The following is a 67,243-nucleotide window of genomic DNA, read 5'->3' on the forward strand; positions in this document are numbered from 1 at the left end:
CAATGCATTCAACCCATCTTGTACTTTGTTTTACACGAAATAGAGTTCCAATTCCCAGGAACTGAACATCTACCTCTTGAAGAGGCCAATTCGGATGCCAAGATTCTGGAGTAATGATACTTACATCCGCACCTGTGTCTAATGAACCTTCATTAAAAGTGCCATTTATACAGACTCTTCTCTTTGGTCTTTGATAGTTAATAGAAGTCTGCCAAAATATACGTTTACTCTGTCCTACTGGGTTTTTTGACTCATCCTCCACATGTAATTCATCATTTAGACCAGTAATATTTTTTATAGCAGAAATTGGAGCTTTTTTTGAAGAAAGAAATTGAAGAGGATACCAGAAAATGGAAGGACCTCCCTTGCTCTTGGATTGGGAGGATCAACATAGTAAAAATGGCAATTCTACCAAAAGCAATCTATAGATTCAACGCAATCCCCATCAAAATCCCATCAAAATTCTTCACAGATCTGGAGAAGACAATAATCAACTTTATATGGAAAAACAAAAAACCCAGGATAGCCAAAACAATCTTATACAATAAAGGATTGTCTGGAGGCATTACCATCCCTGACTTCAAACTCTATTACAGAGCTACAGTACTGAAAACGGCTTGGTACTGGCATAAAAACAGAGAAGTCGACCAATGGAATAGAATAGAAGACCCTGACTTTAGCCCACAAACCTATGAACACCTGATTTTCGATAAAGGAGCTAAAAGTATACAATGGAAAAAAGAGAGCATCTTCAACAAATTGTGCTGGCAAAACTGGAAGTCAATCTGTAGAAGAATGAAAATAGATCCATATATATCACCATGCACAAAACTCAAGTCCAAATGGATTAAAGACCTCAATATCAGTCCAAACACACTGAATCTGATAGAAGAGAAAGTGGGAAGTACTCTACAACACATGGGCACAGGAGAACACTTCCTACGTACAACCCCAGCAGCACAAACACTAAGGACATCATTGAATAAATGGGATCTCCTGAGACTGAGAAGCTTCTGTAAAGCAAAGGACACTGTCACTAAGACAGAAAGGCAACCCACTGACTGGGAGAAGATCTTCACCAACCCCACAACTGACAAAGGTCTGATATCCAAAATATACAAAGAACTCAAGAAATTAGACCGTAAAAGGTTAATCAATCCAATTATAAAATGGGGCACTGAGCTGAACAGAGACTTTTCAACAGAAGAAGTTCAAATGGCCAAAAGTCACTTAAGATCATGCTCAACTTCCTTAGCAATCAGGGAAATGCAAATCAAGACAACATTAAGATACCATCTTACACCGGTCAGAATGGCTAAAATCAAAAACACCAATGATAGCCTCTGCTGGAGAGGTTGTGGAGAAAGGGGCACTCTCATCCATTGCTGGTGGGAATGCAAACTTGTGCAACCACTTTGGAAAGCAGTGTGGCGGTTTCTCAGGAAAGTCGGGTTCAACCTACCTCTTGAACCAGCAATACCACTATTGGGAATATACCCAAGAGATGCCCAAACATACAACAAAAGTATATGCTCAACTATGTTCATAGCAGCATTGTTTGTAATTGCCAGAACCTGGAAACAACCTAGATGTCCTTCAATGGAAGAATGGATGAAGAAAGTATGGAATATATACATATTAGAGTACTACCCAGCAGTAAAAAACAATGACTTCTTGAATTTTGCATACAAATGGACGGAAATTGAAAACACTATCCTGAGTGAGGTAAGCCAGACCCAAAAAGAGGAACATTGGATGTACTCACTCATATTTGGTTTCTAGCCATAAATAAAGGACATTGAGACTATAATTCGTGACTCTAGAGAAGCTAAATAAGAAGGTGAACCCAAAGAAAAACATATAAGCATCCCCCTGAATATTAACCTTCATCAGGCGATGAAAGAAGACAGAGACAGAGACCAACATTGAAGCACTGGACTGAAGTCTCACGATCCAAAGGAGGAGCAGAAGGAGAGTGAGCACGAGCAAGGAACTCAGGACGGCGAGGGGTGCACCCACACACTGAGGCAATGGGGATGATCTATCGGGAACTCACCAAGGCCAGCTGGCCGGGGACTGAAAAAGCATGGGACAAAACCGGTCTCGCTGAACATAATAGACAATGAGGACTACTGAGAACTGAAGAACAATGACAATGGGTTCTTGATCCTATTGCATGTAATGGCTTTGTGGGAGCCCAGGTAGTTTGGATGCTCACCTTAATAGACCTGGATGGAGGTGGGTGGTCCTTGGACCTCCCACAGGGCAGAGAAACCTGCTTACTCTTTGGACTGAGGAGGAAGGAAGACTTGATTGGGGGAGGGGGAGGGAATGGGAGGTGGTGGCGGGGAAGAGGCAGAAATCTTTAATAATTAAATTAATTAATTAATAAAAAAAATCAGCAAGAAAAAAAAAAGAAATTGGAGCTTTTAATTTTCTTGGTGAGGCACGTTCTCCAATGTGACTGGGAATGACTGGGCCACTGTTGGCTTGGGGGCCTGGCAGAGACCCCTCAAGTAGTTTCCTGATGGTATTGGGTTGCCTTGTCTGTCTGTTGTTGACCTGCATTCGTTGGACCAATGGCGGCCTTTTCCGCATCTCCTACATATACCTGAAGGCCGAGGTCTCCTATTTTTGTCATTCCCAGAAGAGATATTATTCCTAGAAATTCTTTGCCTGCAATCCCTTTGCAAATGTCCTAATTTACCACAATTAAAACACCTGGCAGTTTGATGTCTTCTCATTGCTTTGGAAATTGCTTCTCCTACCCAAGATTCATCATTATAGCTAAACGTCTCAACATTCATCGTATGCTGAATCCATTCATCCATAGGTGCTGATCTAGACTTCAAAGGCCCAATTATCTTTTTGCATTCTATGTTTGCATTCTCAAAAGCTAGAGATTCAAGAAGTATTCATCCAGCTTCTGGGTCTGTTACCCCTGTATCCAGAGCTTTAATTAATCTTTGCAAAAAGTCAATAAAGGGTTCTCTCTGTCCCTGCCTAATTCTGGTATATGATTCAACCCTTTTTGCTGGATCTTGTAGCCTATTCCAAGCATTTAAAGCTGCTTGGTGACATAACACAGTTCTTCATTGTCATAAAGAACTTGGACCTGTGGATCAGCATATTTTCCTGCACCAAGAATTTGATCTTGGGAAACATCCACACCTTTTGCTCTTCCTTGCTGTTCCATATGTTTGGATTCTTCTCTGAAATAGATTCCAAACATCAAGGAAGGTCCATTATCTAAAACTGCAGACACTAACTGATGGAAATCGTGGGGGGTAGCTCTAGCATTAGAAGCCCAAGTCCTTATCATTTCATTAACTATGCAGAGTGCAAGCCAAAATTAACAATAGCTTGTTTAATTTATTTTAGATCATTCATTGATATTGGCATCCATTTAGCTTCTCTGACTCCCTTTGAGCCTTTAGAAGTTGACGCTTTGCCGGGCGGTGGTGGCGCACGCCTTTAATCCCAGCACTCGGGAGGCAGAGGCAGGCGGATCTCTGTAAGTTCGAGGCCAGCCTGGTCTACAAAGGGAGTTCCAGGAAAGGCTCCAAAGCTACAGAGAAACCCTGTCTCGAAAAACCAAAAAAAAAAAAAAAAAAAAAAAAGAAGAAGTTGACGCTTTATCAGAATAAATTACAGGGTACGTGGCTAAAACTCTGGGTAAGCCAGTTCTAATAGCTGGTGGTGGAATTGTTCCTGTCCTTGTGCCTTCTTACTCTGTTCACCAGCTCCAATAATTTCTTCAATCATTTCAAGTCTTTTTATTATTGTCTCTTTTGCATCCTGAATCTCCTGACCTGCATGAGTTTCTAGTAAAGATTCTATGGTTCTTAGGAGTGCCATATTCTTCCTAAATGATAGAATATTCAAAAGAATACTGAAACCTAGTAACCAGTAAATTAAGTTATCCCCATAGTCATATAAACCTTGCATGATATAACCCATTGTATTAGTAAACAAAACAGTAAAATTTGTGTTGAAAACGAAAACTGCCATATTACCTATTATCCAGCAGGTGGCACTGTTGCCAAGTCATGAAGAAAACGGGATCCTGTTTCAGTGTCTGCCTAGTATTTGTTAAAAACTGGGAAATGCAAGTTGCTCAACAAAGTAAATTTAATTGAATCAATTCCGTACACAGAACCATAATCCCAGAATCCAGGGGTAGAGAAGAGTAACCCATGTGACAGAGTCACCCCAAGGTGTTGCAGCTTTCGGCAACCAGCAACTGCGTGCTCTGGTTTGCGCCACTCAAGTGCCACGCTTGCAAGGGAGATTTCAAAATCACTCAGAAAAGAGCAAACCACATGGGCAGAGACTATGTGGGCCTGTGGAGTGTAAATCCACGTGGGGAAGCAAACGATAGGCTGTGTGGGGACTTGAAGTCAATCTGAGGTATCTAAAGGGAAAATATAAAGAACTGCAGCAAGAAAAGCCACTGCATGATGATTTATGTTAAACTGCTGGCTCCACGCACAAGGCACAGGCTGCAAGGCACAGGCCACAAGGCACAGGCTGCGGCTGAGGGAGAGAGGACTCGCACTGAGCCGAACTGGTGGCAGGCAGCCAAGCGGGGGAAGGAGGGGGGTCCTAAAACCAAACGTTGGGACCAGATGAAGGCGAAGGCGTAAGTCACAAACAATCCCAAGCTAGTATGGAATTATGGTTAATAGAATGGTTATTTATTTAAAGGGGAAAAAACTTACAGATCACCGTCCCAGACAACAGCCCTCTGCACAATCAGGAAGGGAGTCTAGTCGCTGGAAGTGGAGCAGGAAGTAAGAGAGAGCAAGGAGGGAAGTGGCTGCTTTTTTAAAGGGAGAGAGACCATGTCCTAATGGGATGATATCTCAGCGGATATTGGCTGGAGGAGCAGAAGGACCTCCCGCAACAGGAATCCTTTATTGAAGCTGAGCCTCTGGAACAGACTCTAGAGTCCCCTTCTCCTCTGCTTTCTGAAATTTGTTTTTCCCTTTGCCTCTGGAACTACTATTTTGCTACCATGACACACACCACAGATGGATGCTCTCCAGCTGCCCCTGGGTTAGTCTATGGAGAGCTCATCAGTCCATTTATGTGCTGCACACCATGTCCCACTTGCTTCCTTCCTTTTTACTGTACATTTTTACTACACACACTGGTTAGGATGTGTATAGTAAAAATGTAAAAACAAGAGGAACCTTTAGTCACTGTTAGTAGGAGTGTAAGCTGGTAAAGTTACTATGGAAATCAGGATGGAGTGTTCTCAAAAATTCTAATAATAGAACTAAAATCTGACAGTTCTACTTCTCTTGCACACATACCCAAGAGAGTCAACATGCTATCACAGAGATATAGATTTGTTCTATGTATAACACATTGATGTGTTACCAGAAATTTTGGGGGAGTCTACCAAAATCTCTCATGTTGTTGCTGGGAAAATCACAGTCCCCTCTCTGGAGTCTTTGTCTCAAAAAATAAAAGAATTTAAGCACAGACCAAAGGATAATTTCCTTAAATTAGTTTAAAAGAAAAACTCCACAGCAGGCAAGCTATAAATCTCAGCAGCTGCTTGGAGGAAGGAGGCAGAGAAGAGGAAGGGGGCATGCCTTATGAGTTGGGACAAGACAGAAATCAACCACTTGGTGAACAAGCAGTAGCATGGCAGGGTGGGAAATTGAGACATGAGTGAAAAGGCCCACAGTACTGGAGAAAGCATATTTACTTCTGATTAGCTTCTGAAAGTAAAAGACAAACAAAGAAGAAAAAGAAAAAGAATAGTTGAGCAGCCCCAACAGAAACTCATGGTACCTTATAGAAACTGGCCTAGAAAGCTGGAATTCTGCAAAGGAAAAGTACATTTTCTCAATAAAAGGCTAACTGTTCATCTTATCTCTTTAGCATGCATTAAAGTAGCCTGCTTTCTTAGGGGGTCCCATAGATAGGTCACTGAACTGCCTAACTGTAAAATTAGAGATTTCATTCTCCCGAACAAAAAGAAAGTGTTTCTCTTAATGGGGTTTTATAGATATTATTATTAATGATACTCTATTTACAATAGTAAAGAAATAGGCACAACCTCACTATTTATTTACTAATGAATGGATAATGAAAGTGGAATTTTATTCAGTTGTAAAGAAAATGAAATTATAGAATTCAAAGGAAAATGAATGAAGCTGAAAAGTATAATATTAAGTGAGGTAACTCAGGCTCACTAAGACAAATTATATTTATATCATACACAGATCCTAGTTTCCAGCTTTTATACATGTGTAGACATATGAATATAATATAAGTCATGCAGATAGTGAAGAGGCAGTAAGAGAGAAAAAGGTGTTTTAAAACAGGAAGACATCAGGATAATAAAACACTTATGTCAGTTAAGAAGAATAATGAGAGAGGACATCTGCAGGGAAAGGCAGTAGGAAGATCTGGAGGAATGTGGGAGGATCACCCCAAAAAGTGTGTACAAAAATGTCATATGGAAACATGGTACTTTGTATCAAAATTTTAAAAAGTATTAACACTATATTTTTATTTTAAATTCTTCTGTTGAAAAGTATAATATCATTATAAACTTTTTTTACAATATTTGTGACTCTACAGGAACAATATTTCTAAAGATCATGGGCCTTAGTCGAGCAGAAAAAAATTATTAGAAATGGTCTCTCAGGGTTGTGGAGAAAGGGGTACCCTCATCCATTGCTGGTGGGAATGCAAACATGTGCAACCACTTTGGAAAGCAGTGTGGCGGTTTCTCAGAAAAATTGGGATCAACCTACCCCTGGACCCAGCAATACCACTCTTGGGAATATACCCAAGAGATCCCTTATCATATGACAAAAGTATTTGTTCAACTATGTTCATAGCAGCATTATTTGTAATAGCCAGAACCTGGAAGCATCCTAGGTGTCCTTCAATGGAAGAATGATTGAAGAAAGTGTGGAATATATACACATTAGAGTACTACTCTGTGGTAAAAAACAATGACTTCTCGAATTTTGCATGCAAATGGATGGAAATAGAAAATACTATCCTGAGTGAGGTAACCCAGACCCAAAAAGAAGATCATGGGACGTAGTCACTCATAATTGGTTTCTAGCCATGGATAGGGGGCCACTGAGTCTATAATTTGTGGTCCTAAAGAAGCTAAACAAGAGGGCAAACCCAAGGAAAAACATATAGTTATCCTCCTGGCTATGGGAAATAGACAAGATTGCCGGGCAAAAAATTGGAATCTTGGGGGTAGGGTGGGATGGGGGTAAGGGGAGATGGAGAGAGAAAAGTGTGAAGGAGAGGATGAGGGGAACTTGGGGAAACGGGATAATTGGGGATATAGGAAGGTTGGATAGGGGAGCAGGGAAACTCATATCTTAGTTAAGGGAGCCACCTAAGGGTTGGCAAGAGACTTGAACTTGGAGTGGCTACCAGATGCCCAGGGCAATGTCCTCAGTTAGTTCCTTGGGCACCTGAGGATAGGGAACCTGAAATGAACCTATTCTATAGCCATACTGATGAATATCTTGCATATCACCATAGAACCTTCATCTAGTGATGGATGGAGATAGATACAGAGACCCACACTGGAGCACCGGACTGAGCTCCCAAGGTCCTAATGAGGAGCAGAAGGAGGGAGAACATGTACAACGAAGTCAGGACCACGAGGGGTGCACCCACCCACTGAGACAGTGGGGCCGATCTATTGGGAGCTCACCAAGGCCAGCTGGACTGTGACTGAAAAAGCATGGGATAAAACCGGACTCTCTGAACATGGCGGACAATGAGAGCTGACGAGAGGCCAAGGACAATGGCACGGGGTTTTGATCCTACTTCAGGTTCTGGCTTTGTGGGAGCCTAGACAGTTTGGATGTTCACCTTCCTAGATCTGGATGGAGGGGGGAGGACCTTGGACTTTCCACAGGGCAGGGAACCCTGACTTCTCCTGGGACTGAAGAGGGAGGAGAAGAGGAGTGAGGGGAGGGGAAGAGGGGCGTGAGGAGGGGGAGGGAAATGGGAGGCGGGGAGGAGGCGGAAAATTTTTTTCAATAAAAATAAATAAATAAATAAAATAAAATAAAAAAAGAAAGAAATGGTCTCTCAGATGCCAAGTCTCAGAAATACTATACAGAGAGATCAAGTTATCTAATTCCTAGGAAGAAAAGACTCAAAGGATAGTCCTTAAGGAATTTATTATTTTCATAACAAAAGTATAAGGATGTCAGGGTCCAACCCTGATATAAATAATTTCTTTTTTTTTAAAAGATTTATTTATTTATTATGTGTACAGCATTCCTTTCATGTATGCCCGCAGGCCAGAAGGGGGTGCCGGGTTTCATTATAGATGGCTGTGAGCCACCATGTGGTTGCTGGGAATTGAACTCAGGACCTCTGGAAGAGTAGTCAGTGCTCTTAACCACTGAGCCATTTCTCCAGCCCATAAATAATTTCTTGAACTAGAGTGGGGGCTTGGGAATAATTGAGGCACAGTTCGCATGGTAATATCAGGACAAAGTCTCAAGTTTCACTCAAATCCCGAGGATTGCCTGCATTTATTATCTAAACAGTTTTTATATCAAATGGAAAACCGAGGGGAAAGTTCATTAGCATTCTGTTTCCTGGGTAGTTGATCTGAATGAGTTAGGTTAAGTCCACAACTATGGCTACTCTTTCATGTAGACTGAATTACCATCTCCTCCCCAAGCAACCTCCTAAATGACAATAGAAGGAGCAGAGCAACATAAGCAGATCCTGACCCTTTGTTTAGGATGGCATCAGGTCATCTCAAAAGCCTAGGCGACCACCTTCTGTGTGACAAATACAAATTGTGCCCTGAATGTCACTCAGAATCTGGTCACCATACAATGTAGAAATACGGACCTGTATTATACAACACCTATAATCCACTCTCTCTTATTAATTTTAATTAAACCTACACTTCTTCAACAGGACAGATTATCATATCTGCCTTAGGCAAACACTTCTTCATTTAGCCGAATTTTCTTGTCTTTGGAAACAGACATCCTAATTATGTGAGCTCCTGTCTTAGGCATCTGGGTGAAAGAAGCTTCAAACTCATCTCTGACTGCTGACCTCTGTGAAAAAAAGAGATTAAGGGAGATAATACCTTGGGGCTCTGTATCTTGGAGCCATACTTTCTAGTCAGGAGAGATAATAATATTTTATGAATAATCATGTTCCTAAAGACTACATAGTCTCCTATTAAAGGAGAGGAGGGTTGCCTAAGTTGAAAATGTTTCTTCAGCTGGTCTAAAGTAACTCTTAAATTTTTTACATTGTATCAAAATCTCAAATTCTTAACATATGCATTAAATCATAAATTAAAAACATTTATAGGGTTTGTCAAACTTGTCTCAACATCTTATAAACAGTTACAAACATTGTCAGGTCAATGTCATAATTCTAGAATGGGAATTAACAATAAATCCACAATTTACATATCACAATCTTCTCAAATCCATATTAATCAAAAGACAAGGAAAGCTTTTCTGACGGGTAAGAGCACAATGACTACAGTGACACTGCTGTTATCAATACCAGTGCCAGTCTCTTAGCAGTAGTTAAAGCCTTAGGCTGGCCTCAATTTTTTTTATATTTAATTTTGTTTATTTTGCTGATTTTTTAATTGAAAATTTCTGCCTCCTCCCCTCCTCCCTTTTCCCTCCCCTTTCCACCACTCCCCCTTTCTCTCCAGTCCAAAGAACAGTCAGGGTTCCCTGCCCTGTGGGCAGTCCAAGGTCCTCCCTCCTCCATCCAGGTCTAGGAAGGTGAGCATCCAAACAGGCTAGGCTCCCACAAAGCCAGTACATGCAGTAGGATCAAAACCCAGTGCCATTGTCCTTGATTTCTCAGCAGCCCTCATTGTCCACCATATTCAGTGAGTCTGGTTTTATCCCATGCATTTTAAGTCCCAGTCCAGCTGGCCTTAGTGAGCTCCCAATAGATCGCCCCACCGTCTCAGTGGGTGGGTGCCCCCCTCGTGGTCTTGACTTCCTTGCTCATGTTCTCCCTCCTTCTGTTCCTCATTTGGACTTTGGGAGCTCAGTCCATTGTTTCAGTGTGGGTGTCTGTCTCTATCTCCATCCATTGCCAGATGAAGGTTCTATGGTGATATGGAAGATATTCATTAGTATAAGTATAGGATCGAGCCATTTCAGGTTCTCTCTCCTCAGTTGCCCAAGGACCTAGTTGAGGACATCTCTCTGGACCCCTGGGTACCCCTCTAGAGTCAAGGCTCTTGCCAACCCTAAAATGGCTCCCTTAATTAAGATATATACTTCCCTGCTCCCATATCCATCCTTCCATTATCCCAACCATCCCATTCCCCCAAGCTCTCCCCATCCTCCCTTTCTCACTTGTCTCTCCCCATCTCCCCTTTCCCCCATCCCATCCCACCTTCCAGCTCCCAATTTTTGCCCAGAAATCTTGTCTACTTCCATTATCCAGGAGGATAACTATATGTTTTTTCTTCACCTTCTTATTTAACTTCTCTAGGATCGTGAATTATATGCTCAATGTCCTTTATTTATGGCTAAAAACCAATTATGAGTGAGTACATCAAATGTTCATCTTTTTGGATCTGGGTTACCTCACTCAGGATAGTGTTTTCTATTTCCATCCATTTGCATGCAAAATTCAAGAAGTCATTGTTTTTTTACTGCTGAGTAATACTCTAATATGTATATATTACACACTTTCTTCATCCATTCTTCCATTGAAGGGCATCTACGTTTTTTCCAGGTTCTGGCTACTACAAATAATGCTGCTATGAACATAGTTGAACAAATACTTTTGTAGTATGATAGGGCATCTCTTGGGTATATTCCCAAGAGTGGTATTGCTGGGTCCTGGAATAGGTTGATCCCAAATTTCCTGAGAAACCGCCACACTGCTTTCCATAGTGGTTGCACAAGTTTGCATTCCCACCATCAATGGATGAGTGTACCCCTTACTCCACATCCTCTCCAGCAAATACAAGAGTCATACCTAAATATAAAAAAAGGTATTTACAGCAAGCCGACAGCTATCATCAAATTAAATGGAGAGAAACTCAAAGCCATTCCACTAAAATCAGGAACATAACAAGGCTGTCCACTCTCTTCATTCCTCTTCAATATAGTGCTTGAAGTTCTAGCAATAGCAATAAGACAACATAAGGGGATCAAGGATTTGAATTGGAAAGGAAGAAGTTAAACTTTCGTTATTTGCAGATGATATGATAGTATACACAAGCGACCCCAAAAACTCTACCAAAGAACTCCTACAGCTGATAAACACCTTTAGTAATTTGGCAGGATACAAGATCAACTCCAAAAAATCAGTTGCCTTCCTATACACTAAGGATAAGGATACAGAGAGGGAAATGAGAGAAGCATCACCCTTCACGATAGCCACAAATAGTATAAAATATCTTGAGGTAACTCTGACCAAGGAAGTGAAAGATCTATTTGACAAGAACCTTAAGTCTTTGAAGAAAGAAATTGAAGAGGATACCAGAAAATGGAAGGATCTCCCTTGCTCTTGGATTGGGAGGATCAACATAGTAAAAATGGCAATTCTACCAAAAGCAATCTATAGATTCAATGCAATCCCTATCAAAATCCCATCAAAATTCTTCACAGATCTTGAGAGGACAATAATCAACTTTATGTGGAAAAATAAAAAGCCCAGCATAACCAAAACAATCTTATATAATAAAGGAACATCTGGAGGCATTACCATCCCTGACTTCAAACTCTATTACAGAGCTACAGTATTGAAAACAGCTTGGTACTGGCATAAAAACAGAGAAGTCGACCAATGGAATTGAATAGAAGACCCGGATTTTGACCCACAAACCTATGAACACTTGATTTTTGATAAAGGAGCTAAAAGTATACAATGGAAGAAAGAAAGCATCTTCAACAAATGGTGATGGCAGAATTGGTTGTCAACCTGTAGAAGAGAAAGTGGGAAGTACCCTACAATATATGGTCACAGGAGATCACTTCCTTCATATAACCCCAGCAGCACAGACTTTAAGGGCAACATTGAATAAATGGGACCTCCTGAAACTGAGAAGCTTCTGTAAAGCAAAGGACACTGTCATAAGACAAAAAGGCAACCCACTGGGAGAAGATCTTCACCAACCCTGCAACAGACAGAGGTGTGATCTCCAAAATATATAAAGAACTCAAGAAACTAGACTTTAAAATGCTAATTAACCCAATTAAAAAATGGAGCACTGAACTGAACAGAGAATTCTCAACAGAAGAGTTTCAATTGGCCTAAAGACACTTAAGGTCATGCTCAACCCCCTTAGCGATCAGGGAAATGCAAATCGAAACAACTTTGAGATACCATCTTACACCTGTCAGAATGGCTAAAATCAAAGGCTGCCCCCTCTTAAGTACAGAGGGGTTTCAGTCATTCCTTATTTTGAGACCTTCTTTAACTAAAGGGAAAGCTTAGGTCTTAGTTCTCAGGTCCAGTATTTTAATCAATATTAGTTCGGTGTTCCAAAGATTAAAACAGTCAAATGTTCAGTCTGCATTTCAGCTCCAAAGTACACAAGATTCAGACTGTAAGCAAGTTGTCATCACCTCAGTAAGGTCGTTGCAGCAGGGCTTCTCGGTCTGTGTCCTGAGTGTCTAGAAGTAGCTCCATATCCTGCAGTGCAGAATGGTACAGCAGGTTCTGCAGAGAAGAGTAGAGTCACTCCTCTCTCTGGGCGTGGGAAAGGCTGGACCATAGGTTTTTTTCTCCATCTTCTTTCATTCCAACTCTTCTGCTGAGGCATTATCAGCTATGCTGTCATCAGGTCTGGTGTTTTTTTGTTGGACACATCAAACCAGTTATTTGGAATCCATCTTGCTTGATCTCCATACTGGGAAAAAACACAGTCATGCCCTCAACCCCATATTAATATAGTGTCTTGTCCACTCCATTTTCCAATGCAAGTGTCTTTCCACCTTGACTTAGCAAAGGTGGTATTTGTACTGTTACACCTTAATCTGTCCACCACTGATCACTTATGGAAATCCATATTCAAGAAATTTAGAGTAAACAGTGCATGATTTAAAGCATTATTTGGCATTTGAGGATACAATTCTCCTGTTTATATCATTTGAAGTTGTGTTTTCAAGGAGCTATGAGCATACTCCACAATTCCTTGCCCTTGAGTATTATAAGAAACACTGGTCTTATGTATGATATTCCATTGGGTACAAAATCATTGAAATGCTCTACTAACATATCTAGATCCATTGTCCATCTTTGTCATTTTTGGGGGTTCCCATGTATGAGAAACATTTTAGGCAACAAATTATTACATGTTTAGCAGCTTCTCCAGTTTGTGCAGTGGCCATCAAGAATCCTGAATATGTACTGATTGTGACATGCACATATCTCAATTTTCCAAATTCTGTAGCATGAGTAACCTCCATTTGCCATATATGATTAGGAAGCAGTCCTTGGAGATTTACCCCCAAATGAGGTACAGGTAAATATTGTGGGCACATCTCACATTGCTTAACAATTTGGCAAGCAGCTTCCCTGGTTAATTTAAATTGCTTTCTTAAACTTAAACTATTTTGATGGTGCAAAACATGCAACTGCTGAGCAAGCTCAACTTGTGATAGAGCAATTATTTTTGTAAGTTTGTCAGTTAAAGTATTACCTTCAGTTAATGAACCAGAAAGATTTGAATGTGCTCTGATATGCCCTAGAAAACATGGTAACTTTCTATGTTGTATGTTTGAAAGACCCCCGGTAGGGACCTTCCCTCAGGTGGAGACCCCGGACCCACAGACCAGGCCGAGACCACGAGTCGGATGCAAACTGCAAGAGGTTTATTAAGTAGACACAGGTACCTGCGGGCGGCAAAGTCTTTCGGAGGACTTGCGCGCCTGCAGACTGGGAGGAGGACTTTTATAGGAAAGAGGGCAGCAAAAAGCAATTTACAGAAGCAGAAGCGTGGTTATCAGAATGAGGCGGGGGGGGGGGGCATGAATGGTTTTCCTCTCCCAGCATGGATGTCTGGCAGCAGACATCCTGCTCTTATCTTATAGGTATCCTACTTTGAAGTCATTCTGCTTTGTAGATGTCCTATCTTATAGATATCCTGTTTTCCTCTCACGAGAGCAGGCTAGCTGCTGATCCTGAGAATCTTTCAAGCAAACAGGACGTTCTCCCGGAGAGCCTGCTAGCTGCGGGTTCTGAGGAGGGGGTCTGTAGGATCTTTCATTCCCCCATTTTCTTTTATCATAGAGTTAAATCTTTTACTCTAAGCAGTTATGGAACCTCGGTTTCTTCTTGTTGTAACATATGATACTGATGGGTCAGTACTAGGGCCTGAATAACTGACAGCCTGTCTTTCATAAACCGGACCAAGCAGTTTAAGATGCAGGGCCCAAACAGGAGTATCAGAAGGAGGATAATTAATCAAGGGACCCATCAGAGGAGACAATAGAGTCGTAAACCAGGGAGACTTATTAAACCATCCTTCGAACCATCCCTGTTGTGATTCGAGCAGCTTTTGTGTCTGTCTTTACCTCTCTCTAAGCTTTGTCATAGTGTGGTTCTCATAGAAACAACATTCCTCTTTGAGTGCTGCGCATAACTCTCCCTCTTGTAAAAACAACATGTCTAGCCCCCTCCTGTTTTGTAGAGCTACCTCTGAGAGGGAGGTTAATGACTCTTCAAGTGCGCTAACCGATTCTTCCAGTGCCTTGATATCAGTATGCATGGCTGCCTGAAGTTGTCTAAATTGGCTGGTCTCCATAATCTAGGACTAAGGGGTTGCATCTACCTCCTGGGGTGGCGCCCTGGACATTGGTAGCGGTAGTGATCTCATAGCAGGGGCCACAAGCTTTTCCCCCCCACAAGTCCAGGGTCCCCTTCCCGAGTACCCAGGCGTGGTTCCTCATCTGAGCGTGATTAGATCCCAGGTGGAGGAGGGTTTCCAGTAAGCCTCCCCCGTCGTTTCGCAACCCCATTGGGCACAGTAACCGTCCCTCGGCCCTCCACGTCCCTTTTGTGTGTTTTGTCCTGGACAAACATAGAAGTGTTTGTTCCTGGTCCCATGTCGCCCCCCTCCACCACCCCGGGTGATGGCAGTCATCTCCCGGGAATGTCGCCATCCCCAGTCTTAGTAGGGCCCATATAATGATCCAAGGGCCCCATGGGTAAGCCTTATCTTTAAGGGGTTTTGAGTGCGTTGGGCTCTCCATGCTGGGGTTGCGGCGAGCTCCATTTTGTCAGCTGTATGGGCGGCCTTAATGTGTGAGGCGTGGATCCAGGCTGCGATGCCGTCAACCTTTAGTGCCATTGGGGGTCAGAAGGTCAGTGTAAGGGCCTTTCCACTGAGGTTCCAAGTTTTAGGTCTGGTGTCTGCGGACCCAAACAGTATCTCCTATCTGGAAGGGATGCGGTACCACCGGCTGGTTCAGTTGGTCTCGGTAAGCAGCGGCGAGTGGCTTCCAAACCTCTCTCTGCACAATCTGTAGACGTAAATGAGCCTCCAGAGAAGGACTGTTAGCAAAATTGGCAATGTTTGAATTAAAGAAATTTATAAATGGGGGAGGAGCCCCATATAGGATTTCAAAAGGAGTCAGTCCATGAGGCCCTGGAGTGTTGCAGGCCCTGTACAGGGCCAGTGGTAAGAGGAGCACCCAGTCTCTAGTGCCAGTTGCAAGCGTTAATTTGGATAAGGTCTCCTTAATTGTTCTATTCATGCGTTCTACCTGTCCTGAACTTTGGGGTCTACACGCACAATGTAATTTCCATTCGACCCCTAGGAGTTTGGCCACCTACTGACTTACCTGGGAGACGGAGGCGGGCCCATTATCGGTGCCAAGACTTGAGGCATTCCGTACCTGGGAAATATTTCTTCCAAGAGCTTTTTGGTCACCACCTTTGAGGTTTCGTTTTTGGTGGGAAAGGCTTCTATCCATCCTGAAAAAGTGTCTATGAACACCAAGAGGTATCTGTACCCCTAGAGACCTGGCTTAACCTCTGTAAAGTCGATCTCCCAATGTACTCCGGGACGATGTCTCCGTGCCTGAACACCTGGACCAAGCTTGGTTCTGCCTGCATTTACCTGAGCGCAGGCTTGGCATTCATCAGTCACTTTTTGCAGGGCTCCGTCCCTGTTCAGGAGGTATTGGCCTGACTCCTGTCTGTCCAACAAGGTTTTCATCTTCTTTGGCCCCAAATGAGTCAATTTATGCAAGTAGTCTATTATTTTATAAGTATGTTTTGTTGGCATACCAATCTTTTCCTTGAAAACCCAATGTTGCTTTTCGGGGTCATATGTGGCCCCCATTTTCTTTAGGAGATCAATGTCCTCTTTACTATAGGATAGCAAACTGGAGGCTTGGGCCTCTTCTGGGTTCGTCAAGGGGAGAGCTTGGGAGGTCTTGGTTGATTTTATAGCAATCTCTCGAGCAGTGTGATCTGTCAGTCTATTTCCCTTTGCCTCAGGGCTATGGCCTTTTTGATGCCCAGGACAGTGCATAATACTTAATTTGGGGGGCAAAAATAAGGCTTTCAGGAGTGCCAGTATCTCAAGTTTGTTTTTAATTTCCTTTCCTTCTGAGGTCAGCAGCCCTCGTCTTCAATAAATTTCCCCATGTATGTGAGCCATGGCGAATGCATATTGGCTATTCGTATAAACATTCAGTCTCTTACCTTCTGCCATCCAGAGTGCCTAGGTCAGAGCGATGAGTTCAGCCCTCTGGGCGGAGGTGCCTGCTGGTAGGGCTTCTGCCCAAACTACCTCAGTCTCTGTTGTCATTGCTGCCCCCGCCTTTCGTTTCCCATTTGCCAGGAAACTGCTGCCATCCGTATACCAAGTATAGTCAGCATCTCGGAGGGGTTGATTCGTCAGGTCCGGTCTGGTCCCGTGTGTTTCTGCGAGGATCTGGAGGCAGTCATGGTGTTCCGAGTCCTCAGGCAGGGGGAGCAAGGTCGCGGGATTAAGAGCGAGCGACCACAGGTCCGAATTGCACCCGGTCCGCATTCAGGAGCAGGGCTTGGTAGTAAGTCATGCTGGCATTGGAGAGCCAGCGGTCTGGAGGCTGCTTGACCAAGGCTTCCACCGCATGGGGTGCCAGGGATAGTCAGTGGCTGGCCCAGGGTTAGTTTACCCGCGTCTTTAGTGAGGACTGCAATAGCTGCTATCATTCGCAGACAGGGCGGCCACCCTGAAGAAACTGGGTTGAGTTTCTTTGAGAGATAGGCTACAGGACGCCTCCAAGGGCCCAGTTTTTGAGTTAGGACCCCTTTGGCATAACCCTGTCTCTCATCCACGAACAAGTCAAAAGGTTTGGTAATGTCAGGGAGGCCTAAAGCAGGGGAGGCTGGTAAGGCTTTCTTAATGTTTTTGAAAGCCCTCTGCTGTTCCTCTCCCCAATCAAACATTGTCCCCTGTTTAGTTAGAGGATACAAAGGTGCAGCCATTTCTGCAAACCCTGGGATCCAGAGGTGGCAGAATCCCGCTGTTCCCAGAAACTCTCGCAGCTGGCGGGGGTTCCGGGGGGGCAGGGATGTTAGTGATAGTCTGTTTGTGCACCTCGGTCAGCTATCTCTGTCCATCTTTTAATTGATAACCTAGGTAAATGACTTGCTTCTGGCACATCTGAGCCTTCCTGGCTGATGCCTGATATCCTAATTGTCCCAATGTCTGTAGGAGGGACTTTGTGCCCTCCTGACATTCTTTCTCCGAAGCGGCCGCCAGAAGGAGGTCATCAACGTACGTGGGATGGTGGCAGAGTGCTCAATAAGTTATAGGAGTTGGGGACCGTGGGGTGTATGTCCTCCACCCTTTTGTAATTTCCTTCAAATCCTGCACTGGCCGGTAGTCCCCAGTCCCTGGTTTCTTTACTGGTAAAAGGGGGGGGGGTATTCCATGGTGACCGGCAGGGGATGAGGATGCCCTGGTCCAAGAGCCTCTTTTTTTTGCAATAAGCACATTGGTCCCTGTCCATTTTGGCCCCCTTCCTTTCTCCCAGCCTACCTCCCTCTCTTTCTTGTCCTTGAACTACAGTGGCCAGCAGCCTACTTAATTCTTTATTCTATTTCATGTCTCTTTCCTCATTTATTGGTTGCTCCTCTGAATATACTTGTAAATTCTCCTTTCCTTCTCTCTTTCTTTGCCTCTTCAGCAGATCCTGTATTGTATATCCCTGCAGACCTTCCAGCCTCTGTAATTTACTTCTGATATCCGGACTGGACTGCCAAATAAAGGATATTGAAACACTAGTGGCCTGCCCCGGTTCCCCGGGTCATAGGGAGTATACATTCTGTATGCTTCCTTAAACCTCTCTAAAAAGGCAGAGGGAGTTTTCTCATTCCCTTGTATCACTTGCTTTGCCTGAGCCACATTAGTGGGGCGGTGTGCTGCCCCTCGGAGACCCGCTACAAGCAGCTGGCGATAGAGGCGTAGGTGTCCCCTACCTGCAGCTGTGGTGAAGTCCCAATCAGGTCGCGTCAGAGGGAAGGCCTCATCAATTTCGTTAGGCAAAAGGGTTGGGCGACCGTTGTCGCCTGGAACGTTTCTCCGAGCCTCCAAAAAGACTCTTTGCTTTTCCTCTGAGGTCAGCAGGGCTTGCAAGAGTTGCTGGCAATCCTCCCAGGTGGGCTGGTGGGTGACTGAAATAGACTCGATTAGATTAGTCAGCGCCACTGGGTTTTTGGAAAAGGAAGGGTTATGCTGTTTCCAGTTATAGAGATCAGAAGCTGAGAATGGCCAGTACTGTTGCTGCCCATTCGGACCCTCCCAGAGGGGAAGGGCGTGGGAGGTGGAATCAGGCGGCGGCTCGCGTCTGTCCCTCTGTTGGCCAGCCATAGGTGAGAGGGCCGGGGATTCTTGTGGGGGCCCCTCGGCCATCGCCGCTTCAGGTCCCTCTGGGCTATCTGATCCTGCATATGGAGGAGGCTCAACATTTTACAGGGGGTGTCAAACTTTTCCAACTTCTATAAGCAGTTACAAATATCATCAGGTCAATTCCAGTAAGAGTACAATGACAGACATTGTTGTTATTAAATACCATCAGTTCCAGTCTCTGAGAAACAGTTAAAACCCCAATTTTCCCCCCTTCTTAAGTGAAGAGGGGTTGTTAACGATTGTCCCATGGTACCAGATTTAGGCTCGAGCACAAACAGATATACAAAAACAAAGAACATTTTTAAACACAAAAATCCAACAATCAGACACAAACAATATGGACTCTCAGCACGGCTTTGGCGCAAAACCGAAAGCAAAAATTCAGACGGAGACTGTGAAAAATCAGGCTCCGGCCACCTTTGGAATGTGGCCCGTCAGATGAGCACCGAAAAGGCTCCAGATTCAGACCCAAGTCAGCAAAGCAAGACTTTGGGTCTGATACAGATTGAGCTCCGGAAAAGCTGCCACCTAATTCCGGGCTCCAGGCACCCTTGGAACGTCTTCCAGGGCTGCGGGGTAGAAGTCCGAACTCGTCAGCTCCTTCTTGGGCCCGCCAGATACAGAGCACCCAGATCTGAGTGTACAGAGTTAAGCACATAAACGACGCAGACACAGACTAACAAATCGGTGCTGGCCAGCTTACCTCCCGATGGTGGGTCGGTGGTCCCTGGGTGGGGGCCTCGATTCCCGGCCAATGCACCAAATGAAAGACCCCCGGTAGGGACCTTCCCTCAGGTGGAGACCCCGGACCCACAGACCAGGCCGAGACCACGAGTCGGATGCAAACTGCAAGAGGTTTATTAAGTAGACACAGGTACCTGCGGGCGGCAAAGTCTTTCGGAGGACTTGCGCGCCTGCAGACTGGGAGGAGGACTTTTATAGGAAAGAGGGCAGCAAAAAGCAATTTACAGAAGCAGAAGCGTGGTTATCAGAATGAGGCGGGGGGGGGGGGCATGAATGGTTTTCCTCTCCCAGCATGGATGTCTGGCAGCAGACATCCTGCTCTTATCTTATAGGTATCCTACTTTGAAGTCATTCTGCTTTGTAGATGTCCTATCTTATAGATATCCTGTTTTCCTCTCACGAGAGCAGGCTAGCTGCTGATCCTGAGAATCTTTCAAGCAAACAGGACGTTCTCCCGGAGAGCCTGCTAGCTGCGGGTTCTGAGGAGGGGGTCTGTAGGATCTTTCATTCCCCCATTTTCTTTTATCATAGAGTTAAATCTTTTACTCTAAGCAGTTATGGAACCTCGGTTTCTTCTTGTTGTAACATATGATACTGATGGGTCAGTACTAGGGCCTGAATAACTGACAGCCTGTCTTTCATAAACCGGACCAAGCAGTTTAAGATGCAGGGCCCAAACAGGAGTATCAGAAGGAGGATAATTAATCAAGGGACCCATCAGAGGAGACAATAGAGTCGTAAACCAGGGAGACTTATTAAACCATCCTTCGAACCATCCCTGTTGTGATTCGAGCAGCTTTTGTGTCTGTCTTTACCTCTCTCTAAGCTTTGTCATAGTGTGGTTCTCATAGAAACAACATTCCTCTTTGAGTGCTGCGCATAACTCTCCCTCTTGTAAAAACAACATGTCTAGCCCCCTCCTGTTTTGTAGAGCTACCTCTGAGAGGGAGGTTAATGACTCTTCAAGTGCGCTAACCGATTCTTCCAGTGCCTTGATATCAGTATGCATGGCTGCCTGAAGTTGTCTAAATTGGCTGGTCTCCATAATCTAGGACTAAGGGGTTGCATCTACCTCCTGGGGTGGCGCCCTGGACATTGGTAGCGGTAGTGATCTCATAGCAGGGGCCACAAGCTTTTCCCCCCCACAAGTCCAGGGTCCCCTTCCCGAGTACCCAGGCGTGGTTCCTCATCTGAGCGTGATTAGATCCCAGGTGGAGGAGGGTTTCCAGTAAGCCTCCCCCGTCGTTTCGCAACCCCATTGGGCACAGTAACCGTCCCTCGGCCCTCCACGTCCCTTTTGTGTGTTTTGTCCTGGACAAACATAGAAGTGTTTGTTCCTGGTCCCATGTCGCCCCCCTCCACCACCCCGGGTGATGGCAGTCATCTCCCGGGAATGTCGCCATCCCCAGTCTTAGTAGGGCCCATATAATGATCCAAGGGCCCCATGGGTAAGCCTTATCTTTAAGGGGTTTTGAGTGCGTTGGGCTCTCCATGCTGGGGTTGCGGCGAGCTCCATTTTGTCAGCTGTATGGGCGGCCTTAATGTGTGAGGCGTGGATCCAGGCTGCGATGCCGTCAACCTTTAGTGCCATTGGGGGTCAGAAGGTCAGTGTAAGGGCCTTTCCACTGAGGTTCCAAGTTTTAGGTCTGGTGTCTGCGGACCCAAACAGTATCTCCTATCTGGAAGGGATGCGGTACCACCGGCTGGTTCAGTTGGTCTCGGTAAGCAGCGGCGAGTGGCTTCCAAACCTCTCTCTGCACAATCTGTAGACGTAAATGAGCCTCCAGAGAAGGACTGTTAGCAAAATTGGCAATGTTTGAATTAAAGAAATTTATAAATGGGGGAGGAGCCCCATATAGGATTTCAAAAGGAGTCAGTCCATGAGGCCCTGGAGTGTTGCAGGCCCTGTACAGGGCCAGTGGTAAGAGGAGCACCCAGTCTCTAGTGCCAGTTGCAAGCGTTAATTTGGATAAGGTCTCCTTAATTGTTCTATTCATGCGTTCTACCTGTCCTGAACTTTGGGGTCTACACGCACAATGTAATTTCCATTCGACCCCTAGGAGTTTGGCCACCTACTGACTTACCTGGGAGACGGAGGCGGGCCCATTATCGGTGCCAAGACTTGAGGCATTCCGTACCTGGGAAATATTTCTTCCAAGAGCTTTTTGGTCACCACCTTTGAGGTTTCGTTTTTGGTGGGAAAGGCTTCTATCCATCCTGAAAAAGTGTCTATGAACACCAAGAGGTATCTGTACCCCTAGAGACCTGGCTTAACCTCTGTAAAGTCGATCTCCCAATGTACTCCGGGACGATGTCTCCGTGCCTGAACACCTGGACCAAGCTTGGTTCTGCCTGCATTTACCTGAGCGCAGGCTTGGCATTCATCAGTCACTTTTTGCAGGGCTCCGTCCCTGTTCAGGAGGTATTGGCCTGACTCCTGTCTGTCCAACAAGGTTTTCATCTTCTTTGGCCCCAAATGAGTCAATTTATGCAAGTAGTCTATTATTTTATAAGTATGTTTTGTTGGCATACCAATCTTTTCCTTGAAAACCCAATGTTGCTTTTCGGGGTCATATGTGGCCCCCATTTTCTTTAGGAGATCAATGTCCTCTTTACTATAGGATAGCAAACTGGAGGCTTGGGCCTCTTCTGGGTTCGTCAAGGGGAGAGCTTGGGAGGTCTTGGTTGATTTTATAGCAATCTCTCGAGCAGTGTGATCTGTCAGTCTATTTCCCTTTGCCTCAGGGCTATGGCCTTTTTGATGCCCAGGACAGTGCATAATACTTAATTTGGGGGGCAAAAATAAGGCTTTCAGGAGTGCCAGTATCTCAAGTTTGTTTTTAATTTCCTTTCCTTCTGAGGTCAGCAGCCCTCGTCTTCAATAAATTTCCCCATGTATGTGAGCCATGGCGAATGCATATTGGCTATTCGTATAAACATTCAGTCTCTTACCTTCTGCCATCCAGAGTGCCTAGGTCAGAGCGATGAGTTCAGCCCTCTGGGCGGAGGTGCCTGCTGGTAGGGCTTCTGCCCAAACTACCTCAGTCTCTGTTGTCATTGCTGCCCCCGCCTTTCGTTTCCCATTTGCCAGGAAACTGCTGCCATCCGTATACCAAGTATAGTCAGCATCTCGGAGGGGTTGATTCGTCAGGTCCGGTCTGGTCCCGTGTGTTTCTGCGAGGATCTGGAGGCAGTCATGGTGTTCCGAGTCCTCAGGCAGGGGGAGCAAGGTCGCGGGATTAAGAGCGAGCGACCACAGGTCCGAATTGCACCCGGTCCGCATTCAGGAGCAGGGCTTGGTAGTAAGTCATGCTGGCATTGGAGAGCCAGCGGTCTGGAGGCTGCTTGACCAAGGCTTCCACCGCATGGGGTGCCAGGGATAGTCAGTGGCTGGCCCAGGGTTAGTTTACCCGCGTCTTTAGTGAGGACTGCAATAGCTGCTATCATTCGCAGACAGGGCGGCCACCCTGAAGAAACTGGGTTGAGTTTCTTTGAGAGATAGGCTACAGGACGCCTCCAAGGGCCCAGTTTTTGAGTTAGGACCCCTTTGGCATAACCCTGTCTCTCATCCACGAACAAGTCAAAAGGTTTGGTAATGTCAGGGAGGCCTAAAGCAGGGGAGGCTGGTAAGGCTTTCTTAATGTTTTTGAAAGCCCTCTGCTGTTCCTCTCCCCAATCAAACATTGTCCCCTGTTTAGTTAGAGGATACAAAGGTGCAGCCATTTCTGCAAACCCTGGGATCCAGAGGTGGCAGAATCCCGCTGTTCCCAGAAACTCTCGCAGCTGGCGGGGGTTCCGGGGGGGCAGGGATGTTAGTGATAGTCTGTTTGTGCACCTCGGTCAGCTATCTCTGTCCATCTTTTAATTGATAACCTAGGTAAATGACTTGCTTCTGGCACATCTGAGCCTTCCTGGCTGATGCCTGATATCCTAATTGTCCCAATGTCTGTAGCAGGGACTTTGTGCCCTCCTGACATTCTTTCTCCGAAGCGGCCGCCAGAAGGAGGTCATCAACGTACGTGGGATGGTGGCAGAGTGCTCAATAAGTTATAGGAGTTGGGGACCGTGGGGTGTATGTCCTCCACCCTTTTGTAATTTCCTTCAAATCCTGCACTGGCCGGTAGTCCCCAGTCCCTGGTTTCTTTACTGGTAAAAGGGGGGGGGGTATTCCATGGTGACCGGCAGGGGATGAGGATGCCCTGGTCCAAGAGCCTCTTTTTTTTGCAATAAGCACATTGGTCCCTGTCCATTTTGGCCCCCTTCCTTTCTCCCAGCCTACCTCCCTCTCTTTCTTGTCCTTGAACTACAGTGGCCAGCAGCCTACTTAATTCTTTATTCTATTTCATGTCTCTTTCCTCATTTATTGGTTGCTCCTCTGAATATACTTGTAAATTCTCCTTTCCTTCTCTCTTTCTTTGCCTCTTCAGCAGATCCTGTATTGTATATCCCTGCAGACCTTCCAGCCTCTGTAATTTACTTCTGATATCCGGACTGGACTGCCAAATAAAGGATATTGAAACACTAGTGGCCTGCCCCGGTTCCCCGGGTCATAGGGAGTATACATTCTGTATGCTTCCTTAAACCTCTCTAAAAAGGCAGAGGGAGTTTTCTCATTCCCTTGTATCACTTGCTTTGCCTGAGCCACATTAGTGGGGCGGTGTGCTGCCCCTCGGAGACCCGCTACAAGCAGCTGGCGATAGAGGCGTAGGTGTCCCCTACCTGCAGCTGTGGTGAAGTCCCAATCAGGTCGCGTCAGAGGGAAGGCCTCATCAATTTCGTTAGGCAAAAGGGTTGGGCGACCGTTGTCGCCTGGAACGTTTCTCCGAGCCTCCAAAAAGACTCTTTGCTTTTCCTCTGAGGTCAGCAGGGCTTGCAAGAGTTGCTGGCAATCCTCCCAGGTGGGCTGGTGGGTGACTGAAATAGACTCGATTAGATTAGTCAGCGCCACTGGGTTTTTGGAAAAGGAAGGGTTATGCTGTTTCCAGTTATAGAGATCAGAAGCTGAGAATGGCCAGTACTGTTGCTGCCCATTCGGACCCTCCCAGAGGGGAAGGGCGTGGGAGGTGGAATCAGGCGGCGGCTCGCGTCTGTCCCTCTGTTGGCCAGCCATAGGTGAGAGGGCCGGGGATTCTTGTGGGGGCCCCTCGGCCATCGCCGCTTCAGGTCCCTCTGGGCTATCTGATCCTGCATATGGAGGAGGCTCAACATTTTACAGGGGGTGTCAAACTTTTCCAACTTCTATAAGCAGTTACAAATATCATCAGGTCAATTCCAGTAAGAGTACAATGACAGACATTGTTGTTATTAAATACCATCAGTTCCAGTCTCTGAGAAACAGTTAAAACCCCAATTTTCCCCCCTTCTTAAGTGAAGAGGGGTTGTTAACGATTGTCCCATGGTACCAGATTTAGGCTCGAGCACAAACAGATATACAAAAACAAAGAACATTTTTAAACACAAAAATCCAACAATCAGACACAAACAATATGGACTCTCAGCACGGCTTTGGCGCAAAACCGAAAGCAAAAATTCAGACGGAGACTGTGAAAAATCAGGCTCCGGCCACCTTTGGAATGTGGCCCGTCAGATGAGCACCGAAAAGGCTCCAGATTCAGACCCAAGTCAGCAAAGCAAGACTTTGGGTCTGATACAGATTGAGCTCCGGAAAAGCTGCCACCTAATTCCGGGCTCCAGGCACCCTTGGAACGTCTTCCAGGGCTGCGGGGTAGAAGTCCGAACTCGTCAGCTCCTTCTTGGGCCCGCCAGATACAGAGCACCCAGATCTGAGTGTACAGAGTTAAGCACATAAACGACGCAGACACAGACTAACAAATCGGTGCTGGCCAGCTTACCTCCCGATGGTGGGTCGGTGGTCCCTGGGTGGGGGCCTCGATTCCCGGCCAATGCACCAAATGAAAGACCCCCGGTAGGGACCTTCCCTCAGGTGGAGACCCCGGACCCACAGACCAGGCCGAGACCACGAGTCGGATGCAAACTGCAAGAGGTTTATTAAGTAGACACAGGTACCTGCGGGCGGCAAAGTCTTTCGGAGGACTTGCGCGCCTGCAGACTGGGAGGAGGACTTTTATAGGAAAGAGGGCAGCAAAAAGCAATTTACAGAAGCAGAAGCGTGGTTATCAGAATGAGGCGGGGGGGGGGGGCATGAATGGTTTTCCTCTCCCAGCATGGATGTCTGGCAGCAGACATCCTGCTCTTATCTTATAGGTATCCTACTTTGAAGTCATTCTGCTTTGTAGATGTCCTATCTTATAGATATCCTGTTTTCCTCTCACGAGAGCAGGCTAGCTGCTGATCCTGAGAATCTTTCAAGCAAACAGGACGTTCTCCCGGGGAGCCTGCTAGCTGCGGGTTCTGAGGAGGGGGTCTGTAGGATCTTTCATGTTCTCTTTAATCTGCTGGAACATCATCTTAAATTGTTTATTGCTATTCCAATCTAAGGGATGGTCTCAAGGAACTGAAGAGCACTTTAAATGTATCAGCTGTCGGTATATAGATTAAATGCCTCATTTGCAAAAGTTTGAAGTGCTAAAGCCACAACTCGCAGCTGGTTCTGACTGCACCGCATATCCATTACCATTAACCACATATGCAGCCTTCCCATTAGATGAGTCATCAGTAAAAATTAACAAAGCATTTTGCTACCACCTTAGGGAAAATGAATAGGAGCAGTTGTGCAAGCTGCAGCAACTGGTCATCTGGGAAAAGATTATTTAATTTAGCCTTGAAATTGAGCAAACACAATTGCTCAAGAATCACTATTTTGAAATAACCATTTAATTTATTACTCCCTTGTCAAAATATTTTCTAGATTCTATGTTGCTCTTCTGTGCTAAGTGAGTTACTGCTTCAAAATAAAGATTTAATACCTTACCTGATAATACAGGAAGGTGCATCCATACGAGTGGCTTGTTTTGCCCTAAAGCCATTGTAGGAGCTAGATTTGTGGGTAAAATACACACCTGCTCGTTTGGCTGTAATTAATATAATGTACCTGTGGTTCTTGCATAGCCTGCTCTACCTGGGAGAAAACATGTCTGGCAGTTTCTGAAAGCTGTCTGCTGGAATTTGGATGACTATCCCCTCTAAGGATTTTACTTAGAGGCTCAAGGTTTCCCATAGGATACCTTAGATAAGGTCTCAGATGTTGTATATTTCCTAACAACTTTTGAATGTCATTTATTGTCTTTAAACCGTCCTTCCTGATTTATATGTTTTGAGGCTTAATTTTTTATATGACCTAAACTGGAAAAATGGGTGCCTCTGCACTTTCTCTGGAGTAATAACTAGCCCTGCATGGCTAAGGCTTTGTTGTAGTAGTTCATACATCTCAAGTAAAACTCCTTCATCTCTATGGGCAACCAAGATATCATACATATAATGGACAAAATGTGGAAATTGATCTCTGACATTTCGTATAGCCTGAGCTATGAACTTCTGGCATAAGGTGGCACTGTGCTATACTCTGGGGTAAGATGCTCCATAGATATCTCTACATTGGCTCTCTGAAATTAACTGAGGGGGATACTAAAAGCAAACCTTTGGCACTCTTGTGGCACCAAAGGGATGGTATAAAAACAGTCTTTTCAGTCTAAAATAATTTTATGGGCGCCTTTTGGTATTGTGGTAGGAGAAGGCAGCCCTGATTATAATGCTCCCATCAGCTGCATGGTTCCATTAACCTCCCTTAAATGCTGAATCAATCCCCACTTTCCTGATTTCTTTTTAAAGACAAAAATTGGAGAATTCCATGGTGAATTATATTGTGTAACATGTGCATTATTCGTCTGTTTCTGCAATAACTGTCGGGCGGCTTGTAATTTTTCTCTTGTTAGAGGCCACTGATTTACCCATACAGGCTCACCATTTCCCAGGATATTGGGTCTGCATGAAGTGCAGGTTTTTCAGTGATCTCTCCTAAAAATACCGCAATCCTGCCCTAGGAGGTATACCGTCAGTACGATAGGTTCGATCCTTCCCTTATTTTTCTTGCCTAAGACCTTGATTAGGCAATAATCCTTGTTGAAACAGTTAATTAGTAATAGTTGTGCTGGGGGCATATAAATATATCCTCATTCTGGACATAATATCTCAGCTCCATAAATTTGTAGGTAAATGAGGAATACTATATGGCTGGAAAATTCCTTCATGGCCCTCTCTAGTGCAGCTCATTACTGTTTGTTCAGGATTTTGAGTCTGGCCAATTCCTTGTAGTTGTGTAATAGTATCTGTCTTTGGCCACTTAGAAGACCATGGGCATCTGATGAAACAAATTCATCCTTTCCTCTCTTATCTTTCTTAACCTGATTTTTGGTTTGCACATCAGGTAGTAAAATTAATTGTGCAAGCCTCTGACCTGCTTTTATTACAGAAACTCAACTTGGTGAGTGAGTCATCACCCTGATCTCTCCCTCAAAGTCAGCATCAATGAATCCAGGAACAACAATAATTCCTTGCATAATGGTGCAACTTCTTCCTAGTAACAGACCTACAGTGCCCTTTGATAAGGGCCCATAAACTCCAGTGGGGAGAGCTTGCATCCCCACTTTGGGTGTCTGAACCATGCATATGGAAGAACTGAGGTCAAGCCCTGCACTTCCTATGGTTGTTCTAAAAAGGTCCTGAATGGATTTCCTTGTGGAGAAGAAGTTGCTGAATTGCCCCATAATTAATTCTGTCTCAGGGCCTGAGGCTAGCCCCAGCATCTGGTCCCTAAAAAGGGATTTCCTAGGTTATCTCCTTTTGATCTGTACTCACTAGTCCAATGTTTTCCTCTCCTGCATCTCCTATATGTTCTTGGTTCTTTTCTTGTCCTCAGGTTTACTCTCCTATCAGGACATTGTCTGACCTGATGCCCCATAAGACCACATCCAAAACAGATTCCAGAAAGTCCTGTAGCTTGTATTCTCCCTGGGCCTAGATCTCTCTGCTGGGACAGGACATCATTAATTGTCTTTCTATGTAAGACATTAGCTATGGCCATTCTCTGTATATGTGACTGACCAATATCTGTGCAAATTCAGTTATAATCTGTAATGTTATTCTGATTTCTACAAGGTCTTAGAGCTGCCTTACATATAGCATTAGCGTTCTCTAAGGCTAGCTGTCTAATTATTAACTGCCTTGCTTCTGTGTCTTAAATCAACTTATTAGATGCCTGTGTTAGTCTGGAAATAAATTCTTGAAATAATTCATCTGGTCCCTGGTGTGGGGGGTCCTTCTGTCTACATGTTACTTTCATTGGTTAATAAATAAAGAAACTGTCTAGACCTGTTCATAAGGCAGAATTTTGGTAGGTTGGGAAGATGGAACTGAATGCTGGGAAGAAGAAGGGAGGAGTCAGGGAGATGCCATGAATCTGCCACCAGAGATAGAAGTGCTGGAACATTGCTGGTAGGCCACGACCTATGGTGATACACATGTTAATAGAAATGGGTTAAATTAAGATGCAATAGTCAGCCAATAAGAAGTTATAGCTAATGGGCCAAGCGGTAATTTAATTAATACAGTATCTGTGAGGTTATTTTGGTTGTGGTCGGCCAGGACAAACAAGCAGCCCTTCCTGTTACAGGTCTCTGTCTTATACTAGACAACTCCTCAGTCTTTTCTTTTGATGATGGTAGTCTATTCCAGGACTTCTTGGCCACTGCACTAATTTGGGCATACATTGCCATATCAAAATTTAATGGCTGATCTGCCCCTGTATAAGGTCCCTCACCTGCAAGCATTTCATATGAAATAGGAACCTGCTGAGCCCTGTTTCTCTCAGCTGTGGCGTGACATTTTTCTGCAAATTTGGTTTAAACAATTGATAGGTTCCTCCTGACAGGCAGTTTTGACTATCTGCTTCCAATTCCCTGGGGGCAGTACTTCTATTGCTATATTTTCTACTAGCATTTGGGTAAATGGGACCATTGGGACATACTATGCTCAGTCAGTTTTTAAATCTTTGGGTAACATAAATGATATGGGAGTATGTATCCTAAGCAAATTCTCTTGAGCATCTCTTTGTTCTATTACAGGATACAATTGAAATCTCTGCATCTCTTCCCCTCTGTTAGTGGCTTCTATGATACAAGCTTCTAAAGGAGATTCATTATTATCGTTAGGCATTTGCCTCACCTTCAGAGCATTTTGTACCATAGGTGAATCTAAACCGGTTATTACAGTAGGAAGAGAATTACTCTTCTGGCAAGAGTCCTGGATCCATAGAGATTCTAGTCTCTGCTATAGTGAGGTTACCAACTTTTTCAAGCCTTTTAGCTCCTTCTGAACCTCATTATCATTTTTCCTGTCTTTCAGCATTGCTGGTTATTAATGAGGGAGATGAAGACTCCTCTTCATGATGCTTTAATTCATTGGGCTCTGAATGATTGTAACCACTCAGTTCTGTAAAAGCATCTAGCATCTCCTCTGGTGGTACAGAGGGTATTGTCTCCCTTCTTACTACCTCAGAGGGAAGTGTCTCCTGCTGTACAGGATTTCAGTCCAACCTTCCCTGTATTAGGATCCAGAAATGAATTGTAACTACAGGGATGCTTTCTGATCCACAATTACCATAATGTTGTTGAATCTTTATCCCAACTTCTTTCCATGTTATGGCATGTAAAGTCCTGCACTCAGAATACCAAGGATATAGCTGCTCTATAAATTTTTTTAAAATCCTGTATCTGATGTTGATCTCTTTTTCCTCTATCTTTTAAAATATCTCCAATCAACTGTATGCTATTTTATTGCTTCTTCCTTCACCCACAGTTCAATATATTTACAAACTTTTTACTCCCAATTTTATTGTCCTGCTTTATGCTATGCTTTTATGAATTCTATTCTTATTTCTGAATGCTCACTACTCACATATCCACCTGTGGTGCAATTTTCTAATGGGTTCCTCAAATTCTCGTCTATACATCTGGTCACTTTTCAGTGTTTTTTAGAGTTCACTGATAAGCTCCACATCGGATGCCACTATGTCGGGGTTCAACCACAACAAAATTGTTTCTTGTACCAGAGTGGAGGCATGGGAATAATTGAGGCAGAGTTCACAGGACAATATCAGGCAGGAGTCTAAGAGCTCATTCAAATCCTGAAGATCACCCACATTTATTATCCAAACAGCTTTTATATCAAAAGGAAATCTGAGGGAGAATTCATTATCATTCTGTTTCCTGGGTAGCAGGTCTGAATAAGTTAGGTAACTTCCACAACTATGGCTGCTCTATCATATAGACTGAATTAACAACTTTCCTCATGCAACCTCCTAAATTACAATAGAAGGAGCAGAGTGACATTAGCATATTCTAACCTTTTGTTTAGGATGGCAACAGGTTGTCTAAAAAGGTTAGGTGACCACCTTCTATGTGGCAGGTGCAAATTGTGCCCCGAAGGTTGCTTAGAATTTTGGCTGCCATACAATGTAGATATATCGACCTGTATATTATGGCCCCTATATAAAAAATAAAAATTTATTTTACAAAGAAACACTTCAGTTACAAAAACGTACTCTACCCCAATTGTTTGCTGTCTTCTTTCTAACTTGACGAGCTGGACAACCTTGAATAACTTGATTGGTTGCATCCTCTATACCCTAATTTCCTGTATGTTTAGAATTAAGATCACCTTTTCCATCTGGAATTAGAGAAAAATCTTTCTAACTTCCTGCTGTTTGTTTCTTCATATTTTATAGAGTAATAATAAATATGTAGTAACATAAGATTCTTTTAAATTTAAATAATATAGCATATGTAAGTGCTTATTATAGTAAATATTAATAAGTGAGGGACATTTCAATGGTGCTTGGCACATGTAGACCACTCAAAAGCATTACTCACTATTGGAAAATAGTATGATAGTGAAGAAAATTTTGTAATTTTTCCTTCTAGGTAAATCACTATGGACAAACAAGATGAATATTTACTTAACTTCAGAGGCTATAACTTTGAAAGAACTTTAGTTAAAATGAACATAGTGGAAAACATGGATAATCAGGAAATTAGAGATGATGATGTCTTCATAGTCACATATCCAAAATCTGGTGAGTGGCATAAATAGGTCATATGGCATTTGTCTTTGTTTTTTGTTTGTTTGTTTTATTTTGAGTTGCAGGGATCTGCTTGTTTGTCCCAGCTGCCCAGAACCAAAATAATCACATAGAAACTGTATTAATTAAATCACTGCTTGGCTCATTAGCTCTAGCTTCTTATTGGCTAACTCTTACATCTTAATTAAATCCACTTCTATTAATCTGTATATCACCACAAGGTCATGGCCTACCAGCAAAGTTTCGGAACTTCTATCTCCTACAGAGGAGCTATGGCATGTCCTGGGCACCACCATTCTTTCTCACAGCATTCAGTTCTGTCTTCACTACCTACCTAAGTTTTGCCCTATAAACAAAACAAGGCAGTTTCTTTATTCATTAATGTTAATCATAGCACACACAGGGGACTCTCACACAAATTGGGTTTTGTTTTTTCAAGATAGGGTTTCTCTGTCACTTTGGAACCTGTCCTACACCTAGCTCTTGTAGACCAGACTGGCCTCGAACTCACAGAGATCCATCTAACTCTGGCTTGTGACTACAGGGATTAAAGGTGTGTGCCACCACTGCCCGGTATTTTGGTTTGATAATAAGTGCATAAATATTCTCCTTTCCACACACTGTCATTTCAACAATACTACAACAATTATCTGGATTCTCATTACCAATAACGACATCTTTGTAAGTGAAAAGGGAACAAAGAGTTGCACAGTTCATCATTACTGACTTGAGTGTTCATTACAGACAAAGGGGAATGAAATAGGGGCATGACTAAGGTGCTAAAGGAAAAGAGAGCTCCAAATTATTTTTAAAATGGATGACATTTGGTATTCATTATTAAAACCTACTTTAGGATCTAAAATGAGATTGTTATTTGTTTTTACAGGTACTGTCTGGACACAGCAGATCCTCAGCCTGATTTATTTTGAGGGCCACCGGAACAACACTGAAAACATCCAAACAATAGACAGAGCACCATTCTTTGAGTGCAACAATCATAATGTGGACTTTGCCAAAATGCCATCACCTCGTATCTTTTCTTCCCACCTCCCGTATTATTTGGTGCCAAAAGTTTTCAAGAACAAAAAAGTCAAAGTATGCCATAGAGATTATTGATTTACTGTACCCGAGAAATACCTTCTCTAAGTACTGAATAATTAGGCTATTCCAATGTGTTATCACTGTGATGCAGCTGATATGAACGTTCTTGAGTGTGTCTCCTGGTACCCTCCCAGCAGCTTCACTAGAACCCACACCCATGAATAGAGCTGCAGAGCCACAGTGACCAGAGTACTCCACTTACAAAGGTGGTGCAGTAATTCTGAAGAAAGTGTATTTGTCATTTCTTGCAGAAATGCTCAATAGATGACTTCTTAGCGTTTCCCTAGTAACGTGACATATCAGACTTTTAGATGTTTATCAATATGGCATCTAGGAAGAGGTGTCTCAAATGTATTTTAAGTTGATCCTCATCCTAATAATGGAAGCAACCATGTTGGATGTTTATTGGCCATCATTACTTTTGTTTGTGTGGAAAGTGTCTATAATTAGCCCGATATTTTACTACATTCTTCTGGTCAGTTTGCTTTCTATCACTTCTAGATATGAATCTATTTTGCCTTATCCCCATTGTTTGTGTTTTCATCAACAACATTCTCAATTTTAGTTTTATATAACTGATTTTTCTTTTCATTGTTATTTTTCATATTTTTTGTTAAAAATTAATTTTCATTCCATATACCAACACTGCTTTTCTCTCTAATCTTTTCTTCCATTCCCTACCTCCCCTCTTCCCATTTCCCATCCGTTTCTCAGAGGGAGAAAGGCCTTCCTTCAGAAAATAACAAGGTCTGGAATACTAATTTGAGGCAGGAGCAAGCCCCTACCCCTAATATCAAGCCTGAGTAAGGTATCCCAATATAGGGAACTGACTCTGAAAAGCAGATTCATGCACCTGGGATAGGTCCTGGTGTGACTGCCAGGCCCCCTCCAAAAGATCAAACCACATATTTGTCACCCACATTTAGAGGGTCTAGTTCAGTCCCATGCAGGTTCCTCACCTGTCAGTCTATAGTCTCAGAGTACCCACTTGTTCAGGTGAGGTGTCAATTTGGGATTTTCCATCACGGTCTTGACATCCTTTGTTATTTTGATCTGTCCTCCCTCTCTTCAAATGAACTCCAGGAACTCAGCTCAGTGCTTGACTGTGGGTCACTGCATCAGCTTCCATCAGTTAATGGATGTAGAATCTATGATGACAATTAGGGTAGTCATTAATCTGAATAAACAAAAAGGCCCTTTCAGATACCCTCTCCACTATTACTAGGAGTCTGGGATGGAGTCGTCCTCATGGATTCCTGAGAATTTCTCTAGTACCAGGTTTATTCTCCCTAACTTCCTCTATAAAGATATCTTCCTCATTGTTCATCCCTAACTCGGTCTTGTTGATTCATCATGTTTTTATTTTCCAACTCCTCCCTTATACCCTCCTCCCAGTTTACCAAGGAGATCTTAATATTTTCTTTCCTTTATTCTGTATGTTTAGTGTTTTGATTACTATATGGCGAGAGGACTTTTTTTTGGGGGGGGGTCTAATGTAATGGGTGTTCTGCATGTTTCTTGTACCTTCATAGGCATTTCCTTCTTTAGGGTGGGAAAGGTTTCTATGATTTTGATGAATATTTTCTATGCCTTTGAGCTGGTATTCTCCTTCTTCAATCCCTATTATTTTTAGGTTTGGTCGTTTCATGGCGTCATTGATTTCCTGGATGTTTTGTGCTAAGAATTTATTGGATTAATTTTTTTCTTTGACTGATGAAACTTTTTTCTCTATTTTATAGTCAGTGCCCAAGACTCTCTTCCAACTCTTTCATTCTGTTGGTTATGCTTGCATTTGTAGTTCCTGCTCATTTACACTGATTTTCCACATTTAGAATTTCCTCAGTTTTTGTTTTCTTTATGGCGTCTATTTGAATTTTCAAGTCTTGAACCATTTCTTTCACTTGTTTGATTGGTTTTTTTTTTTCATGGTATTCTTGACTTTAAGGGGTTTATTGAGATATGTTCTTTGGGTTTTGGCTTTTCTTTCTTATTCTTTTCCTCCATCCCTTACATTATTTCCTTTTCTTAAGAGAGTATTTCATGTAGCCAGAGCTGGCATGAGCTCCTCCTCCTGCAGTAGATACCCAGGTTTTAATGTTGTGGACAGATGCCCACATATTATTATTTCTATGTGAGTTTTTATACTACTTAAGCTCTCATCTCATGTTTAAATTAATTTTCTGAAAGATATGAAGGAAAAACTCATTTTTAAAGATTATAAGTTGATAACTAGTTACACCAATATGATTATTAGTTTTTGTTTTCAGATTTATCTCCAATCCCTCCCCTCCTCCCATTCACTCAATTTACCACTGTTCACTCCCTATCCACTTCTCAGAAAGAACAAGGTACATTGCTTTGGGCAAAGTCCAAGGCCCTCTCAACTCTCCCTAGATTGAGCAAGGTATCCATCCAAAGAGAGAAGTTTCCCAAAAAGCCAGTACAAGCAGTAGGAATAAATCCTGGTGCCACTGCCACTGGCCCCTCAGACTGCCCCAGCCATACAACTGTCAGCCCCACTCAATGGGACTAGTTTGGACATATGCTTATTCCTTCCATGTTGGGTTGGAGTTGGTGAGTTACCATTAGCTCAGGTAGACTGTTTTAGTCGGTGTACCCACATGATCTTAACCTCCTTTTGAGCTACATTCGTAAACATGAAATGCCATAGAGAAAGGTTGTTTATTACAGTACTCTGTGGAACACCAAAATATAAATAATAAGCACTTGACTTTGTATAGCTCAAAGACTAGAATAAAAAATTGCACTTATTGTCACAATCAAATATTATAAAATTGTATTTAAAAACTTATAAGCATAACCAAGATTTGCTTAAAGAAATAATTCCACAATTCTATCTACAGATTCTTTATATCTACAGAAATCCTAAAGATGTTTTGACTTCCTACTTTCATTATTCAAATTTGATGGTTATACTTGAAGCCTCAAATACTATAGAAACATTTATGCAAACATTTCTAGATGGAAGAGGTAAGTATTAATTAATCAACCCAGACTCAAATGAATCACACAAAAGGTAACAGTAAGTCAAATTCTCAGACTTACAGAACATAACTTAAAGAAATGGAGCAGGGCAATTCTTTTTTAAAGGAACAACAAAAAATACTAGACAAGAAAAACAATATCAGAAAAACAAAAAACAAAAACAAAGAACGTATCTCTACTGACAAGGGTATGTCAACTCTATGCTATCAAATGGCTTTTCTATCTTTATGCACCATTTGAGGATTGCCAGGATTACAAAGGCATGTCATGTAAAAACTATTTTGGTTTACAGATATTCTATCAATTACTTCCAACTAGTGCAAAAGTAGAATAATCCATTATGTAAGAGCAAATGCTGAGGGTGGTTGAATGTTTTGCATGAGCCTGTGTATGACTTTATGCTGCTGCAGTGGAATTGTTCATTCCTCTACATAGGTGGATTAATTAAGGCAAGAGGCTCAACACTGTAGACAGAAGTTACTGTTCTACATGGGCCCATAGTCATTCAGTCCCCCAAAAACCACAGAGGTTTATATTAATTACATATTAATTTATTTTGGCCTATTAGATCAGGCTTATTATTAACTAACTCTTACAACTTAAATTAACCCATAATTCTTCTATCTATTCAAATACTTGACTTGGTATCTTTTCTCAGTGCAGCATTTTCATCTTGCTTCCTCTGTATGATGACTATCTCTGCCTTTTCTTTTCTCAGAATTTTTCTGGTGTGCGCACTCCACCTATACTTCCTGCCTGGATACTGGCCAATCAGCATTTTATTAAACCAATACAAGTGACAAATCTTTACAGGGTACAAGAGCATTATCCCACATCACATCACAAGTGGAATCAGAATTTCACTTGCTTGTAAGATGATAGATTCTGACCACTACTGAGAGTAAACAAGAGGAGAAACAGAGACTTGTGCCCTCTGTGGAGAAGAAGGAAAAAGACCTGTGTGCCTTAAAGCCACCTGCAGCCTCATGCCCTTTATTTATCTATTATTTCTTTCATACTCCTTTAGTAACATTATATAGACAGGTTTCTATAAATGTCGGGTAATTGTCTCTCATAAACTATTAAACATTTTAAAAATAGAGATATAGATGTCCATTTGAGGCCCCCCATTTTATTTCTAAAAATTCCAAACCAGAAAAAAAGGCTCAGCTGGGCGGTGGTGGCACACGCCTTTAATCCCAGCACTCGGGAGGCAGAGGCAGGCAGAACTCTGGGAGTTTGAGGCCAGCCTGGTTTAAAAGAGCTAGTTCCGGGACGGGCACCAAAGCTACAGAGAAACCTGTCTCGAAAACCAAAAAAAAAAAAAAAAAAAAAAACAAGGCTCGGAGTTTATTGGTCACTGCATGGACACACAGCTTGGCATTCTCACTTGTTTCTTTTCTTCCCAGTGGTAGGAAGCAATTGGTTTGACCACATAAGAGGCTGGTATGAACACAGACATGACTTTAATATTATGTTCCTGAACTATGAAGATATGAAGAAGGTAAGTTGTATTTTAAAATGATTTCTTTTACACAGTTCTTCTCTAGATTGAAAGCATATTCTCCAAGATATCTTCATACTTTAATTTTGTTTTGGGCTTTTTGTTGGAGATGATTCCTAATGTCCAGCCTCTACCTCATTCACTGGACTTCTTCTGTACTCTCTTCTCCCTGTGAAGTCATCGTTTGTGATCCTTTTTTATGTATCAAAGGGAACCCCAAACTTCACAGCACCAATGGCTTCCAAAATTAAAAACTTTATTATCACATGTTAATTACATTCATTAGTAGAATTTGATGTTATATTCTTGCCCGTGAATAGAATATACATTATTCTTATTTTGTCATGTTTTTGGCATTCATTTCTTCCCCCTGAGACCTTCCTCAATTACCGCTAAACACAAAAACAATTAAAAGTAGTTTAAGGTTGACTTTTAAGTTTCAACATATAAGAAAACACAAGAAATTTGTCTCATTGTCTGGCTTATGAACTTAACCTGATGTCCTTAATTTCATACATTTTACTGCAGATGACAGAATTTTATGTCATTTTTATATCTGAATAATAATATATTTTATTTTATTATTGTATATGATATATATTATAAATTCTTTACTCTTTCATCTGTTGGTGGACATTAGGCCAAGTCCATGTCTTGTAGCTGAAGATGTATAGCAATAACCTAGATAACAGTAAGGTTTTAAATGGTGACTTCATTTCCTTTGGCTATTTTCTCAGGGAGGCTAGAGCTGACATGATAACCCATTTTACTATAGTTTCCCAAGCTCACTACTAAAGGCCAGCAAATAGCAGCAAGGCATGTATCTACCTTAAAATGTGAACATTTAGAGCCATAGACAATAATTTGACTGATGGGAAAAGTTCTGTTTTGTTAAAAAAAAAATAATCTTGGAGCAACTCTCAGATGAATATAGAGAATATTTTTTGATTGTTCACAATTAAACGGTTACTTTAAATCAAAGAAAAAGAGTTAAAGTTTACCAAACTCTGGTACTTATTGACATATTGATTAATGAAAAATAAGTGAAGGTCTTCTCTGTGACAGTTTTAGGACTTACCTTTTTGAAGACTCCATGAGTTAACAAGGAAGGCAAACAGTCAAAAAGCAAATACCAAAGTAAAAATCCATAAGTGTATCTTGCCTGGTGACAGGGCAAAGTGGGTAAAGGGGCTTCCAATGTGTGCCTGACAAACCAAATTCAATCCTCACAGCTTCCATAAAGATGGAAAACCAGAAATAACTCCTTAAATTTGTCTTCTGAGCTTCACCCATGCACCATGGCACAAGATCCCATCATGTAGCAAGCACGTTGCATGCTCACATGCATACATACACATACACACTAAAATTTTTAAATGTTTAGAGATTTTAGACTAGTAAGGGTAGTTATTAAAGATATGTCAAATATGATGTCAGCATTCATATAAAGTTTTCTGGTATAACTGAAGATAATGGCTTTTCTGGGCAGTAAATGTAACATGAGATTTACAACTTAATATATATAAACTAACTAAAAGAAAATGGGTAAAAACAAAACACAAGAATAATTTTATTTGAAGCAATTCAGTACAATACAAGTAAGGAAAGGACATCAAAGGTGTGGGGTGAGGAACAAGAAACTAGTATGTGAGACCGGAGTCAGGACTGCGCATGTTCTGTGGGTCATGCTAATGATTATTTCTGTAATCCCGAAGTGATGAAGAGACATTAAGAGTTATAAAAAAATTCATAGCAATGGAGCAAAATTAGTCTCTTTGAAATATCATTCCCTACCATGAGTTTAAGAGTGAAAATGGTAAATGTGAGTAGACAAAATATAGGTGAAGATTTACCTACTGGCTATACTCACACATCATGCCCATAATTATAACTGAAATCAATATTTTTTAAAGAGAGAGAAAACTCCCGATATTCTCTAGCAATTATATTTCCAGCAAAGTTAAGATAGTTTTGGTGTCTTCCTTGCCCATTGCTGCGAAACATTGTATTTTTGTCTAAACCTTCATGCTTGCTTCTCCAATGATTATTACCCCAGTGAATGAAATGAAACTAGTGAGAAGGGCCATCCCTAGGAATTTCATGACTATACAGGAACATTTCTGTTTTCCTTTTTCAAGAACAACATCTTGGATAGAATGCAGTATTAAAAAATTCCTATTTATGGGAATATAAAAATATAGCAAAAATTTATCCTCATTGATAAGAACAGTCATTGTTTAGAGAAAAGATGAGGCTTACTATTAGGGAGAGATACATTTTGTGGGGTTCTAAAATAACCTATATATTCAATTCTCTAAATACATGGTAGAATTATGATTCATGTCCTAATAACTCCTTGAACTGAATGCTTGTCTTTTCCACAGGTATTTTCCTTTAAAATGAACAAACAAAAGAATCTAGATATTTTAATTTACCTGAATAGACATCAGAATCCACTTAATGACAAATCCTTCTGGGATATGAGGAACTTAATTTTTCCTACCCATGTGTTTTTTTCATTTGTACATTCCAACTGGTTGAAGTCTGCAATAAAAAAATTGCATCTGTACTATGTGCCTTAGGTTAGTAGTCACTGAAGATTGAATATGGGGAAAATCAGAGAGGTGTTCCTAGATTTATATGAAAAATAGTTTGCTCTTTCAAAAAAATGTGTCTCAGAATTATGAACAGAGAAAAGGAGGATTGAGGAAATGTCTCTTTTGTTGAAAACCTATCCTACACAAAGAACATGAAAGTCACACGAGTCTAATGAACTGTTTCACATACAAAACACTGTATTTTTGTTAATTTATTCCTTTTATGGAGATAGCATCTCAGTATGTAGTCCTAGCTTGTCTAGAATGCTTTATTTAGACCAGTCTAGCCTTGAACTTAGAGAGATCCAACTGCTTCTGCCTCCTGAATCTTGGAATTAAAGGTGTGTGTCACCTCACCTAAGAGAGGCAGAGTTCTCCATACAGGGGCCAACATCTTTGACTTTACATCCTGTATTATTCTGAGAGTTTGCTCCTACTCCTTGCTCCATGTTTGATTTTGCTGAGTTCATCTGAGTTGAAGCTTGTACTAAAATTATTCACTGAGATTTACTTTTTATTAATTAAACACAGTTTGTTTTTAATTCATTCTCATTTATAGGATTGGGTTGAGGCATTTTATATTTTTATCTTTTACCTCCGTGAATATAATATTATGTTAAAATATTGCCAATAACTCCATTATTGGCAGCATCCAGAACTTTATCATCATTTTTCTCATTCTTTCAGCTGCATTGTTCTGTTTTCATGTTCTTTCTGTTCCTGGTTTTGTGGTCAGTCATTGTTCATCAAAGCCATTTCTGTAAATCACTTAGCATTAGGATCCTATTATTTTTCAAAACTACACTCTAAGTTTTCTCCTCAAATGAACACACACAAAGATGGAGACTAATGTACTCAAGTCATCTTAGCAGAGCCCTAAACCATCTGGTCCCCAGATGTAAATTCATCTCTGTTTTCTGTATTAAATGTATAGACTTCTCAGAAGCTCAACTTTCATTCTTATTATTTTTGTTCGTGAATTGGGGGTAGTGCTTCTTCATCATGAAGAATGCCACAACTTCTCTGGGTAAAACTAATCTGTCATAAACAACTACTATACTCCCACTCAAGATATTAACCCCAAATGCACTCTTCATTATGATTTCAAAATCCATAATGTGAAATGCACCATTTCACAATCATGACTTGTTATGTAACCATTTGTCATGTCCACTATCCAAATTCTTTTTGGCAAGATGAACCCTAGGATGGTTAAAGCATAACTTCTATTTTTCTCCTCTCAGCCCTAAATATAACCTCGCTATGTTCTTCCTTCATTAATTTCTTTAAGCTTAGTACTTGGCATGAGTAGAGACATGCAGCTGTATTTTTATTGACTTACTTTATTTACTGTGATGTCCTCAATGTCATCAAGGCTTATTGCATCCTATATCAGAATTCCTTCTCTCTGTCTGCACATCCCACTGTATTTATGTTCTATAATCTATATAAGTTTGGCTTGTTTCCACATTTTACCTGTTGTGCATACTGACGCTGTGAATACGGATGCACAAATGTTTCAGAAATTTTGGGTTCAGTTGTTTGGAATCAGAAGTGAAAGTTGCTGAATCATACAGTGATTGGGCTTTTGTTTCGTGAAGCCAGCATCATAAGTTTCCCTTTGCAAATGAACCAATTTATATTTCTACCAGCAGCACAAGCACTTATGATTTTGTCATTTGATAAGGAATATCTGTCATTTGATAAGGAATAGTCATCATAATAGTACACAAGTGGTGAGCTCCCCTTGTTGGCTATGATATAAATCACTCCTCTATGCCTCTGTACTTGGGGAGGGATATTGAGAACACCACTGTGAAATCCTGTGCAGTAAGCCATTCCTTTTAAGTATCTCTACGAGCATGATAGCTTAGGCCCTTGCTTTTATGTTTGGCCAATTTTCATTTGATTGAAATACATTGTAAGGTGAGAATTCAGCTTAGGGACATCTGTTTTACCCAAGAACATTTGTAGAAATGAATGACCTTTCCTATTTAATATTCTTGGTAGCCCATATCAAAAATCACTTATCCATTATAAGTGAGAAATTATTTACTGAAAAGTCTAGTCTGTTCTGTTGGTGTATTTCTGTATTCAAGTCATAACCATATTGTTAGAATTACCTTGACATTTAAATACTTCTTGTGGGTTGCAAAGTTTCAGTAGGTAAAGGGTTCCCTGCCAGTCCTGATGAGCTAACTGCAATCCTTGAGGCACACATGTTAAAAGAAAGAACTAGCTCCTATGAGGTGTCAAAATTTTATATGAATTTTGCACAGATTTCTCTTCTTCCTTTTCTTTGCAAAAATGAAAAGACAAAACAATTTTGTTACAGACTACATAAAAATTGTGGTTTAGTTTGTATAGCATCTTTAAATAACTGTCCTGCTGGGCAGTGGTGGCACACGCTTTAATTCCAGCACTCAAGAGGCAGAGGTGAGGTATCTCTGTGAGTTCAAGGTCAGCATGGTCTACAGAATGAGATCAAGAACAGGCTCCAAAAGTCAGAGAAATTCTAGTGCAAAAAATAAATAAATAAATAAATAAATAAATAAATAAATAAATAAATAATAACTGTCCTACAGTTCATGAGTGTAGGATGCTGTTCTGTTCCTTTATGTTTCTTTTTCTTTCATTGCTGTTTTTTTTCTTTTTTAATTAAAATTTCCAACTGCTCCCCGTTTCCCATTTCCCTCCCCCTCCTCCCACATATTGCCCCCTCCCCCCGCTCCCCTCACCCTATCCCCACTCCTTTTCTCCTCCCCCTAGTCCACTCCCCCTCCCTCTCGATACTGAAGAGCAGTCCAAATTCCCTGCTCTACAGGAAGACCAAGGTCCTCCCACTTCTATCTAGGTCCAGGAAGGTGAGCATCCAAACAGGCTACGCTCCCACAAAGCCAGTTCATGTATTAGGATCAAAACCTAGTGCCATTGTCCTTGGCTTCTCATCAGCCTTCATTGTCCGCCTTGTTCAGAGAGTCCAGTTTCAACCCATGCTTATTCAGTCCCAGTCCAGCTGGCCTTGGAGAGCTCCCAATAGATCAGTTCCACTGTCACTGTGGGTGGGTGCACGCCTCGTGGTCCTGATTTCCTTGCTCATGTTCTCCCTCCTTCTGCTCCTCATTTGGACCTTAAGAGCTCAGACGGTTGATCCAAATTGGGTCTCTGTCTCTCTCTCGATCCATCGCCAGATGAAAGTTCCTGTGCCATTCTCCTTGACCTCTCGTCAGCTCTCATTGTCCACCACATTCAGAGAGTCCGGTTTTGTGCCATGTTTTTTTCAGTAGCAGTCCAGCTGGCCTTGGTGAGCTCCCAATAGATCGGCCCCCCTGTCTCAGTGGTTGGGTGCACCCCTCATGGTCCTGACTTCCTTGTTCATGTTCTCTCTCCTTCTGCTCCTCATTATAACCTTGGGAGCTCAGTCCGGTGCTCCAGTGTGGGTCTCTGTCTCTATCTCCATCCATCGCTAGATGAAGGTTCTATGGCGATATGCAAGATATTCATCAGTATGATTATAGGATAGGTTCATTTCAGGTTCCCTATCCTCAGGTGCCCCAATGAACTAACTGGGGACATTGCCCTGGGCATCTGGTAGCCATTCCAGGTTCAAGTCTCTTGCCAACCCTTAGGTGGCTCCCTTAACTAAGGTATGAGTTTCCCTGCTCCCCAATCCAACCTTCCTTTAACCCCAATCACCCCGATTCCCCCAGTTCCCCTCATCCTCTCCTTCTCACTTTTCTCTCCCCATCACCCCTCATCCCCATCCCACCCCACCCACCAAATTCCAATTTTTTGCCCATCAATCTTGTCTATTTCCCATAGCTGGGAGGATATCTATATGTTTTTCCTTGGGGTTACCCTCTTGTTTAGCTTCTTTAGGATCACAAAATATAGACTCAGTGGCCCCTATCCATGGCTAGAAACCAATTATGAGTGAGTACATCCCATGATCTTCTTTTTGGGTCTGGGTTACCTCACTCAGGATCGTATTTTCTATTTCTATCCATTTGCATGCAAAATTCGAGAAGTCATTGTTTTTTACCGCAGAGTAGTACTCTAATGTATATATATTCCACACTTTCTTCATCCATTCTTCTATTGAAGGGCATCTAGGTTGCTTCCAGGTTCTGGCTATTACAAATAATGCTGCTATGAACATAGTTGGACAAATGCTTTTGTCATATGATAGGGCATCTCTTGGGTATATGCCCAAGAGTGCTATTGCTGGGTCCAGGGGTAGGTTGATCCCAATTTTTCTAAGAAACCGCCACACTGATTTCCAAAGTGGTTGCACAAGTTTGCAGTCCCACCAGCAATGGATGAGGGTACCCCTTTCTCCACAACCTCTCCAGCAAAGGCTATCCTTGGTGTTTTTGATTTTAGCCATTCTGACAGGTGTAAGATGATATCTCAAAGTTGTTTTGATTTGCATTTCTCTGGTCGCTAAGGAGGTTGAGCATGACCTTAAGTATCTTTTGGCCATTTTAACTTCTTCTGGTGAGAATTCTCTGTTCAGTTCAGTGCCCCATTTTTTAATTGGGTTAATTATCCTTTTAAAGTCTAGTTTCTTGAGTTCTTTATAAATTTTGGAGATCAGACCTTTGTCTGTAGCGGGGTTGGTGAAGATCTTCTCCCAGTCAGTAGGCTGCCTTTTTGTCTTAATGACAGTGTCCTTTGCTTTACAGAAGCTTCTCAGTTTCAGGAGGTCCCATTTATTCAATGTTGCCCTTAATGTCTGTGCTGCTGGGGTTATACATAGGAAGCGATCTCCTGTGCCCATATCTTGTAGGGTACTTCCCATTTTCTCTTCTATCAGGTTCAGTGTGTTCAGATTGATATTGAGGTCTTTGATCCATTTGGACTTGAGTTTTGTGCATGGTGATAGATATGGATCTATTTTCATTCTTCTACAGGTTGACATCCAATTTTGCCAGCACCATTTGTTGAAGATGCTTTCTTTCTTCCATTGTATACTTTTAGCTCCTTTATCAAAAATTAGTTGTTTATAGGTTTGTGGGTTAAAATCCGGGTCTTCCATACGATTCCATTGGTCGACTGCTCTGTTTTTATGCCAGTACCACGCTGTTTTCATTACTGTAGCTCAGTAATAGAGTTTGAAGTCAGGGATGGTAATGCCTCCAGACGACCCTTTATTGTATAAGATTGTTTTGGCTATCCTGGGTTTTTTGTTTCTCCATAAAAAGTTGATTATTGTCCTTTCAAGATCTGTGAAAAATTTTGATGGGATTTTAATGGGGATTGCATTGAATCTATATATTGCCCTTGGTAGAATTGCCATTTTTACTATGTTAATCCTCCCAATCCAGGAGCAAGGGAGATCCTTCCATTTTCTGGTATCCTCTTCAATTTCTTTCTTCAATGCCTTAAAGTTCTTGTCAAATAGATCTTTCACTTCCTTGGTTAGCGTTACCCCAAGATATTTTATGCTTTTTGTGGCTATCGTGAAAGGTGATGATTCTCTTATTTCCCCCTCTGCTTCCATATCCTTTGTGTATAAGAGGGCGACTGATTTTTTGGAGTTGATCTTGTATCCTGCCACATTACTAAAGGCGTTTATCAGCTGTAGGAGTTCTTTGGTGGAGTTTTTGGGGTCGCTCATGTACACTATCATATCATCTGCAAATAATGCAAGTTTAACTTCTTCCTTTCCAATTTGAATCCCCTTTATCCCTTTATGTTGTCTTATTGCTATTGCTAAAACTTCGAGAACTATATTGAAGAGGTATGGAGAGAGTGGACAGCCTTGGCGTGTTCCTGATTTTAGTGGGATGGCTTTAAGTTTCTCTCCATTTAATTTGATATTAGCTGTCGGCTTGCTGTATATAGCTTTAATTAAATTTAGGTATGACCCTTGTATCCCTAATCTCTCCAAGACTTTTATCATAAAGGGATGTTGAATTTTGTCAAATGCTTTTTCAGCGTCTAATGAAACGATCATATGGTTTTTTTATTTCAGTTTATTTATATGATGGATTACATTGATTGATTTGCGTATGTTAAACCAGCCCTGCATCTCTGGTATGAAGCCTACTTGATCATAATGGATAATTTTTCTAATGTGTTCTTGGATTCGGTTTGCCAGAATTTGGTTGAGGATTTTTGCGTCGATGTTCATGAGTGAGATTGGCCTGTAATTTTCTTTCTTGGTTGGGTCTTTGTGTGGTTTTGGTATCAGGGTTACTGCAGCTTCATAAAAGGAATTTGGCAATGACTCTTCTGTTTCTATATTGTGAAATACCTTAAGGAGTATAGGTATTAGGTCTTCTTGGAAGTTCTGGTAGAATTCCGCATTGAAACCATCTGGTCCTGGACTTTTTTTGGAAGGGAGGTTTTTGATAACCGCTTCTAATTCTTCATGACTAACGGGTCTATTTAAGTTGTTCACCTGGTCCTGGTTTAACTTTGGTATATGGTACTTATCTAAAAAAGTGTCCATTTCTTTTACATTTTCCAGTTTTGTGGCATACAGGCTATTATAGTAAGATCTAATGATTCTCTGAATTTCCTCTGTGTCTGTGGTTATGTCTCCCTTTTCATTTCTGATCTTATTAATTTGCAGATTCTCTCTCTGCCGTTTGATTAGTTTGGATAGGGGTTTATCAATATTGTTGATTTTCTCCAGGAACCAGCTTTTTGATTTATTGATTCTTTCAATTGTTTTCTGTGTTTCTATTTTGTTGATTTCAGCCCTCAGTTTGATTATTTCCAGTCTTCTACCCCTTCTAGGTGAGTCTGCTTCTTTTTTTTCTAGAGCTTTCAGGTGGGCTGTTAAGTCTCCAATGTTTGCTTTCTCTGTTTTCTTTAAGTGGGCAGTTAGTGCTATGATCTTTCCTCTCAGGACTGCTTTCATAGTGTCCCATAGGTTTGAGTATGTTGTTTCTTTATTTTCATTGTCTTCAAGGAAGACTTTAATTTCTTTCTTTATTTCTTCCTTGATCCAGGTATGGTTCAGTAGTTGACTATTCAGTTTCCATGAGTTTGTAGGCTTTCTGGGGGTAGCATTGTTGCTGAATTCTAGCTTTAATCCATGGTGATCTGATAAGATACAGGTGGTTATTAATATTTTTTTGTAACTGTGAATGTTTGCTTTGTTACCGAGTATGTGGTCGATTTTTGAGAAGGTTCCATGAGCTGCAGAGAAGAAGGTATATTCTTTCCTATTTGGGTGGAATATTCTATAGATGTCTGTTAAGTCCATTTGATTCATTACCTCCATTAATTCTCTTATTTCTCTGTTAGGTTTCTGTCTAATTGAACTGTCCATTGGTGAGAGAGGAGTATTAAAGTCTCCTACTATTAATGTGTGCAGTTTGATGGCTGCCTTGAGTTTTAACAATGTTTCTTTTACGTACGTGGGTGCTTTTATATTAGGGGCATAGATATTCAGGATTGAGATTTCATCCTGATGAATTGTTCCTGTTATGAGTAGAAAATGTCCCTCTCCATCTCTTCTGATTGATTTAAGTTTGAAGTCAACTTTGTTAGAAATTAGTATGGCCACACCTGCTTGTTTCCTAGGTCCATTTCCTTGATAAGCCTTATCCCAGCCCTTGACTCTGAGTAGGTGCCTGTCTTTGTGGTTGAGGTGTGTTTCTTGTAAACAGCAGAATGTTGGATCCTGTTTTCGTATCCAATCTCTTAGTCTGTGCCTTTTTATAGGTGAATTGAGTCCATTGACATTAAGTGATACTAATGACCAGTGGTTGTTAACTCCGGTCATTTTTTTTAGTATTTTGTGTGTTTCCCTTCTTTGAGATGTGCTGGTATAGGGTCTCTAGATGTCTGAGTTACTGTGGTCATTGTTGGACTCCTTGATTAATGATTTTCCTTCTATTACTTTCTGTAAGGCTGGATTTGTGGCTACGTATTGTTTAAATTTGTTTTTATCCTGGAAAATTTTGTTTTCTCCATTTATAGTGAACGAGAGCTTGGCTGGGTATAGTAGTCTGGGCTTGCATCCATGGTCTCGTAGTTTCTGCAGTACATCTATCCAGGACCTTCTGGCTTTCATGGTTTCCATAGAGAAGTCAGGTGTAAGTCTGATAGGTTTACCTTTATAAGTAACTTGGCCTTTTTCCTTTGCTGCTCTTAGTATTCTTTCTTTATTCTGTATGCTTTGTGTTTTGATTATTATATGGTGAGAGGATGTTTTTTTTTTGATCCAGCCTATTCGGTGTTCTGTATGCTTCTTGAACCTTCATAGGTATATCTTTCTTTAGGTTGGGAAAGTTTTCTTCTATAATTTTATTAAATATATTTTCTGGACCGTTGAGCTGCGCTTCTTCTCCTTCTTCTATTCCTATTATTCTTAGGTTTGGTCTTTTTATTGTGTCCCATATTTCCTGAATGTTTTGTGATGAGAATTTGTTGGTCTTGCTGTTTTCTTTGATCAGCGTGTTTATTTTCTCTATGGTATCTTCAGAATCTGAGATTCTTTCTTCTATCTCTTGTATTCTGTTGGTTATGCTTGCTTCTGTAGTCTCTATTCGTTTACCTAGATTTTCCCTGTCTAGCTGGCCTTCTGTTTGTGTTTTCTTCTTTGCCTCCATTTCAGTTTTTAAGTCTTGAACTGTTTCCATTATCTGTTTGATTGTTTTTCCTTGGTTTCCTAGGGTATCATTCACTGATTTACTCAGTTCTTCAAACTTTCTGTTATACTTCTCATCCATTTCTATAAGGGCATTTTTTACATGCTGTTTAAGGGCGTCAATCACTTTCATAAAGTCAATTTTATCTACTTCTTCATGATTAAGGTGTTCATGTCCTCCTGTTGTGAGGTCGGTGGGTTCTGTTGGTTTCATATAGTTTTTCAGATTGTTGGGTGAATTCTTGCATTGGAGCCTGCCCATCTCTTTCTCCGAATGCTCCCCTATGGATCTTCTTTTACCGGATCAGGTCTCCTTGCCTACTGATGTACCTTCCCAGTGATGGCACTCTGCAGTGATAGCTCTCCTGGTGCTCCAGTGATGTCTCTCCTGGTACCAATATCAGATCTCCTTGCCCAAAGACGGCTCTCCTGGTACCCAGATTAGCTCTTCCACTGATGGCTCTCCTGGTGCCAAGATCAGATCTCTGTGCAGGTTGGGTAGTTCATAAACAAAGCTCCTACCTTGCTTGGTGCAGGCAGGCCAGTGAACCAAAGGAAGTCTCGCCTGCCTACTTGCCCTGAGGATTTGCCCCCAGCGCCAGACAGACTGAGCTGGATGGTGTTATGTGCCCAAAGAGGAAAGGGGGCAGAAGGAAGAAGGGTTCTGGATGCAAGCTGGGTGGGACAAGAAGAGAGAGGCAGTATGCAGGGTGTAGAGCCCCTGCAGGGAGCCCAGGGAGTATAGGGTGGGGGATGAGGAACTTCAGAGTTCCCTGTCCAGGGCTGCTTCCGCCGCCGCTGGTCACAAACTCACCCGGCTGCTGTCTCTCCTGGTGCCTAGATCAGAACTCCGTGCAGGTTGGGTAGTTTGTAAACAAAGCCCTTACCTTGCTTGTTGCAGGCAGGCCAGTGAGACAAAGGAAGTCTCGCCTGCCTACTTGCCCTGAGGATTTGCCCCCAGCGCCAGACAGACTGAGCTGGATGGTATTATGTGCCCAAAGAGGAAAGGGGGCAGAAGGAAGAAGGGTTCTGGATGCAAGCTGGGTGGGACAAGAAGAGAGAGGCAGTATGCAGGGTGTAGGGCCCCTGCAGGGAGCCCAGGGAGTATCTCATTGCTGTTTTGTTGGTTTCAATGGACCTGTCTCTAACCTTTTCTCCATTTATTCTTAAGTTTTTTTAATCCCACCATTTCAAAGTTCATGTATTTTTATCTTATTTTAGCATTAGTCATCATTATTATTTATAATTTCAAGAAATATTTGTGTGGCCGGGCGGTGGTGGCGCACGCCTTTAATCCCAGCACTTGGGAGGCAGAGGCAGGTGGATCTCTGTGAGTTCGAGACCAGCCTGGTCTACAAGAGCTAGTTCCAGGACAGGCTCCAAAACCACAGAGAAACCCTGTCTCGAAAAAAAACAAAAACAAAACCAAAAAAAAAAAAAGAAATATTTGTGTGTTGATTAGATTTATATCTCACAGTTTTGTAAAATCTCACTGTTCTAGCAGATTCTTTGCTTTCCCTTGTTTTTGTATTACATATGAAAAAATACTGCTGTCCATTTTACAGAGAAAGTTTTACTTCTTTGCCCATAATTTAGATGCTATGTTTCTGTTTCTTGACTAAATTATCTGCATATTATTTCCCAGTAGTATGTTAAATGAAAATAGTAGCATCTGACTGATTGCAGACATCAGGTGAAAATTATCATATTCTTCTCAGGCAAACATATTTCTAGCCAAAAACATTGAATGCACAGTGTATTTGAATGGAGGTACCTGAGTTCTTCTGCTCATTTGCTGATGCTTTTATTTTACAATGATATTGAGACAGATGTAGTAGCTGCTACCTCTAATCTTAGCCCATGGGACACTACAAAAGGAAGACCATGCCTAACTTTGAGAGTAGCATAGACTACATACTGAATTCCAGGCCAGCATAGGCTATAGAGTCTCAAAAGAGCTGTGTTTTATTAACGGGTTATTCTGTATCAATGACAATAAATAATAATTTCAGTTTTACTTCACCCTGTTTCTATGATGTTTTCATGTGTTGAACAATCTTTGCATTTCAAAAGTAAATCCTACCTGCTCATGTTACACATTGAGCTGTAACTCACACCTCCATTATAAGGTCAGTAACTTCTTAACCAATGACATTTTCAGGACCTCAGGGGCTCAGTGCTTAAAATCTGCAGTTTTCTGGAGAAAGAACTGAGTGAAGAAGATGTGGATACTGTTGTGAGACAAGCTACATTTCAGAACATGAAATCTGACCCACGAGCAAATTATGACGATATTATAAAAAAGGAAATTGGGACAAGAAACGATCAGGGAACATTCCTCCGCAAAGGTGAAATGGACTAGTCTGTAGAGGCCAAAACAAAAAAACGTTGAGATTTTCTGAAGTACTTTGGAGAAATAATATGTGTTTCTAAAGTATTTCTCCAGGTGATAATAACATTTGGAAGCATCAAGCATTTTAGAAAACACAGAACCTGAAGGGTCTGTAGTAGTTTTAGTTAAAAATCTGACAATTTCACTTACTAAATTAATATGAGTTTCCTACATTTTAGGCAGCACAACTCAATTTTTAAAAGATGTCAGCAGTTTGTCCTAGGCAACAGATGTGTTAGAAGTTAAGACTCTAATGATATTATGCTATTGTTTTCTTGATGTTGTTTTTGTTTGTTTGTTTGTCTTTGCTTTATTTTGGTTTTATGTTTTGTGTGCCCCTTACTCCACAACCTCTCCAGCAAAGGCAGGTGTAAGATGGTATCTCAAAGTTGTTTTAATTTGCATTTCCCTTATCGCTAAGGAGGTTGAGCATGACCTTAAGTGTCTTTTGGACATTTGAATTTCTTCTGTTGAGAATTCTCTGTTCAGTTCAGTGCCCCATTTTTTAATTGGGTTAATTAGCATTTTAAGGTCTAGTTTCTTGAGTTTTTTTTATATATTTTGGAGATCAGACCTTTGTCTGTTGCAGGGTTGGTGAAGATCTTCTCCCAATCAGTGGGTTGCCTTTTTGTCTTAGTGACAGTGTCCTTTGCTTTACAGAAGCTTCTCAGTCTCAGGAGGTCCCATTTATTCAATGTTGTCCTTAATGTCTGTGCTGCTGGGGGTATACGTAGGAAGTGATCTCCTGTGCCCATATGTTGTAGAGTACTTCCCACTTTTTCTTCTATCAGGTTCAGTGTGTTCAGACTGATATTGAGGTCTTTAATCCATTTGGACTTGAGTTTTGTGCATGGTGATAGATATGGATCTATTTTCATTCTTCTACAAGTTGACAACCAGTTCTGCCAGCACCATTTGTTGAAGATGCTCTCTTTCTTCCATTGAATACTTTTAGCTCCTTTATCAAAAATCAGGTGTTCATATGTTTGTGGGCTAAAATCAGGGTCTTCTACTCAGTTCCATTGATCGACTTCTCTGTTTTTATGCCAATACCAAGCTGTTTTCAATACTGAAGCTCTGTAATAGAGTTTGAAGTCAGGGATGGTAATGCCTCCAGACGATCCTTTATTATATAAGATTGTTTTGGCTATCCTGGGTTTTTTTTTTTATATATAAAGTTGATTAATGTCCTCTCAAATCTGTGAAGAATTTTGATGGGATTTTAATGGGGATTGCATTGAATCTATAAATTGCCCTTGGTAGAATTGCCATTTTTACTATGTGGATCCTCCCAATCCAAGAGTAAGGGAGATCCTTCCATTTTCTGGTTTCCTCCTCAATTTCTTTCTTCAAAAACTTAAAGTTCTTGTCAAATAGATCCTTCACTTCCTTGGTTAGAGTTACCCCAAGATATTTTATGCTATTTGTGGCTATCGTGAAGGGTGATGCTTCTCTGATTTCCCTCTCTGCTTCCTTATCCTTTGTGTATAGGAGGGCAACTGATTTTTTGGAATTGATCTTGTATCCTACCACACTACTAAAGGTGTTTATCGCTATAGGAGTTCTTTGCTGGAGTTTTTGGGGTCGCTTATGTATACTATCATATCATCTTCAAATAATGAAAGTTTAACTTCTTCCTATCCAATTTGAATCCCTTTGATCCCCTTATGTTGTCTTATTGCTATCGCTAGAATTTCAAGCACTATATTAAAGAGGTATGGAGAGAGTGGACAGCCTTGTTGTGTTCAAAACTCAGATCTTTTGGTAGAGCAGCAAGCTCTCTTATGTCCAGTTTCTGTACTTCCTTATTTGTGAGTATTCCTTAAACATAAACAGTTATAAGACATTGCCACAATATCCTTGGTGACATGCTTTACACATATCTGGCCTTCACTGTACTTTTTGTTTGTTTATTGTGACAGGGTTTCTCTGTGTAGTTCTGACTGTCCTGAAACTCACTCTGTAGACCAGGCTGGCTGTGAACTTAGAGATCCATTTGCCTCTACCTCCTGATTCCTGGGATTACAGGTGTATACCTCCATCACCTGGCCATAGTACTTTTTAGTAATTATTTTTATTAGCATAATTGTAACTTGTGAGTAACTTAACAAAAGAATGTTTCTTTGTGATGTTTACATACATTTATATGATGTACTTTTATATTCGCCCTCATTAACTTTTCTTGTGTACCAATGCTAATTATTATTAAAAATAAAATTTCAAGTGTGATAAGACTGAGGTCCTAATTACTAAGGCAATAGTCCTTATCTAGAGTCCTCAGAAGAAACTATTGTCTGTATGGAAGTGAAGACTTTCTACACATGATGGAAGAGTGCAACAGGTGTTTCACAGGACGGGCTCCTTTGTCTCACACCTCACTCTATAATGAATCAGCTGAGGTTGCTTTACCATCTCTCCCACCCTGTCTGCCTTAATGCCTTATTGTACAAAAGTATCCTGTATCCTTTCATGGGGCTGTGGTGATGATCAAATCCTATGTTCCCGTCACAGAGCCCACATATAACCACTGTTCAAAACTGGTTTTCATGTCTGTAGTAATCATTTAGAGTTTTTGACATAAAAGCTTCATGCAGAATAAGACAACTGTTGACAAAATAAATGTACATTTATACTTAAAATATAACAGATCATTTCAGTACACATGTCAATCTAAATCTACGTACTACCCAAAGACTCCTACCTGAGAAAGAATGTACTGCACATGATGAACCCAACTGAATAGAGATTCTACCAGGTCAGTCACTTGAATTCCTTCATGTAACATGGAGGGTCTGCTTGTCGGGGTTTCTGTTCTACCCGATACCCCATAGCCGGCAAGCCCTGAAGAAAATCACACAGAGATCTCCATAAGTTATAAAACTGATTGTCCCATTACCTCAGGCTTCTTGTTAACTCTTGTAGATTATATTAACCCATTGTTCTCATCTACATTAGCCACATGGGTCAGTACTTTTTTCAGCTGAGTAGACTACATCTTACTTCTTCTGAGGCCTGGGCAGGACTGCGGAGGGAGCTTCTTGTTTCCCAGAATACTCCTGTTCTCATTGCCCCTGCCTCTACTTCCTGTCTTGTTGACCCCCATATACTTCCTTTTCTGATCAGTCAGCATTTGTTAAAACATGATTGACAGAATACAGACAATTCTTTCACACCACCCTCAAATTCAGGGTTTTCCTCATAGCTGTCTCAACCACCTTCCTTCTTCTTCTTCTTCTTCTTCTTCTTCTTCTTCTTCTTCTTCTTCTTCTTCTTCTTCTTCTTCTTCTTCTTCTTCTTCTCCTCGTCGTCGTCCTCCTCCTCCTCCTCAATCCCCTTCACCAAACTGATAGAATCCTAGAGGGCTGACATGGGTCCCTGCTGAAATGTGGGTAATTTGTGCTCTTAACTAATTGCTTCCATTTCATAGGATGGACAGGTAGCAAATGATGGCCGCATCTAGGCGCCCAGTGAAAAATTTTTTGATTTTTCTTGTGGTAACAATTTGTGTAGTGATAACTGCTGGTAACTTCACCCACAGCCTTACAGGCTCATTGCAAACACAATAGATGTACTTATTAGTGCCTGTTCTGGTTTCTTCCTTAGGTATTGCCTGTGGGGTCTTATACACAGACTTGGTAATTGATCCTTCTAGCCTTCATTGGTTTCACTTTCTCCATGGTCTCTCTCTTCAGCTACCCCTTCCTATTCCACCTTCTCTTCATTTTCTCCCTCACAAAATTCAACTTCAACATCAATATAATTCATTTCCAGACCCATGATCTTGCCCCAGAAGCAGCTTCTTTGGATTGGGTGTGTTTCAGTAAGTTGCTTGAAGACAAGAAACACACAATAAATCTCATCTATCCCCAAACCAACACCAGCTTTGTTCAAAAGAGTAAGCTGACTCCATCACATTATACAGAGCTTTCTGCCTAGGAAAATACATATCCATGGTTAAAATTTTACTCATAAGAGGAATGTTTGCCTCTTTTCTATGCCTTGACACTATCTCTACTTTTTTCACCTCTCTTTCTTTGATTATACGAATAAAAATGTGTGAGTCCCTAAATTTTCATTCTTCCCTCATACATAAGACTTCTTAGACCAGTTGTGTGCTATACTCATCGATACAATGATAGTTACTTTGCTTTATGTGACTCTTAGAAAGAACTTAATGGCTACATGTGATAAAAATTCATGTCAGGCATTATGGTTCACATCATTATTCCTAGCACTAGGAAGGCAGAGGCAGGTGTACAGTTTTCAGTTTGAGGCCAACTAGCCTACCCAGCAAGTTTCAGTCCAGCCACAGCTATCTAGGGAGGCTCTATTTGAAAAAAACTTCAACATTATTTTTCATATAAAATAAGTTAATCATGCTAAAATAAGATAGAGTCTATCAGACACATATTTATATACATTTATGTTGTCACTAAACTATGTATTTAATGTATGGCTTACATGTATGTCAGGTAAATAACATTAACATTCTATATAGGAATATATGTAAAATCATGGAAAAGATTAAAAAGGTAAACGTTTTTTGAAGTGCTTGGCATGAGCTACACTTTAAAACACAAATGTAAGTACTTGGCCATATATATAGTAAATAATAACATTTGAAGTAATTAAGATAAACATAATTCCATAAAAGAAATAAAGGGAAAGGAACACGGGGTTCTAAATGGACACAAGAATAGCTACAGCCGGGCCGTGGTGGCGCACGCCTTTAATCCCAGCACTTGGGAGGCAGAGGTAGGCGGATCTCTGTGAGTTCGAGACCAGCCTGGTCTACAAGAGCTAGTTCCAGGACAGGCTCCAAAGCCACAGAGAAACCCTGTCTCGAAAAACCAAAAAAAAAAAAAAAAAAAAAAAAAGAATAGCTACAGTTAGTAGACCAAAGGGAAATGCAAAAGAACCTTAGCTGAGTTCCGGGTGGCGGAGGCACCGGCAGGCAGGCCTAGGCGGCAGAAGCACCGCCGCGCAGACAGGCCCGGGCGGCGGAGGCACCAGCACGCAGGCAAGTCCGGGCGGCAGAGGCACCGGCGTGCAGGCAGGCCCGGGTGGCGGAGGCACCGGCAGTCAGGCCCGGCAGGCAGGCCTAGGCAGCGGAAGCACCGGCGCACAGACAGTTCCGGGTGGTGGAGGCACCGGCAGGCAGGCCTAGGCGGCAGAAGCACCGGCGCGCAGGCAGGCCCGGGCGGCGGAGGCACCAGCACGCAGGCAAGTCAGGGCGGCAGAGGCACCGGCGTGCAGGCAGGCCCGGGTGGTGGAGGCACCTACAGGCAGGCCTAGGCGGCGGAAGCACCGGCACACAGACAGTTCCGGGCGGCGGAGGCACCGGCAGGCAGGCCCGGGCGGCGGAGGCACTGGATGCAGGATAGTGCGGGCAAGAAACAGTGAAGCCTGCACTGAGAGCAGATTGCCCCGCTACAATTAAATCAAACCCAATAGATAGCATCGGTAAGAGGAGATGGGCAGACGCCAAGGCAAGAATTCACCCAACAATCTGAAAAACAACATGAAAACACCAGAACCCAATGATCTTACAACACAAGGACTTGAACACCCTATCACAGGAGAAGAGGAAAAAACTGACTTTTTGAAAGCAATAGAGTCCCTTAAACAACATGTAGAAAACGCCCTCATAGAAATGGATGAGAAGTATAACAAAAAGTTTGAAGAAATGAGTAAATACGTAAATGATACCCTGGGAAGCCAAGAAAAAACGATCAAACAGGTAATGGAATCAGTCCAAGAATTGAAAACTGAAATGGAAGCAAGGAAGAAAACACAAACTGAGGACCAGCTGGATATAGGTCAACGAGCAGAGACTACAGAAAAAAGCATAATCAATAGAATACAAGAGATAGAAGAAAGAATCTCAGATTCTGAAGACAACATAGAGAAAATAAACGGACTGATCAAAGAAAACACCAAAACCAACAAATTCTCATCACAAAACATTCAGGAAATATGGGACACAATAAAAAGACCAAACCTAAGAATAATAGGGATAGAAGAAGGAGAAGAGGCACAGCTCAAAGGTCCAGAAAACATTTTTAACAAAATTATGGAAGAAAACTTCCCCAACATAAAGAAAGATATTCCTTTGAATATTCAAGAAGCATACAGAACACCAAACAGACTGGATCAAAAAAAAAACGTCCCCTCGCCATATAATAATCAAAACACAAAATATATAGATTAAAGAAAGAATATTAAGAGCTGCAAAGGAAAAAGGCCAAGTAACTTATAAAGGTAAACCGATCAGACTTACACCTGACTTCTCTATGGAAACCATGAAAGCCAGAAGGTCCTGGATAGAGGTACTACAGAAACTAAGAGACCATGGATGCAAACCCAAACTACTATACCCAGCCAAGCTATCGTTCACTATCAATGGAGAAAACAAGACATTCCAGGATAAGAACAAATTTAAACAATACGTTGCCACAAATCCAGCCCTACAGAAAGTAATAGAAGGAAAATCACAACCCAAGGAATCCAACATTGCCAACACTGCCTACAATAACCCAGGCATCTAGCGACCCTTCAACAGCACAACTCAAAGAAGGGAGACACACAAACTCTTCTACCAAAAGCAGTAAGAATAACCGGAGTTAACAACCACTGGTCATTAATATCACTTAATAAATGGTCTCAATTCACCAATAAAAAGGCACAGGCTAAGAGATTGGATACGAAAACAGGATCCAACAGTCTGCTGTTTGCAAGAAACTCATCTCAACCACAAAGACAGGCATCTACTCAGAGTAAAGGGTTGGGAAAAGGTTTTTCAAGCAAATGGTCCTAAGAAAAAAGCAGGTGTGGCCATACTAATTTCTAACAAAACTGACTTCAAACTAAAATCAATCAGAAGAGATCGACAGGGACACTTTATACTCATAACAGGAACGATTCAGCAGGATGAAGTCTCAATCCTGAATATCTATGCCCCTAATATAAAAGGACCCACTTATGTAAAAGAAATATTGCTAAAACTCAAGGCAGACATCAAATCACACACACTAGTAGTAGGAGACTTCAACACACCTCTCTCACCAATGGACAGGTCAATCAGACAGAAAACTAATAGAGAATTAAGAGAATTGTTGGAGGTAATGAATCAAATGGACTTAACAGACATCTATAGAACACTCCACCCAAATAGGAAAGAATACACCTTCTTCTCTGCAGCTCATGGAACCTTCTCGAAAATTGACCACATACTTGGAAACAAAGGAAACCTCCACAGATACAAAAAAATATCAGTGTCCACCTGTGTCTTATCAGATCACCACAGATTAAAGTTAGAAGCCACCAACAAAGCTACCCCCAGAAAGCTGACAAACTCATGGAAACTGAACAGTCAACTACTGAACCACACCTGGGTCAAGGAAGAAATTAAGAAAGAAATTAAAGTCTTCCTTGAATTTAATGAAAACAAAGAGACAACATACTCAAACCTATGGGACACGATGAAAGCAGTGCTAAGAGGAAAGTTCATAGCACTAAGTGCCCACTTAAAGAAAACGGAGAAAGCATACATTGGGGACTTAACAGCACACCTGAAAGCTCTAGAAAAAAAAGAGGCAGACTCACCTAGAAGGGGTAGAAGACTGGAAATAATCAAACTGAGGGCAGAAATCAACAAAATAGAAACACAGAAAACAGTCCAAAGATTCAATGAAACAAAAAGTTGTTTCTTGGAGAAAATCAACAAGATTGACAAACTCCTATCCAAACTAATTAAACGACAGAGAGAGAGAGCACGCAAATAAATAAGATCAGAAATGAAAAGGGGGACATAACCACAGACACAGAGGAAATTCAGAGAATCATTAGATCTTACTACAAAAGCCTGTATGCCACAAAACTGGAAAATGCAAAAGAAATGGACACTTTTTTAGATAAGTACCATATACCAAACCTAAACCAAGACCAGGTGAACGATCTAAATAGACCTGTTAGTCGCGAAGAATTAGAAACAGTTATCAAAAATCTCCCTTCCAAAAAAAGCCCAGGGCCAGATGGTTTCAATGCAGAATTCTACCAGAACTTCCAAGAAGAGCTAATACCTATACTTCTTAATGTATTTCACAATATAGAAACAGAAGAGTCATTGCCAAATTCCTTTTATGAAGCTACAGTTACCCTGATACCAAAACCACACAAAGACCCAACCAAGAAAGAGAATTACAGGCCTATCTCACTCATGAACATCGACGCAAAAATTCTCAATAAAATACTGGCAAACCGAATCCAAGAACACATTAGAAAAGTTATCCATTATGATCAAGTAGGCTTCATTCCAGAGATGTAGGGCTGGTTCAAATACGCAAATCTATCAATGTAATCAACCATATAAATAAACTGAAAGAAAAAAACCATATGATCATTTCATTAGATGCTGAAAAAGCATTCGACAAAATTCAACACTCCTTTATGATAAAGGTCTTGGAGAGATTAGGGATACAAGGGGCATACCTAAATATAATAAAAGCTATTTACAGCAAGCCGACAGCTAACATTAAATTAAATGGAGAAAAACTCAAAGCCATCCCACTAAAATCAGGAACACGACAAGGATGTCCACTCTCTCCATACCTCTTCAATATAGTGCTTGAAGTTCTAGCAATAGCAATAAGACAACATAAGGGGATCAAGGGGATCCATATTGGAAAGGAAGAAGTTAAGCTTTCATTATTTGCAGATGATATGATAGTATACATAAGCGACCCCAAAAACTCTACCAAAGAACTCCTACAGCTGATAAACACCTTTGGTAATGTGGCAGGATACAAAATCAACTCCAAAAAATCAGTTGCCTTCCTATACACTAAGGATAAGGAAGCAGAGAGGGAAATCAGAGAAGCATCACCTTTCATGATAGCCACAAATAGCATAAAATACCTTGGGGTAACTCTGACCAAGGAAGTGAAAGATCTATTTGGCAAGAACTTTAAGTCTTTGAAGAAAGAAATTGAAGAGGACACCAGAAAATGGAAGGACCTCCCTTGCTCTTGGATTGGGAGGATCAACATAGTAAAAATGGCAATTCTACCAAAAGCAATCTATAGATTCAACGCAATCCCCATCAAAATCCCATCAAAATTCTTCACAGATCTGGAGAAGACAACAATCAACTTTATATGGAAAAACAAAAAACCCAGGATAGCCAAAACAATCTTATACAATAAAGGATTGTCTGGAGGCATTACCATCCCTGACTTCAAACTCTATTACAGAGCTACAGTACTGAAAACGGCTTGGTACTGGCATAAAAACAGAGAAGTCGACCAATGGAATAGAATAGAAGACCCGGACTTTAGCCCACAAACCTATGAACACCTGATTTTCGATAAAGGAGCTAAAAGTATACAATGGAAAAAAGAGAGCATCTTCAACAAATTGTGCTGGCAAAACTGGAAGTCAATCTGTAGAAGAATGAAAATAGATCCATATCTATCACCATGCACAAAACTCAAGTCCAAATGGATTAAAGACCTCAATATCAGTCCAAACACACTGAACCTGATAGAAGAGAAAGTGGGAAGTACTCTACAACACATGGGCACAGGAGAACACTTCCTACGTATAACCCCAGCAGCACAAACACTAAGGACATCATTGAATAAATGGGACCTCCTGAGACTGAGAAGCTTCTGTAAAGCAAAGGACACTGTCACTAAGACAGAAAGGCAACCCACTGACTGGGAGAAGATCTTCACCAACCCCGCAACTGACAAAGGTCTGATATCCAAAATATACAAAGAACTCAAGAAATTAGACCGTAAAAGGTTAATCAATCCAATTATAAAATGGGGCACTGAGCTGAACAGAGACTTTTCAACAGAAGAAGTTCAAATGGCCAAAAGACACTTAAGATCATGCTCAACTTCCTTAGCAATCAGGGAAATGCAAATCAAGACAACATTAAGATACCATCTTACACCGGTCAGAATGGCTAAAATCAAAAACACCAATGATAGCCTCTGCTGGAGAGGTTGTGGAGAAAGGGGCACTCTCATCCATTGCTGGTGGGAATGCAAACTTGTGCAACCACTTTGGAAAGCAGTGTGGCGGTTTCTCAGGAAAGTCGGGTTCAACCTACCTCTCGACCCAGCAATACCACTATTGGGAATATACCCAAGAGATGCCCAAACATACAACAAAAGTATATGCTCAACTATGTTCATAGCAGCATTGTTTGTAATAGCCAGAACCTGGAAACAACCTAGATGTCCTTCAATGGAAGAATGGATGAAGAAAGTATGGAATATATACATATTAGAGTACTACTCAGCAGTAAAAAACAATGACTTCTTGAATTTTGCATACAAATGGACGGAAATTGAAAACACTATCCTGAGTGAGGTAAGCCAGACCCAAAAAGAGGAACATGGGATGTACTCACTCATATTTGGTTTCTAGCCATAAATAAAGGACATTGAGACTATAATTCGTGACTCTAGAGAAGCTAAATAAGAAGGTGAACCCAAAGAAAAACATATAAGCATCCCCCTGAATATTAACCTTCATCAGGCGATGAAAGAAGACAGAGACAGAGACCAACATTGGAGCACTGGACTGAAGTCTCACGATCCAAAGGAGGAGCAGAAGGAGAGTGAGCACGAGCAAGGAACTCAGGACGGCGAGGGGTGCACCCACACACTGAGGCAATGGGATGATCTATCGGGAACTCACCAAGGCCAGCTGGCCGGGGACTGAAAAAGCATGGGACAAAACCGGTCTCGCTGAACATAATGGACAATGAGGACTACTGAGAACTGAAGAACAATGGCAACGGGTTCTCGATCCTATTGCACGTAATGGCTTTGTGGGAGCCCAGGTAGTTTGGATGCTCACCTTAATAGACCTGGATGGAGGTGGGTGGTCCTTGGACCTCCCACAGGGCAGAGAAACCTGCTTGCTCTTTGGGCTGAGGAGGAAGGAAGACTTGATTGGGGGAGGGGGAGGGAATGGGAGGTGGTGGCGGGGAAGAGGCAGAAATCTTTAATAATTAAATTAATTAATTAATAAAAAAATCAGCAAAAAAAAAAAAAAAGAACCTTAGCTAAGGTGGGCTGCTTCCCAGTCAGTCTCAACTCACAGGACAGAACAGTTATGAGCACTCATCATTCTCACAAATGACTTGCTAGTGTTTATAGTTTCCCATTGTGGTGTCAAAAAATATAAAGACTTTGGGGAAGGTTGTTTGATTGTTTAGTTTTGGTTGAGAAAGATCTTAGTGTATATGTAGCCCTGGCTGTCCTGGAACTCACTCTGAAGTCCAGACTGGTCTTGAAATAACAAAAATCTGTCTGCCTCTGCCTCTGTGTCTGAAATATAAAGCCACCTAGCTTGACTACTATAATGCCTTTTAAAATCCTCACCTGTGACATAGACTGTAAAATTCATTCACTGTCATGTAGAATATTACTTGCTCTTGGTCCTGCTCATTTAGCTACAATGCCATGGGTTCAGCAGCACAATTATGGAGGTCAAATGACAACTTTCTGAAGTTGGTTCTGTCCTTAAGCATGTAGGCTCCAGGGGTAAACCCAGGTAGGTTTTTAGGCATGACAGTAGAAGCCTTTACCCCCTTTCTGGATCCGATGTGAAACTGTACTATTCATCCCATAATTCAGCTCCAATATTCCACAGCTGCCATCCTAACCCTGTATTAGCAAGATGCTTGGTCAAGGGTGATTAGGCCTCATACCCAAAACAGCTATATGTTTTCTTACTCACCTCCTGTATCTGGGTGTAGATCCTGATCTAGTGAAGTTGCTAAGACAGCTGGGGGCCCCATTCCTGCATTGAATACTGACATTTCTTTATTTAGGTAACCCTGGGAATTTCTGCCATCTGCGTGATTCCCACATACTGAATGCTCCCACAGTTCTCATGGTTGTATTTGACCTATACTCCAATGCCACTGTGCAAATCAGCCTGGCATTAGCTCCTTATTCCTATCACAGGTCCCTTCCATCCAAGATCCCTTGGTCCCATTGCATCAGGATGTGTTTCTTCCCAAAAGCTGCTACACCAAGGCAGTGTGGGTGCAGCCAAACCCTTGCTTCTTTTGCCTTTCCCTGAAGGATTCTATTCTGAAAGTAGTTTATTTGAAACATACTTTGAATAGATTGTTGTTACTAGAACATGAAAGCTCAGAAGTGATAAATAAAATTTTAAGTATATAAACATTTAGGGAAAAGGATATAGGAAATATATATCCTTTTTTGAAATATTTGAAGTTCAAATTTTGGCGAGGCACCAAATTTTACTCCAAACTATATATTTTATGCTTTCTGTTATCCATTCTTTCTCCAAATATTTTCACCAATTTCACTATCGATTTTAAAAAGGGATTTTATTCCTAACTCCTTGTACTTTGAAACATGGTGAAATTATGTTAAATATCCAGAAAATGGAGTTTCCCCTAAAAATGAGTATACATTGGAATTAATATTAGAATTACTTTTAGGTTTTGAACTTAATTTAAAGGAAAATATACAACTTGATTTAAAGCTTTTAAATTGATTTTTATTGAGCTCTACATTATTCCCTGTTCCCCTCTATGCCACTCTCCTTCCCCCTTCACCCTTCCCCCGAGGTCTCCATCCTCCCAATTTTCTCAGAAGATCTTGTCTTTTTCTACTTCCCATGTAGATTAGATCTATGTAAGCCTTTTTTAGCATCCTCATTGTTGTCTAAATTCTCTGGAATTGTGGTTTGTAAGCTAGTTTACTTTACTTTATGTTTAAAAACCACCTATGAGTGAGTACATTTGATAAGTGTCTTTCTGTGTTTGGCTTACCTCACTCAAAATAATATTTTCTAGCTTCATCCATTTTCCTGCAAAATTCAAGATGTTGTTATTTTTTCTGTTGTGTAGTACTCCATTGTGTAAATGTACCATCTTTGTTTGAGGGGTATTTAAAGCTTTTATAGTTATGTATCACTTGATGGTGGCACATTTGAAGAAAGTTCATTCAGCAGGTTGATTTTGGAGTGAATTTTTTTAAGCTTCGATGACACAGCCTACCAAACACTCAGTGTATATAACTGTGTGTAATTAACTTAAAATCTTTTTAGCCTTAATTTTAATGCTGATTGATGTTTTGCTAGCATGTATATTTGTGCACCATATGTATGTGTTATATCCATTTGGAATTGAGCTATGGTTGTGAGCCTTCATGTGGGTGCTTGGAACCAAATTCCAGCCCTCTCTTTGGCTTCCCAGCCTCTCTTGTGAAAAAGAATCTCACTATGAATTCATTGCTGGTCTGGAGCTCACCTAGTAGACAAGGATGGTCCTAAAATTAAAAAAAATATATATCTGCCCCTGCCTCTGCCAAGTGCTGGGACTATAAACATGCTCTACCATACTCAGCCCGTGTTTACTTACAAATAAGGTTTTATCACTGCAGCAGGTTTGCTCATGGAGCCATCCCCATAAACACATAATGTTTTACACCTATTGCACAACACTACTTTTTCTAGGAGTTTCTCATATTTACATATTTTATAGGGCTTAAGTCTTCTTATGTTTGGGGACTAACTTTCTTTATATGAGAGAAAATGATTTCTTCATATTTCTTATTGTTGAATTATCCTGGAACAGATATGGGTTTATACCTACTTCTTAAGTATTCCCCCAAATAATGAGTGTGTGGTGGTATAAATAAGAATGTTTTCCCATACACTCATCTATTTGAATGCTTATTCACCAGGGAGTGGAACTCTTTGGAAAGATTAGAGATTAAAAGGACTGGGAGGTGTGGCCTTGTTGGAGTAGGTGTGAGCTTGTCAGAGGAAGTGTGCGGCTGGGATGGGCTTTCAGATCTAGGCTCTCTCTTTGCCTGTGGATCAGGGTATAGCTCACTTTTATTGCTCTAGTGTCATGTTGATGTCATGGTTTCTGCCATGATGATAATGAACCAAATTCTGAAACTGAAAGCAAGACCCCAACTGAATGGCTTTTTTAATGAGTTGCATTGTTCATAGTGTTCTCTTCACAGCAATAGAACAATGACTATTACTGGATCCATACACAAAGAGTTGGCGCCATATCTAATTATGACCAAATAGTGACTTTCTGGAAAATGACAGACATCATGTAGACCAAGATCCCATAAAATGATAAAAGACTTGTGACAGTTACTGACATAGAAGTCACCATATATATGATAATAGTGAAATAAATTTATTAGAAAAGGCTTGAAGGAATGTAAGAAATTTCTGATTCAAATACTATTTATAGAGCTATAAAAACAGTTTGTGTGCTCATAAGCAATCTTGTTCATCTCTGAAATTTGAGTGTTTATTTGTAGCAGTGAGAAATTTGGTAATGACTTAGTTATTTACAGAGCTATAAGATGGTGTACTGGTGAGTCAAGTGCCTCCCATCCATGAGATTCCAGTGCTAATTAATAGTGTTGTCACTTACAATTTCCTCCTCCAGTTCTGGATCAGCTCCTTCCAACTGGCCATGGAGAAAAAAAAACCTTTTGCTCTAGTCTATTTCAAATGCTGGAAGCATCTCATTTTAATTGAGGAATATATCTAACTTTTAATTGAAATTTGCCACTTTCACATCTTTGTTTATATGTTCTTTTTAAACATTTTTCTATTGATATTTATTGAGATCCACATTTTTTTCTGCTATCCTCCCTGATTCTCTCTTCCCATCTTAAAACCTTTCCAAGGTCCCCATGCTCCCAATTTACTCAGATCTTATTGTTTTCTACTTTCCACCACCCATATATATTACATCTGTGTAAGTCTTTCTTAGTATCCTCATTGTTATCTAAGTTCTCTGGGATTGTGGTTTGTAGGCTTGTTTTCTTTGTTTTATATTTTTAAAAACCAGCTATGAGTGAGTACATGTGATAATTGTCATTCTGTGTCTGGCTTACCTCACTCAAAATAATGTTTTCTAGCTCCATCCATTTTCCTGCAAAGTTCAAGAAGTTGTAATTTTTTTTTTCTGTTGTGTAGTACTTCATCCGTACCACATTTTACTTATCCATTCTTCGACTGAAAGCATTTAGGTTCTTTTCAGGTTCTGGCTATGGCAAACACAGCTTTTGTGAACGTAGTTGAGCACCTGTCCTTGTGACACAATTCAACATCCTTTAGATATATACCCAAAAGTGGTATTACTAGGTCTTGAGGAAGGTTGTGTTCTAATTTTCTGAGAAATTGCCACAATGACATCCAACGGGTTTGTACCAGCCTTCATTACCACCAGCAATACAAAAGTGTTCTGTTTCCCCAACAACCTCTTCAGTGTAAGTTGTCATCAGTGTTCTTGAACTTGGCCATTCTTACAGGTGTAAGATGAAATCTCAGAGTTGTTTTGATTTGCATTTCTCTGATGACTAAGGATGTTGAACATTTTCTTTTTTTTATTTACTTATTTTTTTTTGAAAAAAAAAATTTCCGCCTCCTCCCCGCCTCCCATTTTCCTCCCCCTCCTCCCGCCCCTCCTCCCACTCCTCTTCTCCCTCTCCAGTCCCAAGAGCAGTCAGGGTTCCCTGCCCTGTGGAAAGTCCAAGGTCCTCCACTCTCCATCCAGGTCTAGGAAGGTGAACATCAAAACTGGCTAGGCTCCCACAAAGCCAGAACATGAAGTAGGATCAAAACCCCGTGCCATTGTCCTTGGCTTCTCATCAGCTCTCATTGTCCGCCATGTTCAGAGAGTCCGGTTTTATCCCATGCTTTTTCAGTCACAGTCCAGCTGGCCTTGGTGAGCTCCCAATAGATCATCCCCACTGTCTCAGTGGGTGGGTGCACCCGTCGTGGTCCTGACTTCCTTGCTCATGTTCTCCCTCCTTCTGCTCCTCAATGGGACCTTGGGAGCTCAGTCCGGTGCTCCAGTGTGGGTCTCTGTCTCTATCTCCATCCATCGCTAGATGAAGGTTCTATGGTGATATGCAAGATATTCATCAGTATGGCTATAGGATAGGTTCATTTCAGGTTCCCTATCCTCAGGTGCCCAAGGAACTAACTGGGGACATTGCCCTGGGCACGTGGTAGCCACTCCAGGTTCAAGTCTCTTGCCAACCCTTAGATGGCTTCCTTAACTATGATATGTGCTTCCCTGCTCCCCTATCCAACCTTCCTTTATCCCCAATCATCCCGTATCCCCAAAATCCCCCATCCTCTCCTTCTCACTTTTCTCTCCCCATCTCCCCTTACGCCCATCCCACCCCCACCCCAAAGATTCCAATTTTTTGCCCGGCAATCTTGTCTACTTCCCATAGCCTGGAGGAAAACTATATGATTTTCCTTGGGTTCACCCTCTTATTTAGCTTCTTTAGGATCAAAATTATAGACTCAGTGGCC

The 67,243-nt window shown here is 41.5% G+C and overlaps 1 protein-coding gene across 1 annotated transcript; it reads left to right on the top strand.

Annotated features, from left to right (window-relative positions):
- Positions 1-31,528: 31,528 nt before the first annotated feature.
- On the top strand, positions 31,529-50,854 carry LOC130867648 (amine sulfotransferase-like). Its single transcript, XM_057759746.1, has 5 exons — positions 31,529-31,670; positions 32,563-32,771; positions 35,642-35,768; positions 37,193-37,287; positions 50,654-50,854. Exons 1-5 carry the CDS (start codon positions 31,529-31,531, stop codon positions 50,852-50,854), a joined length of 774 nt encoding a protein of 257 aa, XP_057615729.1.
- Positions 50,855-67,243: the final 16,389 nt, after the last annotated feature.

This window comes from Chionomys nivalis, chromosome 2, assembly GCF_950005125.1.
Source record: "Chionomys nivalis chromosome 2, mChiNiv1.1, whole genome shotgun sequence".
Classification (NCBI taxonomy): Eukaryota; Metazoa; Chordata; class Mammalia; order Rodentia; family Cricetidae; genus Chionomys; species Chionomys nivalis.

Bases quoted from the DNA above. Each gene is read 5' to 3' on its own strand.
- LOC130867648 (XM_057759746.1), top strand. From the start codon at position 31,529: ATGGACAAACAAGATGAATATTTACTTAACTTCAGAGGCTATAACTTT. The intron at 31,671-32,562 runs GTGAGTGGCATA...TTGTTTTTACAG, and splicing joins AGTCACATATCCAAAATCTG to GTACTGTCTGGACACAGCAG. The intron at 32,772-35,641 runs GTATGCCATAGA...TTCTATCTACAG, and splicing joins TCAAGAACAAAAAAGTCAAA to ATTCTTTATATCTACAGAAA.